The 55338-nt window shown below is 40.1% G+C and overlaps 1 protein-coding gene across 3 annotated transcripts; it reads left to right on the top strand.

Moving 5' to 3' along the window:
- Positions 1–12645: 12645 nt before the first annotated feature.
- si:ch211-214e3.5 (zinc finger protein 518A) lies at positions 12646–32754 on the top strand. Of its 3 annotated transcripts, XM_023418904.2 has the most exons (3): positions 12646–12867; positions 18454–18532; positions 22594–32754. In XM_023418904.2, the coding sequence occupies exon 3, from the start codon at positions 22614–22616 to the stop codon at positions 26793–26795; it is 4182 nt and encodes a 1393-aa protein (XP_023274672.1). In that variant the 5' UTR covers positions 12646–12867; positions 18454–18532; positions 22594–22613; the 3' UTR covers positions 26796–32754. The 3 variants fall into 3 exon arrangements, with proteins under 3 accessions (XP_023274672.1, XP_023274673.1, XP_023274674.1); XM_023418905.2 differs by lacking the exon at positions 18454–18532; XM_023418906.2 differs by lacking the exons at positions 12646–12867; positions 18454–18532 and adding an exon at positions 19049–19171.
- Positions 32755–55338: the final 22584 nt, after the last annotated feature.

Raw genomic sequence — 55338 nt, 5'->3', positions numbered from 1 at the left:
TGTGTGTGTGTGTGTGTGTCTGTGGAGACAAGTGGTCACTGTGACCACATGACCTGAACAAAGAAGACTACACAAGATGGCGGTAAACAAAGAAACTACTCAAAATGGCCGCTGAGACCACCTAGTGTGTGTGAGAGGGAAGGTGTGAGTTTCTTTGTTAGCCTAGCTCATGTAATCTAAAGGTACCGGGTTAGAGGGAAGAGGTTAGCTTCATGCAGGTTCGAGAACTGGGACGTACTGCTATGTGTGTGTGAACATATGAGTACCTGATTAACTGTATGACTGACCACAACCTAAGCCAACATTACAACAACAAGACATCAATCAACAAGTACATTAACAAAGTTAAGACTTCGGCTGCTTAGCTATGCTGTGCTGTTCTATGCTGTGCTGGGAAAGGTTAGGCCCAGCCCAGGATTTGGTTCACTCACAGTTAATCAGAAGTAGGTCGCTGTTGTTGAGGAGAAGAGTGTTTGCAGGCTGCTGTGAGCAGGCCGGCGAGAGAGAGCTGGTTTCTCAGGTAGCAGAGCTGACCTGGGCTGGGGCCTTGTTGCCCTTTTGAAGAACCAAGAGGAGAGAGCTGGAGCTGCTCTCCAGAGCAAGCCAAGAAGGGAAGAGAGAAAGAAGAGGTCTAGAGGACTGGTTTTGTTTGGTGACACCCTTGGGGGTCACATGTCACATGCTGACCCACACTGGCTGGCCACTGGGGTCCATGGGGGGAAGGGTCGTCCCCAGGTGTGAACGGTGAGGAACTGTGGAGTGTGAGTTCCTTTGTCCAGTGGAGCAAAGAAACATTTGGTCTATTGAATGATTGAGTCCCAACACTTTAAGAAGCCCTTGTACTGTCTTGTCCTTGTGGGATCATTGTTATTTGGTGATGAGGTTTGGTGTTTGGTTCGTCGGTGGCATCTGTGTATGTATGGACTTTGGTTTTGTTTGGAATAAATTCTTTGACACTGCTACCTTCTTCGCATTTGGGTCCACCCCTTACCCCTACTTACCTCAAATCCGTGACACTTAAGCCTTCAAACAGAGAAGATACCGGTCCTGTGGAAACCCCATGTCTTAAAGTACAGCCACCGGATGAGATAAATGACTACAGACCCTCACATCAAACATCATGAAGACCCTGGAGCAGCTGCTTCTCCACCTTCTGAAGCCACAAGTTGAACATGCACTAGACCCCCTACAGTTTGCCTACAAAGAACATATTGGAGTGGATGATGCTGTCCTTTACATGCTCCACCGGGCCCATTCTTACTTGGATGAACCAGGTAGCTACATGAGGATTATGTTCTTTGATTTCTCAAGTAAATTTAACACCATCCAACCCCCCATACTTAAACACAAGCTGGAAGAGATGGGTGTGGATCCCTGCTTCACGTCCTGGATTGTGGATTACCTGACAAGACGACCACAGTATGTAAGGCTGGGTAACTGTGTCTCCGGGACAGTGATGAGCAGCACTGGGGCTCCACAGGGGACTGTTCTGGCTCCGTTCCTGTTCACCCTGTATACGGCGGACTTTGAATATAACTCTGAGTCCTGCCACATCCACAAATACTCGGATGACACAGCTATTGTGGCGCGTATCAGGAATGGGCATGAAGTACATGGATCTGACGATTGCCTTCAGTGAATGGAGTGACAAGAACTTCATCCTTCTGAAGACCTCCAAGACCAAGCAGCTACAGGTGCAGTAAACATCACATCTCACTGCGCTGCAGAACAGAGAGGTTCAGGAGATCCTTTGTTCCCACTGCCATTAGGCTATACAACACCTCAGCCAAAGGAAGTGGACTAATCTAATTATTATTGTTCATTTGTTATTAACTGTTTTTATTATGATTATTATTATTATTATTATTATTATTATTATTATTATTATTATTATTATTATTGTTATTGTTATTGTTATTGTCATCAACAATGAGCTAATGGACACATGAATTTCCCCTAGGGGATAAATAAAGTATCTATCTATCTATCTATCTATCTATCTATCTATCTATCTATTTTACGTTCACCAGGCCAAAATTATGATTTGTGAGGTAACCTTGACCTTGACCTTGACCTTTTACCACAAAAATTGAATCAGTTCATACTTGAGTCCACGTAAACGTTTGTGCCGAATTTGATGAAATTCCCTCAAGGTGTCCTGGAGATATTATGTTCACAAGGCCAAAACTGTGTGTTTTGAGGTTAGCACGCATTTGACCTTTGACCCCAAAATTCTAATCGGTTCATCCTTGATTCTAAGTGCGCCAAATTTGAAGTTCCGTCAAGGAGTTACTGAGATATCATATCCACCAGAATTGGACATTTTTCCTTGTGGATGGACGGACATCCTGAAACCAATATGTCTCCGGTTCTGACTGTTGCCACTGCAGAGGCATAAAAACTGCCAAATGTTACTCAAATGTTTTATAAACATCACAGACTTAACAGAATTTGTCTAATTAGCTGATCTGCATCCGCTCTGTCTGTCCATCTGCACTCAAGGGTTGCCATGGGAAAACTATATCTACAATGACTACAATGACTACAATCACTACGAGGACTAACTGATAACCCTAACCCTCACAGTTGTATCCCTCTGCCACTCAGACTAGTTTCAGATTATATCTCTGTTTATCTAGAAACAGATAAAATATTAACCATTTGTGCCAAATTTAGTCATTGCCATGTGAAGTCTTGAGTTATCGCTAAACACTGTATTCTGAGGTCGCAGTGACCTTGACCTTTGACCATCAAAGTTTAATCACTTTATCCTTGATTCTAAGTGAACAATTGTGCTAAATTTGAAGATGTTCTTACAAGGCGTTTATAAGGCGTAAGGTATAAATAACTGTCTGTATTTAGTGTTTGAGCAGTGAGTAGCTGGACTTTGACAAAAATGTCACTAAAGTGGTTGATAAACATGACAGATATCAGAGAAGCTCATTTGAGCCACCTGTGTATCCCCTTTCCTGTACCCAGAGGTTGCTGTGGTGATTTTAACTGTCCCACTCAGTCACAGAGACTCAGTTCAAATATACCTCTCAAACTCAGGCTTGTCGGTGAAATATCATAACTTGTATCACATAAATGTTTAGATTTTGTGAGAGAGGAGACTTGGCTTATTGCGGTCATATAAACTGTGTGTGTGTGGTGCCAAAAATGTGGCAAATGCAGTGATTTTAAATATTCCTCCCTTCCTGTTTCATCATGATTTCCTCGTCTCATTTTACATTAGAGTAAATGGGGCAGTTAGATGGTAATCTCCCACTTTGAAAGGGCACAATTGAAATTCTGTGAGTCTCTGTGCTTTGTTAGTCACATTGTCTGAAATCCAACAAGTTTGTCTAGTTGGTGGGAAATAATCATTAGCGTAGAGTTAAATTTGTGGCCTGGAGGATGTGTTAAAGAGGATATTTTTCAGCAGTTTAATCCCTTCTCCATCTCTTGCAGTGATGTCACCCACTCTAGCCCTGAACATTCCACACAATACACATCCATTTTAAACTAAGAAGTGATCAGAAAAAAGCACAAAACTAAAACTGCGATAAATGAAATACCAAACAAGATATCAAAAAGTGGAATTCAATTTAAATAGCTGAAAGTCTTGGGACCCTTTTAAAGATTAAATGAAGTATCTAGCTAAAACTATGGCAAAGTAATTGAGGTTCAAAGAGGAGTAAGGTTTGGACATTCTCTCCATTGACTATCATTGTAAAAAAAAAAAGTACACGGTAATGCCGGGAATGTCCTGATTGAGACACATCACGTTTGAATGGAGTTTCTATGACAAATGGTGCAGGACTAATAGTGGGCCAAAAAATGGGTCGGAAGAAATATAATAACAACTATAAAATGCAGTTCCTGCTGAAAATGCATGTGAATGTTGAGAGCTGAATGAGATTGCTTAAGCAATGCTGAACAAGCTGAAGCAATGCTGAAGTATCTGAAGCAACTGCTTAAGCAATGCTGAAGTAGCTGAAGCAATAGCTGAAGATTAAAAGTAGAACTAGTAAGCTGGAGGTTGAATGCCCTGAAATGGTTTAAAAAGGCCTGAGTTGTTGATGGAATGTGTAACAAACAGCACAAAACTGTACAAAATATACAAAATGTAAAAAACAGAAAAAGTTAGTTGAAAGGTCTAAATTGGTTGAAAAAAAAACAAATAAATAAGAAATGTACAATCAAAACTTGTAATTTCACACCTGAAGGAGATTACTGACACAATGCTAAAATAGTTGAAAAGGCAGCTAACATTAACTGATCAACAGTGTTTTGAAAAATGCCAAAATGTAGACCTGGAGCGAGAACTGCAAAAGCCTAGAACTGAAACATTTTGTTGAAAAATATTTGAAACATTCAATATGTCTGCTGCTGTATTTACTGTTGTTTTGTCCAGTCTGAACTGTCATCTCCCTTTATGAGTACTAACTTGTAAAAAGCTTTCTGTGTGTGTGTGTGTTTGTGTGTGTGTGTGTGTGTGTGTTTGCCTGTGCGTGTATCTGTTTGTGTACTTATGTCTGTGTGCCTCTCTGCTTGTTTGTATTTATGTGTGTTTCTGTGTCAGTTAGAATAACAAATTGAAATTAACTGCAGAATGCTTCCTGATTACAACTGGACTGAAACATTTTTCAAGTGAAAACAGTTTAGAGGTGTGTAAATCATTGTCTGTATTTAGTGTTGGAGCAGACAGTAGCGGGATTTTGATAGAAATGTCAGTAAAGTGGTTGATAAACACCAAAGATATCAGAGGAGTCTTTAATCAGGTAATTTGACCTAGCTGTGTATCCCCTCCCTGCACTCAGAGGTTGCCAAGGTGACAATGATGTCTGTCTGTCTAGCTGCCTACCTTTCTTTATCTCTGAAAAAGGTAGCACCTGGAAAACAATACGTGAGGTAATTCATCAATCAGAATGAGCTGCAAAGGTAATCCACCAATTAGAATACATGTTATGTGGAGTGAGTTAGATTGAAAACAGAAATTAATTAATTAAATTTTTCTGATTGTCTGCCTGTTTCTCTATCTACCTGTCTGTCTGTGTATCTGTTTTTGTGTGTCCTGCTCCATGGGTATGTCATGGATTGGGAGCCTTATGGACCTGAGGAACGTTGCTGGGTTCCGTGTCGCCAGATCTACGACCCTGCACTTGTCAGGGATTTCCATCGGCTGCATCTGTGTGTGTGTGTGTGTGTGTGTGTGTGTGCGTGTGTGTGTGTATGTGTGTGTGTGTGTGTGTGTGTGTGTGTGTGTGTGTGTGTTTGTATGTGTGTGTCTGTGTGTGTTTGTGTCTGGTTTGTGTTTGTGTGCCCCCTCCCTCCACTTAGAGGTTGCCATGGTTACAATGCTGTCTCACTGGGTGCCCACCTGTCATTCTCTTTGAAAAGGGTAGCACCTGGAAAACACTGGCTAAAGGTAATCAACCAATCACAATGAGCTTCACCAATTAGAATATATGTAATGTGGAGTCAGTTAGATTTCAAACTGAAATGAACACCCAAATGTTTCCTGAAGGAAATTGTGTCTATCTGCCTGTCTGTCTGTGTACCAGTCTACCATTTGTGTGTGTGTGTGTGTGTGTGTGTGTGTGTGTGTGTGTGTGTATGTGTGTGTCTCCGGTTTATGTGTGTGTGTGTGTGTGTGTGTGTGTGTGTGTGTGTAAGAGCCAGAGTCTGGCTGTTGAAGACTCATACAAATCTATGGGAGAAAGGGGTCAGCGAACCTCTTAAACTCCTGCCATTTAATACAAAACGGTACATAATATCAGCAAAATTATCACATGGTCAGTGCCACAAGACTCTCCTGAACACCTCTATGTGGTTTGGGTGTTTCTAGAGCCAAAAATGGGGAAATAGGAGCGAGTTATAAGAAGGATCAGTTCTGGTTTTCTCCTGAAATCTGCTCCTGAATTTGTATTGCAGTTTATGGGAGAGTTTAAGGATGCTCGCATCACTTGGAGGGACACATTTCAATAACAATATAAACTCAAAAATGATCAGAAAAAAGCATTAAACTAAAACTGTAATTCATCAAAAGCTATACGAGATGTCAAAAAAAGTTGAATGTAAAATCAATAGCTGAATGTCTTGTGAACAGTTTAAAGTCTTCATGAAGTCTGTAGCTGAAAGTATGCTGAAGTAATTTAAGTTCAAAGAGGCTGACGTTTTCAAGGATTTGAACATTATCTCCATTCATTTGAATGGCAAAAAAAGCAGAAAAAGCTTAATATTTTAAAAAGTATAAATAGTCGAAAAATGTTGAATACAAGCTGGAAAGCATTGCTTTGCAGCCTGATTCAGTGCATTTCTGGTTCTGTTGCTTTTGTATGAAACTGTGAGATAACCATGTCCCCTCATTTGAATGTACCTGATGGAAATTAATAAAAAGAGGTGGGAAATAAATGTGGTATTAGAAAATGAAAGTCTCAGGAAATAAATAAATCTGGAATCATAAAATAAAAGTCCACTGAAAAAAACAAAAATGTTTATTTTGTAAATGACTCATGTATTTATATTTACATTTATTTATAGATTTATAGATTTCCACCTATTTCATAGCTGTATTTATTTATGTATTTATTTAATTTTGATTAAAATGACATTCCATAATTTAGGGGAAATCTACAGATGCAAACAGACACCACCTAAATGTGTATTTTGGACGTTTTGTTTCCATTAGTGAGAAAGAAGACATGTCATGGAAGCAAAATAGACCAGCAGATAAAAAAACAATGTTTTTGCCTCTAGTGTCCCGCTTTAAACAGTAACTGCATCATTTTGATTGTAGGCTCCTAATTTAATAACTATTCATTCTATTGGTTTGTTGTATTCTTATAGATTGTCATCAATGACAACAAATACATGATACAGGCAGCCCTCCCTCAAATGTGAAAAGAAGGAATTGCAGATACACAGAACTCCTAGTTGTCATATGCAAATATAAAGAAATTATTAATTCTTGAAAATTCTTAGTTCACTATGTCCCTCTCCCTGGTGCAGTCAAAATATACTAGAAGCTAGCAGACTAGAAAACATACACAATGTGGCATAGTTTCCTTTGTTGTTACCTGCTCTTGTGATAAAACTAGAAATAGTGAATACTAAAGACTTGTATTGTCTCTGTGTGAACTGATAATTTTGTAGAGCTCTGTTGAGTATTAAACATTTGTTTGAGTGTAGGGGTATTAAAATAAATTGGTAGGTTAGTCAGAGATGTGTTACTATATTTAACTTTTTGTTTTTTCATTTTTTTTTATGAATAATTATGAGAGCTGCTGTTTTTCTCACTTGAGCCCCTGCCCCCCAAAATGTCTGTGCAACTCCATGGGTATGGTATGGTTGCACAATCCCATTTTTCACAAAACAAATATTTGTTTTATTAAGATTAAAACTATATTATCTCAGTAAACCTGTCCATGAACCTGTGACTCTTAAGATACAAGATCTGACATGGTCCCTCTTTATGTCTGGGTGTAGTCTAATCTATTTCTCCTTTCTCCCTCAACCTATAGGACTTAGTATAAACACTGAGAAATCAGCGAATGAGCAGGATGATCCAGTCACAGACCCAGTGACAAGGAGGACCACTCTGCTCACCGTCAACTGTGGTTGGGCCCATTGACCAATCTGAAAGGCCTCAACGCACAGGCCAGCAATCAGGAAACTGTTGGAGGTTGCATTAAAAAAAAGTAAACGATTGTTGAAAGCAACATCACAGCCACTCAATCTATTTTTAAATGTTCAATGGGAGCATAGGTTTTTAATGATTTATGTCTTAGTTTGTCAGGGACTTCATAAAAAACACTGTAGAAGGTTACAATAACATACACGTGTTGCATAGAGGATTTGTAGCCAAGGCTAATCCGCAACACCTGCCTGGTTATGTTTCATAACATTTCACATATCATATGTGCTCGTTTTCTCATTTTTATTGTTTTTAGTTTAAAGCAGAGTAAAGTATACAGATAATACTTTAGTACCCAGCCCCGTACACAGACCTCTCTGTCACCACTCCCTCCTAGCTGACAACCACTTTCCCCCTTCCTTATCTTTTTGTGTGTGTGTGTGAGTGTGTGTGTGTGTGTGTGTGTGTGTGTGTGTGTGTGTGTGTGTGTGTTCTGTCTTTGGCTATGTTGATTAAAGGAGTGGAGACTGGAGGTGGGGCTACCAGGTGTTCCTCATTATGCTCTGATATTTATACCTGGTTCCTGGTTCTACTCGCTGCCAATGTTCAGCTCCCAGGTCAAGCTCTGACCCTGGAGGAGCCCCTGCCTCAGCCTGTGTCCCCTATGTCCCCTCCTGTAAGTACAATGCCCAAACCAATGACCAAAGAGAAGGCGCCATCAGGAAATCAAGGTGGCTCTCAGCTGTGTCTCTTCAGCTAACCCATCCACCTGGAGCACTCAACTGCCCTGGGTGGAATATGCCCACAACACCATGCCCAACACCTTCTCAGGTATCTCCCCTTTCCCCTGCCCTCTTGGGTACCAACTTCCCTTGTCCCTAGGCAGGAGCGTGAACTTACATTACCTTCAGTCCAGGACCACATGCGATGCTGCCACAGAGCCTGGGAGAGAGCCCACATTGCCCTGCTCCATGGGTATGTCATGGATTGGGAGCGTTATGGACCTGAGGAACGTTGCTGGGTTCCGTGTCACCAGATCTACGACCCTGCACTTGTCAAGGGATTTCCATCGGCTGCATCTGTGTGCGTGTGTGTGTGCGTGTGTGTGTGTGTGTGTGTGTGTTCTCTCTCTTCCGTAGTGTTGTTTGCAGGAGTGAAGACTGGAGGTGGGACTACCAGGTGTTCCTCACCCTGCCCTGCTACTTATACCTGGTCCCTGGTCCTGCTCACCGCCAGATCGTGGACTCTGTCATACAGTTAGTCTCATTCCAGCCATCAAAGTATTGTTGATTCGTGAAAGCAGCTTTTGCTAATTCCTGTCTCCCTCTACCCACAGTGTCTCCAACCTGCTTCACCTGAAACCCAGCTCTTCTCTGTGACTTTGTGAATATGGCCCCTGATGGAGTATTCTGGGAGCTTTAATGTGGCTCTGGGTTACACATCTACACTCCGTATTTTGTGTGAGCAAAATTAGGCTGGTATTAACTGATAGCAAGCAAACAGGAAAGTAAGGCATCAGTCACTAAAGTGCTGCATCTATATGTCATTGTCTCCCCTCTCCTAATGTATTTAGTGTGCATCCTCCCTTCCTCTTTGTTCCTTTGTAACAAGAGTTCTAGCCTTGTTTTTTAATCTTTAGCCTTTAGTGTATAACTTTTGCTCAGTTTTGACCTCACCTCAGCCTTCTCCTTTAGGACCAGTCTGTCTTGTGGGTTTTGTTGTCCGGTGTACCATGCCTTTCACTAACGTCTGTATACCATACCCGGACAGAGCTATAGTTGTGCATTAGGGCAAATGCTTAGACCACAACAGGCAATGTTTTTACTTCACACTAAACTTCACTAAAATTATACAGTGCTTGTCTATGACCTCCCTAAATCTGCTGGTGAAAAACAGTGAAGAGACCCTTTCCTTCCACGATACTGGGTAATTTCTGTACCAGTGAGTCTAAACAGTTCACCTTTTTTTTTTCTAAGTTTTAGATTATTATGCAGGTTGTTTGCTAGGTTGATGGTTTAAGTGCTTCTCATTTTCCTTATTTCATGTCTCCTTGCTTCTCTGTCCAATATATTTCAATATTTTTCAATACTTTTTTCTCTTTTGGTAATAATGTGAAGACTATCACTTATTTCTGTTTTGCACATTATGTAAAAATCTTTGTAAATATATCTACAAATCTCTACAAATGCAGTACATACCTTCTTATTTATGATTGAGTTATTATTTTGTTATACTTGTTTTTTTCTTCTACTTTGTTTTCCCCTATGCTGATGTAATGAGTGAATTTCGCAGATGTATGATCAATAAAGGTTTATCTTATCTTATCTTATCTTATGTCAACGTCTCAGTTCCCATATTTCTGTTCAGAAGAGGGAGGGGCAAGAAGGGAGGAGGGATCCCAGAGTAGGCTGATCATCACTACAGTTTTATACTGGGAAAAATAACAGATTCAACTCTGGTGTAATATTATGACCATGTTTAGTGTTTTAGTTAATTTTTGTTCTTATTCACCACTGAGTTAAAATGATTGGATCTGTAGTAACTGTAGGTCTGATCAATAAAGGAAGCATAAAAGCAGTTTAGCATGTAAAAAAATATTTTTAAATAAAATATGGTAACATAATTTCTTCTTTAAAACTTATACACCACTACATTTCTTTCAACAAATTATGAAATATTCTGATTATTACCTGGACTATTACATAATGAATTTACAAAAATAAATAAAGATATACCATTCACACTCATATTCACATCTATGGGCATCTTAGAGTTGCTAATTAACCAATCTGCATGTCTCTAGATTTGGGGAGGAAGCCAAAGAAAACCCAGGCAGGCACGAGACGAACATGCAAACTCCACACAAAAAGGTTCCAGCGGCCAGCAGGTTCAAACCCAGAAATTGTGAATGGTTGTTTGTCTCTATATGTAAGTACTCCAAGGCATATTTAACCCATACAGAGTGACAGCTGATCCAGCTGTGACCAGCTGTGCCATTGTCGTTAGAAGCTGACATCACTTCAGGTCACACTTCAAATGAAAGTACATCTATTTTATTTAAAACCTTGTTTCCTTAATTCCTCTCTCCTTGCATCATTTCCTTAGATCGGCCTGGATCTGAGTTCTGCACCAACTGAAGGAGGACTGGACTGGTAGGACAGATTTATTTTAATAGTCAATATGGGATGTAATCAAGGTGTGAATGAGAATGATAGTGTTGTTTTGTGTTAGCAACAGACAAAGGCAGGTGTAAGTATGTAAACTGAGCAACTGATGTCAGGTGAGGTGAGAAAGTGTCAGTGGTTGTAAAATATTGTTAAGTGTGGAAAACAGGGCTCTTGTTTTCCCTTCACCTGACCTAAATAGATGGGTAGGTATCTTGAGAAACCCCTGGCCATGGATTGGGCCCTGATGATGTTGTTGGTGGGGAGGAGGGGGCTGATAGCTGTACAGACAGCACAGATGTGTGAGGTAAAGTATTGAAGCTGCATTAATTGGCCAATGGCCCTTGGAAGTGCCTACTGTGCATAATTCATCAACATAATTTCAGTTTAATCCTCAAATTTCAGTTGAAGTTGCTTCACATGTTCCACATCTTAAACTTATTCATTGACTGGATGAGTCATTCATCGAAAGTACTAACAATATGTTTAGAATCATTCATGATCAGAGACTTAAAATTCTTTCTTGACTTATAGGTCCATTTAACAGCTGTTGTGAAATGGAAATTGAGTTTCATGGAATTTAGATGCTCAAATTTTCCATTTTCCCCAGAGTGCTGAGATCCTGGCATATTTTTGAAAGCCGAGATTAGCTACAAAATGGATGTTGTCGAGAGTTTTGTTCAGTGTTGAAGAAAAGTTTTACCATTGCTTCTCTACAGTAATTGAACACCTTTGCAAAAGCCCAAAATCATGGATAAATGTCCTGAATCAAGGATCAGTATGGCCATTCTCAAGCAGTTATTGTATACAAAACCAAAGTTGATAACACACACTTACCATAATTATTAGGGTATTTTATTTATTTATTTTTAGTTATGTATGACCTGTGAACAAGTAGGCACTTTTTGCAGTAAACTGGCAGGAGACTGGCATGTGAAATTTTGTATCACATGTACATTATCATTTTGATCATTTTTTACAAAGTAGTTTGAACAACTTTTTCTTAGTAACTTTAGTTAACCAACCTGTCCTTCCTTATATATTTGCTTTAGTTCAACTTCTTCCAATGTGAAGTAATTGGTTGCAACACTGGTTTTGTTTATAATTCATTTATTATCTAGCCCATATATTGGCAACTCATTTGAATTGTTTTTTTTTTTTTTTTTTTTTCTAAGATTTTCTATGCACACATGGTTGAACAAATTAAATGAACTGTCGACACTACAGTAATATCTCAGACACCATTGATGTAATGTCAGTCTATAAAATGCTCAACCAAAACACAGAGGGAGACAGACAGACCGGTCTAACTGTCGCCTGTACCCAATGAAGGCTGCTAATATGGCTGATGTGAGACACCGCTAGTGCACAATGCTACAATGTTATAGCGTTACAGTGTTGGCTGATGAGGTAACAGTGTGTAAGCTTCACATCCTCCATTATTGTAAGTCTGTCTCTTTCTGTGCTTTGTGTGCGTGTGTGTGGATGGGTGGGGAGGGTGGACAGGCAGACAGGGGGAATGGTAGATCATTATAATTATTTAAAGCTGATTAGGAAATAATTCAGTATCGGAGATCAACAAAGGCATATCAGCCTACATGTAACGCATTCAGTAGGAAATGGCGTATATCCGCCATTGCTCTTATTTTTTCTTCTTCCACCCAGTACACACACACACACAAACACACACACACACACACACACACACACACACACACACATACGCGCGCGCGCAACAAATGACGTAGTGCTCAAGCTGCGAAAAACAGCGTCGGGTTCTTATGGATGTGTCATAATCGTATGATTCCACTTTGGTGAAAGTTGTTTTAACTGTGTTTTTTACGAAAAATGTCATTCAAGGCACTAGTTTGGGATTTGACTAGCAACACATATTCATCCGCTTCCACATGAGTGTCAAGAGCACAGCAGTACCCGGATGGACTGTCATGGCCGCCGTCGCTGTGGTTCCACAGAGAGGAGAGAAGGAAGGCAAATGTTTCTACTGTGTGTTTTTTTCAAGCTTCACCTTCTTCTCATAATGTCGGACGTTGACCGGACGCCGCATCAACTTCCATCGAGTTCATAGTAAGATACAACAGAATTTCCGTAACTTTGAATATCTTGGCGTGGGTGGGGGCTTCATTTTGGTGTAAAATAACTGCTTATTAAACTCCTTAGATAGTAACATTGTCCTGAAGTGGCTGACATATATCCATGTATCGAGCTGAAACTTGCCACAATGCAGTAAAAGCAGAGAGCGCTGAGAGCGGATCCTTTGTTGCTGTGTGTCTACAGCCTGTTATGCTCCTACAGATGCAGCCTTCCCTCGCCTTTCCTCAACTTAAGCGACTGTGGAGCAAGTCTCTCGGAAAAGTAAATCTAAATTAAATTAAGATGTGCCACTTTAATGTTCAGGTGGATATTCACATTCTTGCAACATGTTGTACTTGTCTCTATGTTGGAGGCTCAGTGGAAATGCAGTTTTGAGACGATGCAACTTTTCCTCATCTCCAAGCTTCATTTATATCTGTCCCTTTTAGATGGTGTGGGCCTGGAGTAGCCTACCTGTCTGCAGTCCAGGTGTTCACTTGTCTTTCTTAGTGCTGTTACACTATGAGTGCCCTGTTCCCAGTTAAATTAAAATAATAAAAGCTAAGAAGGCTTAATCTCCTGTATAGTGGAATTTGATTTGGATAGTATAATTTCTATCCTGTTTTCAAGTATGTTATGGTATAGATTATGTAAATCAGCCTCAGTATTTGTCAAGAAAGTGTTAACAGAAATTACATTTTCTAGGACTGAAGTAGCTGGTGCAGATAAGTCATAAAATGATGGCAGCCATTTTTCCCCCAACATGGCTTCCTTGAATCTACAGCATTGACAGCTGACTGAGACTTAGGGAGTTGTAGGCTGATACAGGTCTCCTGCTGAACTTTAATAGTGAACATTAATACTTTAATTATAAAATTGAAATAAAGCAGTGATACCTGTAATCAACAATGTTTGTTAATAGAACAGACCCTGTTGCATTATGCTGATTTAATTAAGGCTATATCTCAAAATGTGGCACACAGTAAACATCAGCCTTCACACACAGATATTTCCAGTTATTTTTTAATACCTCCTGACACTTTCTGTTAAATGGCATTCATGCTCGCTCATTTAGATGGGGTTTTACAACACTGCAGTACTTAAATTAAGTTTTTTTTTTTTTTTTTTAAACGAATGAAGTAATCTGCTAATGAGTGATTCATTGTATGATCTTAAAATGTCAGAATTATGAAAAAGCATGTTTCAATTTACAAAAGTCTAGGCAACATCTTTACACTGTGTTTTGTCCAAATAACAGTCTAACCCCCAAATACATTAAAAGAGAATGCTATTAATATATATATATATATATATTATTATTATATCATAAGGTTTAAAACATACACATCTATTTTTATATGTAGAAGAAGCATAAATGAGCCTTAAAAAAACTAAAATAATGAATGTGTAAAAAAGATTGGTATTTGTAAAAAAAGAAAATTGATTTAATCAGTGGTGATGTTAAAGAGTTTGAGAAAAAAAGAAGTGCTGTGAACTGTATAAAAGCCATGCTCCATGTTCCCACACTGTGTATTGTACTGGTGCCTGAACTAATAAGCATATAAAAACGGTAGATTACTTTTTTTTTTTTGCTTTTGCTCAGGCAAATTTGAACTTTAAATTGAACAATATATTTAATGTTAACAGTGACTGTTGAAGTATACTTAAGTATATAAATAAAGACAACATATTTACATAACCAATTGTAATAATTTAACATTAAAGGTTACAGTACTAATAATAGCTAAATTAGTTTGTTGAGTTGGCACTCTTAGTATTCTACAAATTCCAGCTTCCTATTATCATACAATGTCAAGAAAAAGTAAGTAAACATTTGGAATGATCTGAATTTCTGTCTAAATTTGTCTTAAAATATGATCAGATCTTCATTTAAGTTATGAACAAACGCAATCTATTTTAACTAAGAACACACAAATCATTGTATTGTTCTTGTCCATTCAAGCATTTACAGTGTATGTTGGAAAAAGTATGTGAACCCCTTGGCTAAGGGCATTAACAAAAGCTAATTGGAGTCAGGAGTTATCAAACCTGGAGTCCAGTCAATGAAACCAGATTGGCAGTGTGACTTATAGCTACTTTGACTTATAAAGAACACTTTGAGTTTCTTCTTATTCACAAGAAACATCTGCTGATGTGAACCACGCCTCACAAAAAAAAATCTGAGGAGATGAAGGGTCAAGAATTGTTGATTACCTCAAAGACTTAAGATACTCATCAGTTCACAGTCAGACAAACTGTGTAGATGAAATGGTTTACAGTGTCAAGTAGTCTGAACCCTGTGGAATTACATGGTTTTCTGCATTGATTGCTTATAAAATGTGATCTGATCTTCATTTACGTCACAATTAAGACAGATACAGTGTCCCTAAGCTAATATCACACAAACAGTTATAATCTTTTGTGTCTTTATTAAACATTCACAGTGCTGGTGGAAAAAATAAGTGAATGCTTGAATCTAACAACTGGTTAAACCTCCTTTGGCAGCAATAATCTCAAACAAGCTGTTCCAGTAGATGCTGTCTGTCACCTGTAGCAACAACCAGTTCACATTTGGGTAATGTTCAGTGCATCATGCAAAACATCAGATTTTTTTAGCTCATATTCACTGAATGATATTATTTCCACCATGTTGCTCCTAGGCTACTGTTATACTTCCTGGATTTGTGTGTACGCGAGGGTCCACTAAGGTCTGAGTGACCTAAAGTTTTTCATAAGAAAAATTTGTTGTGAACACATGGACTGTCCACACAGCCAATATGGTACAAGGGCACCAACTGCACATGTCCTCCAAGCAGACTAGAAAGGGGCATAATGGTAAGTACGCATCTGTGATGTACGCATCCGCAAGGGGAGTATAATTGAGCCTGTACTTGGGCAGTTGCAACCCTTCAGCTCATCAGAATCTCATTGGTTTATGTTTGATAGTTAAATACTTTTCTTTTAGTGTCACTTGTCATGTGTGGTAATTGGGCCATAAATCACAAGTCTCAGCTTTGTTATTAATGTGATTAGAGGAATCTCTTCTTAATTTCTACACATTTCTTTTAACTCATAGATGTCTTTATCCCAACCAAACAAAGTACTTGAAAAGGTTTGATAAGCTGATTTGGAACTGGATTCAGCTTCAATAAGATGCTATCGAACCCCATACCTACTTTTAATTGTACTTCATTAATTCATTTAAAATATTTGATATTTACTTATTCATTTATAATATTTTTTCAGTCAAAGTGTCCATTAATCATTTCAACTCCACATTTAAAGCTGAATTAGTTCTGTTGTTAAAGGATTCTGGCCTTAAAGGCACTGTCTTGGTTTTCATTTAATTCTTACTGCACTATCTCTCATTGTAAACCTGATCTTGTACAGGGTATTTTCTTGTTTATGCTCTAATGCTACTTACCTGAACTATCCCTTTAATGCATTATCCCGCATCATAAATTTTACAATTCACTTCTGTATCTCTATGCACACAACACACACAAATACACACACACACATACTGAAGGTAGAGTAAAATACCTGTAAACACTCGAAAAAACCCTTTGCCCATGAAGTAATGTGTTCTACAATTAAGGATGGTTTACTGATGAAATTACTGACTTTTCAATTGAATGAAACATTTGCCCTGTGAAATATATATTTTTCTAATTATTTGTACAATTAGATAATTGTATATATAATCAATTTACAGTGACACAAATTCATCAGATGTAATCTGTCATTAATATTAATGGCAGGTTATTTTTTTAGATGATTACCCGTAACATGTTCAAGAGGGTTAGTGTTTGCAGTTTCTGTCACTTGCAGTTTGTGTTCAGATGATTATTTTGGTTTTTATTTTTGCATTAGGAACTGTGAAAAGTAAGTCCTGATTGAAAGATATTTAATAGCTGATAATCCACCCTTGAATCATAGTTGTCTCAGTTATAGAGTCAAGAAGAACTGAAATATTGGTGTTCAATTCAGTTTTATTTGTGTAGCACCAATGTATTTTCTCTTAAGGCACTTTACCAGGATAAGGTTAAGACTTCACACTATTGTTGAGAGTGTGCACATTGTACACAGTTACATGGTGAAACACTATTTGGATGGCTATACTGTATAAAGTTAGAACATGTCACCAGGATCTAAAGTATTTGATATCATGCTGGTATTATGTTGAGAATTAGCAGCATTCAGGTCTGACTTATCCACTGGGAGACAATCCTGGGTGGTTCTTGTAGAAAAGCTCAGGGAAGTGGCTGTAAGCTGCTTTTTAATGGAGGTGGGGAAGTTAAACAGATGCACATTTAACAAAGTAGCCAGTTAGTCATCACTGCAGGATCAAAATGGAAAACACTTCTGACAAAGCATAATTTTAAACTTTGTTTAAAAGTTTGTTTTCGGTTGTAAGCTGATTATTGCCCCACCTGCAGTTGTCAGCAGCCTGCATGTATCAGTGAGTGCTGTCAGTCCTCTGGCATCAGGGAGCAGTAGTGAGCCTATTCGTGCTTGGTGCACCACAATAATATAATAACATATAATAAATAAATAAACGTCGGCTGTAATACACTCGTTAATATACTCCTAAAGACTTGATACTCTCGCCTTGACTCCTCTCTCGCGCTCTGATCCTCTCCTCCTCCGGCATCTTCCTCTACTGTCAGTCCTGTCTCCTTACATATTAACCGTATCGTCAGTAACATGAATTCACTTTCCCATGTTAGAACTAATGCTGTCTGCACTGTTTCAACTGTCCTCGCGATTCTCCTCCTTGCGAACTCTCTTTAAAATTTATGATTTGACACATTGCTGCAAAAAATTAAAAAAAAAACTTTAGGGAAACTTTTCAAGAAGCTGGGTGTGCTTGGATGTAAAAAAAAAGATAATATTCATCTGTAGGGTTGCCACCTTTTTATGTGGAAAAAAAGGTGGCAACTAGTTTGGTTTTACTTGACATTACGTTATTAATACTTTGAACATAACATGAACGAAAATACGAGACAAATTGCGTCCCGTATTAATTCAAATCCACCTACTCCAAAACAAAACAATTACTAGAATCATTTTATTTTCAAATACGGGACGATCCCGTATTATACGGGACGAGTGGCAACTCCATTCACTTATTTGAAGAGCCGCAAAATCAGGTGGCCACCTTCTTCCGCAAGCAAAATCCAGCCCGTTCGCATTCTTCTTCTTTGGCAATTTGAGATGGCTCCGTCTGATGCACTGATTACGATACAGCGCCACTACATTGCCGTAATGGCGTACAGCCGCAATTGCATTTACAAACGTCAAATCCACCTAGTACTGACAAAACAAGTACTAGGATTTTGTCGTAAGGCGGAAGCGTACCTAAATTTGACGGAGTTAATGTGGCATGATGCTCTGCAGGGTTTTCTGCTTTTATTGATGGTTTTTCATCTCCATAATAGTAGACAACCACATTTGTTAAACCTTTTATTTAGTCAGGGTAATTTCAACGAGATACAACCTCTCGTTTACAAGAACGCCCTGAGTTAAATTTTACTGCTTGAAAACTGAAAGTTGTCATTTTCTGCTTCTGTCTTACAGGCATAGTGGCCACACTACAAACTGCTCATCTTCAGAGATGACATGCATTAATGTTTGACTTGTTCCTATAGGAATCCAGGTAACAATAACAACTTACTAAATGTATTTTTTTACCATTTTTTTATTACCTCAGTATTAAGGTTTAATTAGCCATAGCAGTGAGTGTCATTTTTTATATGTTGTGACTTGCCTGTGTTGTGTTTTGGGACTTATTTGACACTATTTCCATTTCCTTCACTTTTAATTTTTTTTCAGTGGTTATTATATGATTACTGTTATAAGCTAAAATTATTGCTAAATGGATTAAAGTCAAACTGAGAGAATGCGTCTCCCTCAATTACCATGATGTGGTCAGAGAGAAAAGATCTCACTGTTGGGCTTTATGGAACAACAGAAACACTCAGTCCACTCAAGGTTGTATGGCGGTGTGTTAATAGAGTGGAGCATCTTCCCTCACAAACTGTCTAGCTAAAAACAAGAAGCTGTTGTACCAAATAGCATTAGATTGTGTTGATAAAGTGTCCATGTACATGTCTACACTGTCTTGAGCAGAGGTCTAATCAAAGTTGAAACACCTGCGTGTTCTGCTCTGTAGGATACTGTCAGCCATGCTGGTGTTTTTTTTGGTCTCAGCCATTCTTTTGATGAGCTCATGGACATCTGGTGAAGTAGCAGCAGCTGAGCAAGTTTCCAGCCAAGCTGGCCATCAGAGGTGAAGGTGATAGAGACAGCAAGACGCTGTCAATGTAATGTCAAGGGAAGCTTGAAGTGTACTCTTCTAGCATGAGAAAGTAAAGGCAAATGCACATATTGTGTAAGAAATGAATGTGCATGCAAGCAGGGTTGAGTGATTTGGAATATTCTGGCTGGTGAGATTTGCCTTTTCTAACCACTCTGATAGAGTGTTGAGTGAACAGGCAGTATACATGCTAAGCAATATGTGTCTGGCACTGAAAACACTGGTATGCAGACAGAAGTGATTCTGATTTGACCAAATGTCTCTCAGTAAGCCTGTTATCTTTATTTAGGCTTTTTTGGTGAGCTATAGATAACAGCATTTCTTCTGAGTGTGAGGGTCATTAGTAGTGTGACTTTTGTCTGTTTTTGTGATAAATGGTAATTTATTTATCATATATGTCTGACAACATATTAACAACAGCTGTATAATGTACAACAATACAACACATAGCATTGACTATTTCTACATTTATCACAAGAACAGGCAACAACAAAGAAAACAATGCCACACTGTGTATAGTTTGTTTGATCTATGAAATAATAATTTAATATCAAGAAATCTTTACACAAAACTTAAAAAAAGCTGTTCTCCAAATAAATGAAATAATAGTCTCTAATCTACCCTCCAAACTTCAATGTAGACCTATGTTCAGTTGCAACAATTGGGCAAAGTGCGTTCTGTGTACTGAGATGAACGGTGCATTATGCTTCTATTGGTATGGTATGTGCATATTAATTAAGGGGTAATCTGCCAAAAGTATACCAACAGTAATATGTTTATTTGGCAAAGACTGCATGATTGATTCATTACAATTGTAAGCTTCATCAGACTGTAACTGTCAGTGGCCTAACTTAAAGTGCCCGACCATACAGCAATTTTTTCTCTTTCTGGGCTGTTCACTGTCACTTAGCAATATTTTAATAATATTTAAGGTAAATAGCTAGGTAAGAAGCTCTTCCTGTTCACTGCGCTCTGAGCTTAGTCTTTGTTCCGGCAAATAAACTACTATGTATCATTATTACTAGAGGACACAGAGGAATAATTTAAGACACGCCGGCTTTTAATTTGAAATGCTTACAGGAAGTGTATAATGCAGTAACTTTAACATGGCAATCGGGAGCGACTGAAAACAAGGCTTCCTACTAAAATACAGCTCTGAACCAATTCTACATATCAAATAGAGAGAGTTGGACATAAAAACCTGCCTCTAATAAAAGTGTGTTAAGTTCTGGAGTTAAAGTAAATAAAGACTAAACTATTGTAGATCCCAGACAGAGGCTGTACTCCATGTAAGAGACAGAAAAATAAAGATATTCTTTCATAGCTTTCTCTCTGAGTGACCATTCTATTTTATTTAAGTCTATATAGCTGAAATCACAGCTTGGTCTTTGTCTTTAATTTATCTGTTCGGTGATTTTCTCAGATGACGTCGCAGTTATGAAATCAGGATGTGAGCATAATGCCATATTTTGACCGTGTCTTGTTAAGCGTAATGGAGGGCTATTGTCTGAGTTAGGCTGTCTGTATTGAGATGTTTTAATAGTAGTTTAATTTCATAACAGTGGCAAACGATACCATGGCTTTGGGCAAACACTATCATGACCTAGTTGTCACCAATGAAGGCAGGTTAGCGAGAAGGGATGGGCAGGGGCTTGCACATCTCGCAGGGATAGAACTCACAAAAAGGGCATTTACCTAGGCAGAGGCCAAAGGGGAGGTGCTTGAGCACCACCTGAGGTCTATCTGTGCAAGTACCTGGTAACCTGTAGCCTGCAGTGGAGATAAGGAGCAGGTTACAGAGGTCTGGTAAGTTTTCTTACTCCACACCTGCAGAATTTTTTTGGCTGGACCGCAACAGTGGGGCCAGACCTATAAATGCGAATGTCACTGGCTAAATTGCACCATTGGTGCAAAACCAGTACTTTTGCTAGCTTAGCGCCTTTGTTGCTAGATTCACCAACTTCTCAGACCCTTCAGGTACTACTACTCAAAAAAGCAAATGGCGACAAATCAAAGTGTCTCTAACCCACTCCTCCAATCTTGTTTCATTGATTGGACTCCAGTTAGCTTTTGTTGATGCGATTCGCCAAGGGGTTCACATACTTTTGGATACTTTATATGCAAATATAGGAGGAACCATAAAACCTGACAACCATCATCATAAAATACAGATTCTTCAAAACTGGTTTGAATAATCAAATCTGATTGATCTTGATTGAAAGATAAATAACTTTTGATAATCCTTTCAGTTGATCTAGAAAAGTGCCAAATATTTTTTCTCATTTGCACCCTTTTTGGCTACATATGTCAGGGATTTTAAGACGTCAATTTAGGCTCTGGGAAAATAAAATATGCATTTTTCACAATTTCTTGTCACTCTTGATAAGTCAATTGAGAAAATTATCAGCAGCTTTTTCAGTTTATGGTAGAAGACTTTGGCTTGGTTTTAAACACCTCTGCACTCTCCCACTGCTTGGCCCCTTGCCTGGGGCCGAGAGGTTGTATTTTCAGAGTTAGCCGCTCGATGCTAACTCTGCTTCATGGCTTCTGTTGTTTGCTCTTCTTCTGCCACTGGAGCTAACTTAAACTTGTTCACTTTATTCAGGCTCTTGTGTTTCTGGCATTGAGAAACTGGTTCAGTGCAGCAGTCTGCTCCGAACAAGCCACACAGGGTCAGAGGTCAGATTTGCAGCAAATGGTGCAGTGAAGAGAAGGAGACAAAAGAGCGCTGGGATTTTGCTGACCTAGTGACAGCATATGTCAAAAGCCACACTGTAGCCAATTGGTTGGTTGTTGGGTCCAATGGGCAGACTTCAGGCATAGGTGTGAGACAATCTGGGAAGTTGAGTTCAGTTTAAATTGCACAATGAACAAATTCCACTATGGAGTCCCAGCAGGCGCTACAGAGGTTTAAGCCACGCAGATTGTCACATCTTTCACACCATGAGCAATTTCCTTAGTAGATTATGGCCTAAACAATTGTCTCACTCATTTAATATATAGCATTTAATGTGGAAAATGGAATGTCAGCTGTTTCCCCCTGAATATTTCATGACATGAAAGTACATTTATTTCTTCTGATCTTAGTAGAGATAGTGTTTATTTAAAAGGTGGCCCACCTCCCCTATAAAATACTGCAGGAAACTGTGGCATATGCTGTATTTGCCCTCAATTCTTGTCTAATAATTGAAACTTTAATTTTGTTTGAGTGGGGAGTTGAAATCATGTTCAACCTGATCAGTAATTGCTCTGTGCCTATTTGGAACAATGCACCATTGGATAGCTGCATTGCAATTCATATATGATATTGTTTTATTTTTCTGTTCTAAAGCAATGTTAAAGGCATTTAGTATAAGAGGGATTCTTATGTCTATTAAAATATTTGATTTCTTCCCTTACAGATATCTGCAAATCTACAACTATGGAAGAAGACCTCATTATACCTCATGATTCTGCCAAAAACTGCAGCATATCAGTAATAGAGGATGAAAAAGAAAAGGTAAAAGACTTTGTGTATAAGCATTTCAGAGAAGTGACAGATGGGTCACTCTTCAATAATGCAGAAGAATCATCAATTAAGGAACATGGGAGTTCCACCAAGAAAGAGAAACAAACTCTCAACAAAACCCACTGTAAAATTCAGCAGGGGGCTGTTTTCTCTGGAAAGATTCTGAGTTTCGGGTGCTCAGTGTGTAAAGATGATTCCACATATAGCCCCAATGATCTCCTTAAACATTTTCAAGCGGCTCATAAAGGAACCCTTCCTACATACCCTTGTGACCTGTGTGGTTTTGTCACAAACGAGTTTCCTGCTCTTCAGCGCCATCGGATTGAGCACAGAAATACTCTGGTTACATGTGAGCTCTGCAATGATGATGTTCAGTACTCTCTGCTTTTGCTTACCAGACACTACATCATGTGTCACAGTCTAAATGGACAGTTTAACTGTGACTGGTGTGAGTTTACTACTGTGGATGCAGGAACATTCGTCCAGCACATCCATCATCATAATGAGAGTCCTTGGAAATGTTCAAAATGCAGACATATCAGCTTGAACGAAGAGGATCATCAGAGGCACGTGAAAGCTCACTCAGGTACATTCCCCTTCACTTGTCAGATCTGTGGATATGGTGCGGCAAGAAGTGAGTACCTGAAAAAACACACTGCAGCTGTTCACAAACAGGAGGCTGAGAGAAGGAATGCATGGAAGGCTATAGAGGACAGTGGCATGCCAGCAAATTCATCTGCAACCTTAAAACTTTTGCTGAAAAAGAGTGGTGAATCACAAGAGACTCAGAGGATATCAAAACTGAACTGTCTTTCTGGGAGTTTAACAAACCAAAATGGCAGGATAATCAAACCAGAGTTGTCCTTAGAGGAGACTCACCACTTTGCGGATGGGACAGCAGCAAAAAAGGACAACAACAATTGGAGTAAGGGCTCTCATAACACAGAGCTGACAACACCAGTAATGTTACAGGAATGTGACAACTCTACAAACTCTGATGCTGCAAGTCACACAAATCCTAATGGACTGACTGTTCTGATGGTTAAGAACAAAATTTCTCTTCCCCCCAATTGTACAACCAAAGTGATGGGGTTCAAAATGGTTGATGGGAAAAAGCATTTAGTTCTCAAAGTAATCCCAACAGCAAAACAAGATTCATCCATTCAGAACCATTCCTCAGTTGAAGATGTGGGTTTCTTGGCACCAAACCCTGTTTTGGATAAAAGTAAAGACTCTGTTGAAAATGGGGAATGCTTTGATAGCAAGAGCTCCACGTCACATTGCTTTGCTGTTTCACCCAGAGGTGGATCATGCATACAGATGGATCAAGATGATATTCTGGCAGTAAAGGTAAAGATTGAAGAGGAAGAAACCTCTGTTTGCAACCTTGATCCCACCAACGTCAGAGATGATGTTGGGGAACAAACTAACTATTTAGTAAGTTTGTCTTCAACTTGTGCAGAAACATTATATCCCATGACAAATGAGTCTGATCATGTGGGTGACCAAAGTCACTCAAGTCAAACAACCTGCTCAGAGAGAAATACATTTGATAATAGCTCAGTCTCTGCAACGTCAAATTCTGATGCAACCAGCCATAGTGGTTCTAAAATCAGTAATACTTTAACAATGTGTGCTGGTAAGGTCACTGGTTTATCTTCAACTTTAGAAGTTGCTAGAGAAACATTGCTCTCTGAATCAGTCTCAAAAAAAACTGCTGAGAACTGTGGGGCTGCAAATGAGTTATCATTTACTGACACAGTGGCAGATCAACTCACTGATGAACATGAAAGGAACTCTTCTAACAGTGATGACCAATCTTCTCAGAGTACTCCAGAAAAGACTAATAGGGTCAGAACTGAGATTAAATGTGAAAATGGTCAGCAAAATTTTAAAAAGCTTTCAACAAATTGGGTGCCACTATCAGAGTCATCCCCACCCACTTCAGGTAGTCACAGAGATAGTGACACGGGCCCCGAAAACTGCACTCAAAAGTCACTCAACCAAGAAGTATTTAACTTTCACAACTATTCTAAGGAAACATTTGGTACTTTACCTAACACTACCCAAAGCTTTGACAATATGTCTGAACACTTGGCTGACAAAGAAAGTATTTGCGAATCATCACAGTTTAGCTTGACATTGGCAGAGTCTCCAGAACCACTCATGGAAAGTGGAAATGGAGAAGAACCTCAAGAAAAAAATCGAGAGGGCATGAGGAAGGTGTCAGATAGTGACATTGAGCTTCATGAGTGCATAACTAGAGTTGACGATCCTCCGACGGAAGATGAAAATCCTGAGTCGGTGCTCCAAGACTTTAATATAATTAAAATTGAAGAGGACAGTATTCCTATATCAAAAAAACCATCAGAAACAAAGAATAGTTCTAGTTCCTTTGGCAGTTTTGTGGAAGAACATTCAGATGCAATCATTACCCAACAACTTAATAAGGAAAGAATAACGTCTTCAAGTGCAAACAGTGATTCCTTGAAACAAACAAAAACGACTCTACGAATTCTTCAATTGCCAGAGGGTAAACAGCAGGTACTCCTGAGGACTACTGAGAATCGATTTGCCATGCCAATGCAGGTCAAGACAACTCCAGGTTTCAAACTGATAACCAATTCTGCAAATCCTCAAATCAACGTATCTTACATGAAGCCGGGTGTAGAAAGATCAAGTAACCAAACTGGTGTAACTTTTACTCCAAACAGCAGGAGGCTAGGTGTATCAACACCAAAGACAGGAGCTGCTGAAAAAGGGACATCTCTTCTCTCTGCTGTTCAACCAGGTCTTGGCACCACCTCAAATCACTACCTTATCAACAGCCCAGGTTTTAAGGGTCCTGTACTCCTTTCAAGCACACCACATAATACACCTACAGACAGATCATCAAAGACACAGCCTACTTGCTACTTGGTACAGAGGTCTGTTCCATTCGCTCACACCCCCAGTACTCCTGGTCTGAGACTGGCAAGTACACAACTCCCACTGAACTCACGGCCAGTTCTGGCCATGCCATTGAGCTCTGCAGACAAACCAAGCACTGTGCAGCCTGGTCGTCAAGCATTCTTGCTTCGGTACATTTCTCCACCCAAATCAGGCCTACTTCTGAACAACCAAGAGGCAAAGACTGGGGCTCAGTGTAGCCAAACCAGTGAAAGTACTGGAAACAAAGTCATATTTAAAATTGTCACCCCTACCGGTAGCCTTCTTACCAGTGGTGGTCAAACCTCAAGCAGTCAACCTTTGTTTTTGGCCACCAGACCTCAGACCCAGTGTTTTCTGGTGTCATCAAACAAAACTAGTGCAAATGCCTCCAATGGAGTCAAGAAATTGATCACCATACAAAATACTGCACAGAAAGATGTCAAGGAGTCTTGCATTTCACCCTCTCAGATGAATGTAAAGGTACAACAATGTGAAGCAGAGAAACCTATTCTTGCCCCAAGGCCAATTCGGCCTCCAAGCCAAAGGAAAAGGCGCAGGAAACCATTATTTGATGAACTTCCAGCACCGGTGCATAAAGCTAGAAGACTCACAAATAAAGTACTGACTGAGAAAGAGACTGGTGTCTTATGGAAGCCTGTTGCCAAAGAAGTTGAAAGAACGCTGAGACTTGCCCCATTCAGCGCCGTACAGCAGATCAAATGTCCTCGTAGATACCAACCTGTTGTGGTGCTCAACCATCCAGATGCTGACATTCCTGAAGTGGCCAATATCATGAAGGTAGTTAACAGGTACAAAGGTGCTGTTACTAAGGTCTCTTTGTCTCAGAAAACGATCCAAGCCCTCTCTGAGCTTGGTGCTCCAGGGAAGAATTACTCAACCAAAAGTGTGTCTTCTCACATTGACGATCCAAGACCTCGGCCAGTTCAGAGTTCTGTCCGAGAGCGATTCCTTTTGAAACTAAAGTTAAGGAAAAAAAGCAAAAAAAAGTATGAGGTAGTGGAAACTTTATCAGGTTGTAGACAAGAATCTGTGGTGTTTGACTGCTGGTTTTGTGGTCGACTCTTCAACAGCCAAGAAGACTGGATTGGACACGGCCAGCGGCACCTCATGGAGGCAACTAGAGACTGGAATAAACTGTTCTGAAGGTTTTCCATCACCTTTTAAATGGCTTGATATTCTTTCCTTTTAGGTGGAACAAATGGTTGAAGTTGTATATTTTTTAATGATCTTCCTTAATATGTTTGTTCAATTTCTGTTCATGTAAATACATATTCTTAGGTAAATCATAGTTTATCTTTTCATAGGTGTATATTCTGGTAATGTACTGCTAGCATGATTTCCATCATGCATGCACAGGTCAAACTGAACTGTGAAAATGGTACACTGTAATTAGGAGTCGTGGTAAGAGCACTGGCTTAAAGAAAGGGGACAATATCAGCAAAGGGTGTATGCAGAGTTGGATAAAATTACTCAGGTGATTTCATATTAACTTGGTTTCTCATTTTTGCGCATAAATTAAAAAAAAAAAAGCATAGGCTTAGTTTAAGGGACTTTTGTATATTTTATTATCCTGCACAAGGACAGGAAACTCTGTTTGTATAGTTTAACTCTAAAGCTTGTAGACAAATTCAATTGTTTTGCGCTCTGGACGAAAAACTGTTCTGGTCCAACATATTCTTTTTATGTATGATTTTTTTTTCTTTTTTTTTTATTTAACAGAATTTCATTTTACACTATACTATTGTCAGGAGTAGTTTACAGTTTTCTTGTCAGGATTTTTGTCAACCAGTAGCATGCATTTGTCATATCTTGAGTTGAGAGTTTTTCATGGTAATCTCTTTAGTCTGCCAAGTGTTGCAAATAGACCAATGGTCTTATAACATACTGTATCTGTTAAACAGGGATGCTTCATGGCTCACTGCCAGTACTTGAGAAATACAGATCAACCCCATAATACACTCTATGCAGTTTGATTCAGAATTACTTTTGTTGCCAAAAGCTCAGGCCGCTTGCTTGTGCACATGTTTTGAGTCAAATCTTAAAGGTCCCACGAATTTGCTTTCACATTGTACATGTATGTTGTGGATTGCAAATCTTTTATGTTTTATGAACATGCTGGTGCGAGATGTTAAATTCAAGAGAGACTTGATATAAAAATCTATGTCAGAGACTGTATAAAAAAATCAGGGCCTGAAAATAAGATTTTGGCATCTACTTCCAAAACCTTTGTATGCCACAGTTGGCACAGTTGCACTATTTTAATCCATTTATTATTGAAATGGTACAATTTATCAGTAATTATACCCCAATTTTAATGAATAAGTGATTATTAATTGATTAGTGATTATTAATTCTCAAATTAAAGTAGGTATTAAAATAATGGCCAAGTGTAACAAATTTCCAGGTGCTTTTACGTTGCCTTTTGTTTTTCTTTTGATCATGGTTAAACTGTTGTCAATGAAACACAATAGAACAAATCTTTAACACTAAAAGCCTGTCAAGAAAGAAATAAAATCCCCTTTCAGCTGGTGGAAAGCTGTTAATGTGATGCATCTGTACAAGAAGAATATCTTTTCATTGACAGTAGCTTCACAGTGATTTAAAAAAAAAAAAAAAAGAAAGAAAAAAGACTTGTCAACAGCAAATTAGGAAAAGTAACCATAAGGCTTTTCACCAAAATATGATGAAATATTTATATTAAACAGGGAAAATGGAATTCCTGGTTAATATTTGAGAATGCAACATACACAATCATTTTTTCTGTTAAATACACATGCTGACCAGGTACACTATTATGCACAACTACTACTACTATGTGCAACATAATGATTTTTGCCATTGTGTATGGTTTGGCTGTTTACATGGACAACCAAACCACATGAAATGGTTTACTGGTTCACATCTGGGCACATATTCACAAAGCATTTTATTTTCCCACTAAGAGTACTCCTAAAAAGTTTTTAACTAAAAGATTTCTCATAAGTCCTATTCACAAAGAAGCTGAGACCAACTTTTAGTAAGGAAAAGCGAAAACTACTAAGCTAAGAGTTGCTCTGTTAACTCTGTTGCTATGGTTGACGCCAATTTTCATGGACTAGCTCCCTTGCAGGAACCACAGCAATTGGTTGATGAAAGACTGTGCTGGTGAAAACGCGTGCGCAACATCCCACAGTAATAATAATAATAAAAAAAAACACTAAGATATAAATAAATAGAAATTGATAATGGATTAGGTGCTCTTCAAAATGCATCTGTATGATAAGGTTTGTGTCGACCAGGGAGAATTTAATTTTTCTATAAAAACTTGATTATCTCAGTGGAAGATAAAAAAAAAAACAACCTGTCCTAGACTGCCTAACTAAACATGACTGGCAGCCTATTAGCCACAGACTGTTGTAGCTGTACCTGTTATGTAGCTGTGGTTCCAGTGTGGGTTGAGGTGTGTGAAGGTTTCCCCTGTCCCCGACCAGGTGACATCCTTTCAAACAGCTGCCTCTAGTCACTCTCCATTAAGATTCATGAATCGTGTGTAGATCCTGGACACTGTACAACAATGTCTAGAACTGTATAGGTAGCATCAAACACGACCTGTGTGTTGATGTTGTGATTTCGTTTTCCTGTTTACAAATACCTCCTCGTCTTGCGATGGTGCAATAATTTTTACTTGCGTTTTATCTCTGGCACTGATCGCACCGGGTAGACTGGCAATTGCCATGAAGCTGCTTTGCTTCTCTGTAGTTGTTGATCACCTAAAAGAAGTCGTAGGAATTGTCCTATGATGTCGGGTCAGAGCGCATTTATTGTTTGGTGAATAGATCGACTTTTCTCTTTCACCAACTAGCACAGCATTGCCAAACACTTTACTTCCGTACTGATCGGGTTGTTTCGGTTGGTAGGAGATGTTATTGCATCTCACACACACTCCATGATGATCATTATTCCCTTGTGATTGAGTCGTATCTTTTAAGTAATTCAGCATCATGTAAGGTTTCCAGAACACTGCAACGTGGAATGACAGCAGCTCTTTTATGTTTCTTTGTAATTTGGTCTTAGTGAGTTAGGAGTCTTCTCGACTACTTCTAACTTCTCCCAGACTTAGGAGCTACTTTTAGCGCTAAGTGGCTCTGTGAATAGCTCTCAGTAAAATGAAAATAAGAGTTCTAAGTTAGGACTGACACGCCCATTATTCGATCAATCGACAAGTTAGGATCTACTTTTAGCCTTAAGATGTTTTGTGAATACGGGCCCTGATCAGCTACAGCAACTAGGCAGCCAAGAATGTCAAGCCCTGTGTAACGATAGACCCACTATAAAAATCACTCACTATGAGCCACTTGGACCATTACCACAGCTCTGTTGGAAATGGATACAATGTTTTTGACCCTTGAACCTGTGTAACTGCTGCTAGTGCTGGTTAAAGTGAGGATAAAGGTAATTTTTATGATGGGAGGGGTTGGCTGGATCACCCCAAAATCTCATTTTAAAGCAAATACAAAATGTGACTGAAGAAAACCTGTACGCTGTGCAGGAATAGATAAGGGTGTGAAACAGCATTTTTGGACAGATTTGCTATAGAACAAACAAAACCATGCACCCAGACCCAACACAAAAACAAAGAGGTATTTTCTTCCCTTTAAACTGTTTTTGGTTCAATAAAAGTTTCTTGTTGATATAAAATACTCAGAGGTGATTTCACAGTTACTCTTCTCTTTGTTTTTTCAATGCTTTATAAAAAGAATTTGTAGTAGGAGACTTGAACGTCACCCATGTACTTCACTTTCACCTTTTAATTGCATTACTATTGTACTGTAAATCCGCTTACTGTCATGTAGTTCAGTATATACTGTGCATATGTTTATTTTAATGTTACATTTGACATACTTTTCTTACCTACAACAAGACATAGACTGTATTTTCTTCATAGCTTTTAATGATTTTTATAATTTAACATAATGATCCAACCATGGAAATGAATGTTTTATTCCATTCAATATGCAAAACTGACTGAATAATGCAAGCCATGCTAATATTTTTATACTTCAAAATGCTTCTAAACAGCCAGCCTCCAATTACCGAAGTTCTGGCCTCAGCAGGGTCCACGTTTTGCCAAAAGTTCATCCGAATCAATGACTCCAGTCAGCAACAGGGCATTTTATTCAAAGTTCATTCTCTGAATTTATTATGAAGTCTCTAAATGGAGAATCAGTACTCGGTCTCCCTCCCTGATATTTGTGAGTTACTAGTGCAACCCAACATACTTTCACTTAGTTCATAGTCTGTTTTTACAAGTTCTCCTTAAAAGAAATTGTTACACCTTCTACTACATACACTTGCTTGCTTTTTTTTAGATGGATATTAATCTCATGTCTATGTGTCAAATACAGAGCTGAAGTAGGGACATGGTTGGCCTAGCTAAGCAGACCCGGTCCAAAGTTCAAAAACATACCCACCAACGCCTTCAGAGCTTAATGAAGATATTCTAGCTGGTTCATTTACACACACACACACACACACACACACACACAAAACAGAAATGTAAAAATGCTGCATAGAGGTGCTATGCAGATGGACAGGACATCACTCACCCAGCTGTTGTTTGGTAGGGAATAGTTCCAGCACGTAATTCCCGCTAAAGCAACACATTTCTGTTCCTACATTCTGTGTGTACAGATTAAACACACCCTATATAACATGGAAGTTTGTTAGCTTGAAGTGTCTGGGTGTATTTTTTAACTTTGCACTGAGCCAGGCTAGCTGTTTACTTCTGTTTGCAGTCATTATCCTAAACTAGGCTAATCCTGACCCCAGCTCTGTACTTAACACAAACAGGAAATCAATATCATCTTATATATATGCATATCTCACTCTGAATTTTCTTTAATGAAACCAGGCTAGCTAGCTCCAAACAGCTAACTCCCCTGTGGTAAATGTAACAACACCCCAGCCCATTCAGAACCTTTGTAAAATCTACCTTTCTTTACAATGCAAGTTTAATTTGCCAATGAAGACTTCTCAGCTGCATGGTTTCTGTTTTATGAGGGGAAAAATAATCATGACCTGACGTTCAGCCTGCAAAATGTCTAAAATCACAACGATCCATACAGTGTTACAGCCTTGGTTTAAGTTTAAGACTTAATTTATCTCCAAAAATAAATGCTGTTTTTTAAATGGAATTATTCAAATCAAGGGCTACAATCTAATATACTGCTTACATATACTTGAAATAAAAGGATATAAAGTAACTAAAGGTTCATAAATTGCACTTTTATGTTATTCAGATTTTGATTATTGTTTTTAAATGAAACATTACTAATTTTAGTATTATGATGACAATATAACATCATAGTGTTTTGTCATGTGTTTGATCTATCAGGCTGATCACAAGGCTGACAGAATTAAGCCTTAACTACATACTTAATGCAGTCGTTTAACATACGTACTAGTTTAGTCAGTATCAACTCTTTGGTGTCGTAACCAACCCCACTCATACAGACTGCTTGAATTGATCACAACCAAATGAATGCAAATATTAAATGAAGTCCAGGTGTGTTTTTGATGGGTTGTTTGTTTCAGACTGAGCCACATGGTTTCACTTATATGATATAAACATACAGTACTTTTCTGCTACTTGTTCACTGCACTCAGGCCAAAGAACTATTTGGTTCTATCATGAACATTCAAAAAGAAGTTTTGTTGTTGGGATTTCCAACTGTATACAAGAGTTCTGCACTGCGATGTTCTATAAAACCACTCATTGTATGGGGATACACTACTAGACCATCTTATTTTGTCAGTTGTATGAGCCTGAAATTAAAATTTAACTTTAATCCAGGACAGCTCAGTCCCCTGCTGACCCCACCCACCTATTAGGATTATGATGCTTTACCACATACTATGTCATAGGTTTCAACCCTCAAATGCAGAACTCATCATGTACAGTAAACTGTTATTGTCCAGCAGGCTGTTCAAATCTTTACTGAAACTTTCCTCATGCTAAGTGCCTCAAATGTCCTTTGGCAGATTGACAATGTGTACTGTATTCTTCTGTTTAACTTAGTGATTCACTCTCCTCTAATAAATGTACATACCTTATGGAAAAGAATGTGGTGTGTTTTGTTTTTACTTGTATATTTCGCTCTAAACACTTATAAATGATCACAAATGATGACACATCCTTTAGTGATAATGTAGTTTAATATTTCTATGCTTTATATAGCACATAAGTGAAATTATAAAAGTCCATCCACTACATGATGATGATGATGATGGTGCTGAAGAGATCCACATGAGGGCAGCACAAGACAAAATACCACAGGATGACCTACCTTTATTTTATTCAGTTGAATACTTTGTTTTAGTAACACAAGTATTGATATCATACCGTAGCTAAATCTGAAATGAGTCTTTACATGTGTCTTTGGAGTAATGAGAAAGTTAGACTTAGAGCCACATTAATATCATTTCCTAAAAGAACAGAAACAAATAACTTGGATGATATGTGTTTCAAAACTCAGCTCCCCTGATCATTGTCTGAAATATATGTATAGATATGAAAACTTTTTCCTAGGGCTTTTGAAAAACAAAAGTGAATTCCCAAACTGTATAATACTGTGTCTCAAATCCAGACCACATACTAATGCTATACAGTAAGTACTACATACTAATCATCATAGTATATTACTTTAGCAGTTAGTTTACAAAAAAATCAACACACTTTGCCAATTTATAATAGGAGATGATACGTGTGATGTGACTACTCCCACTAGAAGTCACTCCCAATCAAAACTCACACACTTTTCAAAATGTTTTCCCTCATATTTAATATTTGTTTTGTTTTCGAATATTATTTTTGAGCTGTTTCACCATAAATTACAATAAATTTTTTTTTTAATTTTTCCTAGCTGTGACCCGCCATTTTCTTTGTGCGTGGCATTGTGGGAGAATAGTGTGAAAATGATGTGCTGACAACAAGTGGCAGCAAGTCTGCATAGCTCGTAGAACTCCTGGCTTTAAAGTATACCAGATGTAGCGTACATACCTGGCCTGGCATCAGTCACAAGCCATTAAGGAAGTTCATTATAAGGACATGCAGAGTTTACGGACAAAGGACCCCTCTTCAACAAACAGACCATGCTTTTAGCATGTCCGAATGACACAGAACCAGACCAAAGGTCAAAGGGTCAGCTCCAGAGGATTAACCAATGGACACCAGGCAACTGGAGAATATAGAAAAAAAATCTCCAGTTTGTAACAATAAAACTCTGTCTAATGATATTTGATTGTTTCTTATATAGGACAAGTAACAACAAAAGGACTGATTAACACTAAGGTGTGAATCCTGGCCTCTCTGTGCCATGCATGAACACATGCACACACACACACACACACACACACACACACCAACCTCCCTTCCTCTGTCTCTCTAGATAAGAGTCATAAACTACAACCCACATTCCAATCCTGGGTAGTGACCAGCTGAACTCTCTTCTCAGACACAGATCAAAGGAAGAATGTAAAATTAAATATATGCTGTTCTGTAACTCATGAGATGTTCCTATGCAATAGTTTTATCCCAAACTTCTATCCCAGAATGTTTGAAATGTAACATGTAGATTTTAGACAATGTCCTTCATGTGACCATACTGTCAGCATCCTTCACACAAGGTAACACACACTACATGACATCCAGAATGTGCATATTATTATTATTACAGTCAAAGAACTGCTGTGCAATCCACATTTATAAACTATTAGCTTTAGGAAATGTTTATATTGTTGTCTGATCAATTAACCACTTGCATCATGATTAATTCCAAGTTTGAAGGATGTAATATGAAATCAACACTCCTATTACTCCTATCTGCCATTATTAGAGCAAGTAGTTCTATATGCTATTTCATTTAATGTTTTGTGGTCATGGTGGAAGAAGGATGTGTGAGTTTATAAGTAAACTCTAGATTTAAATTATTCGAAAGTTCAGTGGAAAATTACTCTATTCTCCAAGTGGAAACACAGGAGAAGATTGGTGATGCGACTGAAACATGCGCCAGCCCCCAGGGGATAAAACAGTCGTGAACAATTCACACATTGGTCAGAAGTCAGAGGAAAGAAGCCCAGATGCTAAGAAGGAAGAAGATGCGAGAAACGAAGCTAAAAGCTAGAGGTTGAAAAGCTGAAAACGATGCAGAAACTAGAAGCTGAGATCTTTGCTCAAAGCTCAGAGTCCCGGCTCAAAGCCCGGCTCAAAGCCCGGCTCTGTAGCCATGGAAACTCTTAGCTCTAAGCTGCTCGCCACAAACTCATGGCTCTTAGTCATTTTGGCACTTTCCGCGTCTTTTATTTTTCTTTGCCACAAGCTCCAAGTAACATAATTTTGTCTACATGCGCAATCTTTTATTTTTATAAGCCAAGTCAAGACCAACTGAACCAAAGCAACAGAAGTGCCTCAGAGTAATTTTGTAACTTTTAATCATCATCAAGTTTTCCTTTTTGAAGATTTTGACAACTTTAGAGTCATCTGGTCAACGCCAGTCTCCTCTAAAGTTATCCAGCCAAAGTGAAGAGCATTAGAGTTTATTTCGCAGCAACCCGCAAGAGACACCAGCAGATAACATCTGCACGACCTCCTGCAGAGAAGCCGAGCATGCGTGGTTGTCCCAGCATTTACCTGTCTTTTGTTTATTTTGGCTGGGGTCTCCAGTCCTTTTTGTTTTCTTTGGTTTAGGTTGATAAACTATGATCCAAGACCTAATTACGCCCACCATTTTGGCTCACGTGGTCTAACACGCTCAGACCCGTCCACCATCTTGAATCCTGCGGGACGCGATCTACCCCGATCACGTCCGCCATCTCACACACACACACACAAATACACACACTTGATTGTATAGCTGTTATTCGTTACATTTGTAGTTAGTTAAGAGATGGTAGCATAGTGTGATAGATCAAGACTGTGGTTAACATTGTTAATTGTTGTGGAGATTTTTAATAAACACTACTGTAGTTTAAAGAGAAGCTTTTCTGGTCATTATTGTTTATGTTTATTGTGATCCATGACTGATTGAGAAGGTCTGAGCTTGAACTTAATCCTTCATTAGATACTTGCGGTCCCTGAACCCATTCTCATACTTGGATGAGCCTGGTAGTTACATGAGGATTATGTTCTTTGATTTCTCAAGTGCATATAACACCATCCAACCCCCATTCTTAAAGACAAGCTGGAAGGGATGGGGGTGGATATCTGCTTTACGTTTTTGTCTATTTAGACGACATTGATTGATTTTTTCGAGTTCTCTGGAGGAACATGTGTCACATGTATGAGATGTTCTCAAAAGACTGTTGGAAAATAAGCTATATGTTAAAGCAGAGAAATGTGAATTCCACATACCATCTGTGAGTTTCCTAGGGTTTATAGTGGAAAAGGGGCAGCTGTGGGCTGACCCCTCTAAGGTGAAGGCGGTGAAGGACTGGCCGGTGCCCACCACCTGTAGGCAGCTGCAGCGCTTCTTGGGGTTTGCCAATTTTTACGAACTCCGGGAAGCCCTAACCGGTGGAGAAAATTGTCAACCCGAGCACCGTCCGGCTCCGCCTCCCTGCCTCCCTGAATGTCCACCCAGTGTTTCAAGTCTCCCTCCTCAAACCGGTCACAGAGAGCCCCCTTCAGCCTCCTGCACCACCACTGCCTGCCCCAGACCTCATCGACGGCCATCCGGCCTACACAGTAGACTGGATTTTGGACGTGCGCAGACGGGGTAGGGTTCACCAGTATCTCGTACACTGGGAGGGGTACAGTCCCAAGGAGCGCTCATGGATAGGGCGCTCCCTCATCCTTGACCCACAACTGCTGCGGGATTTTTATAACAGGTTCCCGGGTAAGCCAGGTAGGATGCCAGGTGGCATCCCTTGAGGGGGAGGTACTGTTGTGGTCTGGTTTTTTCTGTGTTGGTTAGTTTTTGCTCCTGATTGACTTCTCTCTCCCCTTCCTGCAGTGTGAGTGCCAAGAGGCAGTGGACTAATCTAATTATTATTGTTCATTTGTTATTCACTGTTTTTATTATTATTATCATTATTATTATTATTATCATCATCAAAAATGAGCTAATAGACACATGAGTTTCCCCTAGGGGATAAATAAAGTATGTATCTATCCATCTATCTATCTATTAGCAGCATGCTCAAAGATCCATCACATTTATGCTGCATACTGTCTGCTTTGAGTAAACTTTATTAAGTCCCTTTACTAAGGTAGATGACGGTCCAGATGGGTCAACACAATAACAACAGAACAACAACACAACACAAATGCAAAAGCCACAACACAAAACCAAAAGCTATAACACCAATTGAACTGCAATGGAAGTAAGAAGCATTTTTAGTATTACCATAACAATAAATATGAAAATGAAAAAAGTATGACAAAAGTACATAAATATGAAAATACACTGAAAAACATTGATCATTTGAGGCAATCACAAAGCGACATTAATTAGTTAGGTAGCAACAACTTTTCACTTACTTGTCAAATTGCTTTACAATCACAGTGACTCCATAGCTGAGTGGTTAAGGTACATACATTCTCAACAGCAAGGCTCTGGTTTGATTCCTGTCCATCCGTCAGACTGCACGTCATTCCCCTTCTCTTTGTCCCTGCATTTTCTGTCTCTCACACTGTCCTTTCAAATAAAGGCATACAATGCTCAAATCCCCTCTTGTTTCCCCTGTTGTGCAAGCATGCAGCATTATGTCATTGTTCATGCTTGAGAACATTTAATGTGTATTCATTGTGCCGAAAGTAAGGTTGTTTTTTTTTGTGATGTTGTATAGTGCTGTATAGGGTGGATGGTTTGCCGCCACATGTGAGCTTGCTGAGAACAGTGTAATCAGTATATTAAGACATTGTCATATACTGAAACATTTCATTTGATATTAATGAACCAAATATTTCATGTTCTATTGGGACTGACTGTATGTGTTTTGTTTCTTTCATTTTGTGGTAACAGAAGATCTACTGCTACAATTGTTCATGCATTCAGATGCTGGGTTTATACACTGAGTTTATGCATTCGGTTTACTGAGTATGTATTAGGGTTTATGTACTTATACTGAACTAAGTTTATGTATTCAGCTAAGCTTAGGGTCTGAGGTTATGCACTGGGCTAAGTTTGTTGACGTAGGCACCTTAAATTAACCTAGAAGTCTAGTCACTCTATTATATGGGTGGATGTACTTGAGCTAAATATTTTAGTAACCAAGATTTGTGAAATCTTTTGGATGTTTGAAAAGTGAGCTGCAGGTCAAAGTGAGACTTGGTGCATGAAGTTAGAGCGTTGATTGTAAAAAAGAAAGTATGTATAAGTATAAACTCTTTCACATCTTCAATTCGTTTCCTAACAAATTAAAGAAGCAGTTTCCCACCCTTACCTCTCCCAAAATCAACGATCATCTCTTCAGGATATCCAATGTTAAGCTGAAGGTTACGATCACTACACCAACTCATAAGACTGGAAACCTCCCTTATATATGCTGAATTATCTGATTTGATCACTTTTGTGTACAAGGAGTAAAGAAAGGCCGCATCCCTGTGCAGGCCCAATATTAAATTGCTAGTTTGTATGATTTGATGTGGGGTCAGTGTTTTACCAGCAGTATTCAGATTCAGATCAGCATGCTCCCAGTTTAGAAAAGCAGCCCATAGCCCCAGCACAGAAGCTGAGCGATGTGCTGCTGTGGATGGAGCTATCCACAAAAACAAGTTTTAGCCACTTTAAATTCATGCCCAGAGAAAAAAACAATATGACTTGAAGTGTATGCTTTATTGTGAATATTTTCACGGCTTTATCTTGCTGTCAAAAAGCCCTCTTCTTTGGAACTATAGTTCATGAACCGTTGAACTACCGAATCACTACGCTCAAGCGCATAATTACAGCATGCACTGTATTACTCCACGGATCAGTTGTTTGAGTTAAACAGAGCTAGGTGAAGGGAGGAAGGAAGCCCTTTTGGCCTATCTATTGCTTCAGAAGACCCCCGAGCCAACAAAGCCCAAAAGGCCTCCACTTTCAGCCTGACGTGCTCCCTCATCACTGGTGTCCACGTGCAGGTTCTCAGGTTACCGCCACAACAGGTACCTATGACTTTACGACCCACGATTTTGAGCAGCCCCCTCCACAATGGAGGCAATGAACGTGGCCCATTCAGATTTCATGTCCCCAACCTCCTGTGGGATGCATAAAAAGTTCTTCCTGAGATGTGAGTTGAAGAACACTCTGACAGAGGGCTCAGCCAGATGTTCACCCTCATTACATGTTTGAGTTTAGCAAGTCTGTCCTCTCCTGCTATTTGATATAACTCACTACACAATCTACACTACATCACTACATGATGGTGATCACCAAGACATACAACTGCAAATCTGATGAAACAACCACAAACTTGACCACTGATCTTAGGCCTAGGATGCTCTGGTACCTGGTACACTTATGAACCACCCTATGCTCGTACATGGTGGTTGTTATGGTCAATCCATTAGGAGCAGTCCACTTACAGCACCACTCAGGTTCAGATCAGGTATACCATTCCTCCCAATCATTCCCACCAGGTTTCTCCATCTTTGCCCACTTGAAAATTGAAGTTCCCTAAAAGGATTAGAGGTCCTCCTAGGTGGTATGCTTTCCTGACCCCTACTGAACTGTTTATTGGTGCATAAGCACAGATAACAAATCAGAATCTTCCACCCAGGAACTTGCAGTTGCATCTAGGTGATCCTCTTGTTCTCTGGGGAGAGCTCCAACACAGCAGTGCTCAGCCTGGGGCTCATGACTATGCTCACACAGATGGGAGGTTGGATCCACAGTTAGGTGTGGAGGTGAGTACAACTCTATCTAGTTGATACTGTTCCACTGCGCCAATTTTGGCTCTTTCCATGCCAGAGAGGTGACATTCCATATCCTTAGGACCAGTCCATAATGCCAGGGATCAGCACACCTAGGTCCCTGCTCTTGCCTGCCACCCGGCTTACATTGCACAGAAGCCACAGAAGCCACCAGATCCAAGCAAGGTGACATCCCTTTGAACAGTGTAATTGTATAATTCACTCTTAATTTGGCCCCTCCCCAGGAGGGGTGTTAGTATTCTGCTTAAATATTTCAATCCAGGGGTGTCATGTAGCGTAGTGGTCTAAGCAGGCGCCCCATGTGTAGAGGCTACAGTCCTCGCTGCAGTCGGCCCCGGTTCGAGTCCCGCATCGGACGGCCTTTACTGCATGTCATTCCCCCTCTCTGCCTCCCCATTTCCTGTCTCTACTGTCCTGTCAAATAAAGGCATAAAAAGCCCCAAAAAATATATATATATTTCAATCCACAAGGAATCCATCTAAAAATAAAATGAGTGACCACAGAAAAAATGCATGAGCTGTGCACTTAATTAACTTTTAAACATTTTGTGGTGATATGCAAAGCATGTTCACAGGGGAGGCACAGCAGCAAAGAGACTGGATATTTGTCATGCAAATTTGCAATAATTATAAGAATATATGTTTTGTTAAACTAAATTAGCCTTAAGAGGTTGAATCTTTAACTATGTATGCACAACATGTCATGTAGGCAGGTGCAGTCAGTAGGCCAGGACAACAGGAAGACAGCCAGGTCTGCAGGCTTCTGTAGGGCTTCAAAATAGGTCATGTTCACATCAGGGACATCTGCATAATTTTTCTGACTTCTCTGCTGCTGAATAGATTCAGGCCAGTGGCCTGTGGCTGTGGAGGAGAGCACTCTGTGGGGGATGGGATGGATGGAGGAGACCTCTACATGACGCATTATCATGGTCAGAAATGCTGAGACACAAACACAGGAGCTGGCTGAACACTTTTCATCTCAACTGATTTCTGGACAAAATCCTTTACACTCAGCTTGTTGGCCTTGGACAGTAAAAATTAAGTGTTCATTCTCCTCAAATGATTAGTCACAGACTGTTTTGGATTGGGTGAATATGACTGAGAAAGAAAAACACAGCTATTGTGCTAGAACAAATCATGGATTCACAACTGTTAAGACTGTACATGTAATTGTTGTGTGCTGTGACTCTAGCTTGTTTTTCTGTTTCCCCTTTCTGTCTGTCTGTGTGTGGCGTGGGTGTGGCTCACTCCCTCTCCCTGGCTCCTGCTTCACCACCTTACCTGCCTCCAATCAACGCATCAAGCTCAACAGTATAAGAAGCCTGGCACTCCCGGCACTCCCGGCACTCCCGGCACTCTCTCCACTCGTCGCCAGATTGTTCAGCCTATCTCAGTGGTAACAGCTCTCTCGGCTGCTCTAACCTTTGTACTGAAGTGTATTCAAGTGTTTTCCTTGTGCCAGCCAACATTAATTTGTATCTCCGTGTCTCCAGGAACCCCTCCAGCCCTCAGCTTCTGTCCACCTGCTCCCCCATGCCACATCTGCTCTGAACCCAGGCCGCCTGCCCTGCTCTGCTTCAGCTACAGTCCAGGTTACTGAACAGCCACCCAACCTCTACACCTATAAATCCACGAGTTCTTGCTACCCACCGGTCTTGTTTTCTGCTTTTGGGTCCAACAGAAAACCGAACCGTAACAGAATAATCTGGCCAGTATGGACACAGCAGACATCAACCTCCGCCAGGCTCTTGCTAACCAGGGTGCTCTTGTGGACCAGCATGAACAAGCGCTCCAAGGAATTGTGCAAACACTGCATACATTTAATATCAATCTTTCCAAGTACACCATTACCACTCGCCTCAGTGACGCATTGCCTGCAGCTCAAGCTGCTGCTTTTCTGACTCCTCCACCCAATGTTCCTCCAACTGTTCCTGTTCAGCTTCCCCATGAGCCATATGTTCCAATGCCAGAGCGCTATGCAGGAGATTTGGGGTCCTGTCATTGCTTTCTCTTCCATTGTTCGTTAGTGTTTGAGTAGCAACCTACAACATACACCACACATAAGTCACGTGTTGCCTACATGATTCAGTTATTAACTGGCAGTGCCTCCCAGTGGACTTCAGCTTTATGGGAAAATGATTCTCCAGTCTGTGATTCTTATGATAGCTTTGTGTCAGAAATGAAAAAAGTTTTTGATCATCCTGTTTGGGGCAAAGAAGCTGCTAAATGGCTCCTTACTCTGCGTCAGGGCTCACAGTCAGTGGCAGAATATGCTGTCCAGTTCAGAATTCAGTCAGCTGAGTGTAGGTGGAATGATGAATCCCTGCAGGGAGTTTTTCTAAACAGCTTAAATAGCAGTTCATATTAAGTGAAGTACAATTCTTTGAAAAATGAGATGCCAAAATGTTAAACTGGAGGAGCTGAAGTCAATTAGCTGCAAAGGCTGAAAACTGAAACATGTTGTCAAAACAGTTGAAAGCCAAATTATTTACTGCCAAAGGTGGAAGTAGGAATAAAATGCCTTAAAAATGTGAAGAAGTAATGATGATGAAAGATGAACTGCATCCTAAACAGTAGAGACTTTAATTGAAGATATCAATAAGCTAAATAATTGCATAATAGCTGGAAGTGTTATGAACAGTTTAAAGTTCGGACAAAGTCTGTAGCTGAAAGTATGCTCAAGTTGTTGAATTTCAAAGACGTTGAAGTTTTGAAGCATTTGAACATCGTCTAATTTTTCTGCAAAATTGCAGAAAAAGCTTATTATTTCAAAAATTATGAATATTATCAAAAAGTTGAAAAACAGCATACATCTCCTGAAGAAGCTGAACGTTTTGATAGTTGAACAGTTTATGTAGCACAAAATATGCAGGAGTAGTTAACAACCGAAGGACAGTAAAAGAAGGATGTACAACACCAGTTGAGCTGATTAAATTCAATATGTCTGCTGCTGTATTTACTGTTGTTCTGTCCAGGCTGAAATGTTATCTCACTCTATGAATACACCTTTCTGTGTGTGTGTGTGTGTGTGTGTGTGTGTGTGTGTGTGTGTGTGTGTGTGTGTGTCTGTATGTATGTATATGTCTAATTGCCTGTCTGTCTGTCCACCTGTCTTTCTCTGTCTGCCTGTTTGTTTCAGTCAGTTAGAATGACAAACTGAAAGTAACTGCTGAATTTCCTGAAGCATAATAATAATAATAACATAATAATAAATTGCTATGTTTTGTGCATCCTCCTGAAACACTACATTTGGCAAAGGATTCATAAACTGGCAAAAGGTAGCGGCAAATAGGCCAGGAGTATGTGCTGCCTTATTTGTATACACTTTTTTTCCTTTATCAAACCCCTATGAAATAGCTGCTGCTTTGCGGACCAAAATCTGAACTTCACCGTGAACTTTGAGCACAGCACAAAAAAAAAAATCTGCTCTGCGACACCGTCATCAAACTGTTGTTTTAGTGTTTTACTGAATGAAGTAATGATAAAACTAACCAGACTAGCAGCATCTACCAGATCAAGGTTAGACAATTAGCTTAGTTAGCGACCTCAGCAACATGTCGTTACTGTCTCTCCTGTCCTGGGTAAAGTCAGCAAAAAAAAAAAACAGCTGCTTCATAACTTTATAATGCTCAAAAGCATTGTGATAATTCACATATTTTAATGTTAACTTAAACTACCCGGCTAATGTTCAGGTAAATCTGTGCTTTTACCAGTTAAAAACTCTTTTTTTGATTTTACCACATGCTGCTTTTAAATTAAATCAGCTCAGTTCGCTGAAATAAATCTTAATTTAATGTAGGCAAAACTTACCTTTTCATTAACATCAGCCTCAATGCCATTTAAACGCGCAGCTCGCCAAAGTCGAGTGCTTCTCCCCCGTGGCCTCCCCCTAGTGTTGAGTCAAGGAGCGCTTGTTTTGTATATAGAGTATGTCCTGTAAGAGTGGTCATGCTGTGATGCCTAAGACTCCCATGTCCGCCCGCCAAGCATGTCACTATAAATGTATCCAGGCAACCCAAACCCTCCGCTTCATACAAATATGACAATTTATTCACAAATACAGACTATTATCCATTTTTATTCATTGATATAGGTTAACAAGATACCCCTTAACTCAGTTAAATTATTATTATCATTATCATTATCATTATCATTATCATTATTATTATTATTATTATTATTAATAAGATGATTAATCACTGGCTTGTCTTGTCTTAGACTATTATAGCAGCTAATCAGTGTAGTTACCATTAGCATGGCTAAATTTTTTTGTTTAACGTTAGCATCTCCCTCGTTTACAGACAGAATAAATGGATAAGAAATGTATTATTGACAACTATTCAAAGGTTTTGGTTATTAAAAGGTTTAGTCAATGCTGACACTAATTAGCCTGTGTTTGCATTTAATTAATTAATTCACCTTAAAATTATCTTATTGTTAGCAGCTAATCATCAGAGCTAGCTTCTATGGAAATCGGCTGCTTAGACATATGCATTTTAGCTGAGTATATGTTCTCAAGTTGAAAAGTGTGTGTTGAGACTGTACCACCCTCTGCCACCATAGACCAGTACTGAGTTACCTCCCCTAAGCACACCTAAGCACAAACTGCTGGTTTAGGTGCATGGTTGGATGAAGCATGAAAATATCACAGGGCATTAGTTGGACCTTCTTTTCACTCAGTCTGAGGTTATTTCATGGGGTCCAGGATTTTGGACCCTATGCTATAACTGTGCTATCAGGCTACGGGCCCCACCATGTGCTAAAAACACACACAACACACACACGACCCTGAGACACACACGTAGACAGGTGTCAACCATAGACAGGTTGACAGTTACACAGAGAGAGATAGGCAGGTATATACACTGTAGAGATTTCACTTTGTGAATGCTGGGTCATCTAAATAGCTTCTGCACTGGCACACAAGTCAAAAAATGAGGACCAATGAAGAGCCTTTCAACAGTTTATTTCCTTCAGGCAGACAGTTGACTGTTACAGATGATTTGATGGCTTGAAGACAAATGGAAATATAATCAGTAATCAGTGGTACTAAATCTAATCAAGGCACTTTACTTATGAAACAATGGAATAGTAATAATTATAACAAATGTCAGTAGTCTACTTAATCAAACAAAGACGCAGCAGTAACAACTATAACAAAAATCATAAACTTACTCAGATAATGCATCTGAAGCACAGTCGACTTCAAGAAACACAACTACAAGCAACATAACAGGTTACCTTCCCAATGAGCCACAGTCCTCTAGGCAACTGTGGGTCCATCACCATAACTACCTCTGACTCTGTTAAACCTGTGGCGTCTTTTTGCCATTTCTGGCGGCCTTGAAGGCTGGCTAAGTAGTCTTTGCTGAATCGTGTCCAGAAGTGGTCTGCTAAGATTTGGCTGTGTCTCCAACGTCTTCGATCTAAGATCTGAATCTGCATATACTGCCTGAGGAAGGGAAGCATCCCACCACCCCATGAGGAGCAAGTTTGGGGTCACAGGGTCAGGAACAGTCAGATTTGATGACACATATCCGAGGGGTTTTGAGTTGAGAATGCCTTCAACTTCTACCAGAACAGTGTTAAGCACCTCCTCCGTCAACAATTGTGCTCCCAGTGTTACTCACAGTGCTGTTTTAATAGAGCTCACCTCCCTCTCCTACATTCCTTCAAAGTGTGTTGCGTTTGGAGGGTTAAACCTGAACTGAATTTTCCTTTTTCCTAACAGCTCCTTTAGTGCTGAATTCAGAGCTGCAAACTCATCACTGAGTTCCTTAGCTCCTCCTTTAAAGTTTGTCCCACAGTCTGATAGGAGATTGAGTGGCTGACCTCTGTGTGCTAAGAAATAGCGCAAGGCCATAAGGAAACTGTCGGTGTCCAGGCTTATCAGGGTTTCTATGTGCAGACAGTGAGTTGTGAGGCATTTGAACAGAAGTCCCCATCTTTTGTCAGTCTTATGACCCACCTTTATTTGTAGTGGGCCAAAACAATCCATCCCCGTAGACCAAAATGGCGGCTGAGTTAAACGAACTCTGCAAGGGGGCAAGTCAGCCATTTTGGGAATCATGGGTTTACCTCTCCACTTTATACATTCTGTACAGGTCCACTGTTGATACTTAACGGCTTGCCGGCCACGGAGAATCCAGAAAGCACGTCTAATCTCCCTCTCAGGGCCAGGGTGAAGGAGGTGTGAATCATAGGCCTTTATTAACAGACTGGTTACCATATGCTTGGGATCAAGGACAATAGGATGTATCATGCCTGGTTCAAGCTCCTCTGACCAGCGGAGTCTGCCTCCTACTCTCTCCGTAGCTTGTACTCAAACTCTGGGCAAAGGGAAAGGAGGCGACTATGGGCAGGAAGTTTTTTGCCATCCTCAAGGGCCTGAAACTCATCTGGGAAACTTTCTCATTGTGCTCGTGAAAGGAATAATGCTTCAGCCTCAGCTCGGGTTAATGATGGAGTTCCAGCTCAGGTTAATGATGGAGTTCCAGTGGGCTTTGGCAGTATTCTGCAGGCTTTGGTTGGTTGCCTCCACAAGATCTTGCCAGGTGCTAAACTGAGTAGGATCTGCCTCTCATATGCATCACAAAAAACATGCAGTTCTCTTTGTGTTACAGGACAAGGGGTATTGAACTCGTACCATCTTGGGTACTGAATGTTTAGGAAAGGGAGCTCATTTTCCCATTTCAACCATGCTTGCTGAAGTTTGCCTGGGGGTATGGAGTCATCCCATTCTCTCCTCCTGTTGGAGGAGGATTTTGGCTCTGGTGGTGAAAGGTATACTATACCCGATTGGGTCATACTGAGTGGCAAGTACTTTGTAAACATTTCTCATGGTTAAATCATTATACACTACTGCCTTGTAGTCTAGTGTGTCTGATGAAAAGTGCCAACTTAATCTAAGAGTGCCTTCTGTTGGATCAGCCAACATTCTGTACTATCGGCCTGGGCCACTGGGGGTAAGTATTCCTCAACCAACTGAATGTTACTGGCCCACTGCCTGATGTCAAAGCCTCCAGTGGATAGCACCTCTCTTAATTTACTTACAAGCTCTTTGGCTTCCAGAAGACAGGGAAGAGAATGTAGGCAGTTATCCACATAAAAGAATTGAAGGATTGTTGCTGTGACATTTTCACTATGCTGTTGATGGGCTTGTGCGTGACTTTGAACAGCATAGATTGCACAGCAGGGGTTGCAGGTCGTGCCAAATGGCAGTACTTGCCACTCATACGTATTTGGAGGCTCGTCTCTGTTGAGGTCATGCCACAGGAATCTTAACAGAGGTCTGTCTTCTGGTCAGAGTCTTATTTGATGGAACACTGATTTAATGTCCCCACTGATGGCCACTTTGTGTTGTCGGAAACGGAGCAACACACCTAGTAGTGATGGGCCTAGTATTGGTCCTAGGAGGAGTTGGTCATTTAAGGCCTGGCCTTGGAAGGAGAATGAACAGTTAAAGACTATATGGTGTTTTCTGTTGTGTTCTGCAATGTGATGGTGGATGTACCAACTCTAATGATCTAGATATTTGGTCAGCAGTTAGTTTCTCTACACTAACTTATCAATCTCTCTGGTGTAGGTTTGTGTTAGTTCTGGATTTTTTACTAGATGCCGTTCGGTCTGGCGCCGGAGGGGCTTAACTGAGTCCTTTGGTGCTTGTAGATTAGGCCATTGTGGATACGAAGGAGAGCTGTTGCATAGCGTTCAATGCCATCAATATTCCTTGTCCTGTTTGGATCTTGTGATTAGTTTCTCATTTTTAAAGAAGAATATCTATCTGCCATAATTTCTCCACCTGACGACTGAGTTCTGCATAGGGTGCACCAGTTGAGGTGAAAAGAGCTTGAGTAGCCTCTGGTTCTGCCTGCAGGAAGGTTGGCCCCTGGAGGGTCCAGCCTAGCTGGGTATAGAGGGCTACTGGTGTCCCTGGTGGTCCTACGCGGACTTTCTTTGTGGGAGGTGAGAGTTATCTGCTCCTATCAAAATAAGAGGTTGCTCCTTGGAAAAAGACTGAAGGGGAAGACCCTGTAGGTGATGATAGCACTTTTTGAGCCTATCTATCGAATAACTCTGGTCTACAAAGGATAGATTATCAGAGGTGAATGCTTTTAATAAGGAATGTTTTCTGTGGGTTTAAGGAGGGTGAAACTTCAAAACTAACTGAAGTTCCTTCCAAGGATTCAGTTTTCTGCTTAATGTGCGTACGTCGAGATCTTTGACCCTTTAAGCCCTAACTGTTTGCAGACTGATGGCAAGAGCAATGTACTCTGAGAGCCATCATCTAAAATGGCATAGGGTGTGGTGTTTATTCCGTAGGATCACTTTGACCACTTTCAGAAGGGCTTTGGGAGAGCTGGACTGGGATTTCAGATATAGGACCTTAGAGCCTGTCTCTTTCTGGTTAACATGGTAGAGAATGCCCAGGTGTTTCCTATTGCAAATGGTGCAGGATTTTTTTCAGATTGCAGTTCATTGCCATATGTGGTCCTGCACATGTGGTCCAACATCTCTTTTCCCACTTAATCCAGGCTATTACATCATCTGTGCTCTGATCCATCAGGTCCTTGCATTTGATTATTGAATGATCAGGTAAGTTGCAATATTGGCATGCTTTAGGTATAGCCACCAGCTTTCCAGGAGAGGATAGGAAATGGGGCTTGGGATTGGTACCATGCAGTATGTGGCTGTTGTGGGAGCTGGCCTCGGCTGGCCTCTCCTGGTTCGCATGGAGGTTTCAGAAGTCAGATGTCTGACTTGAGCCGCTATCAACTGACACTCTGCTTCTACCCGGAGCCATGTAGCAAAGTCCACTACGGTGTAATGGGATTCTGGTCGGGTTAAACGGGTATAACGTATGAAATTGGCTACTGAATTTGTTGGCAACTTACTAAGGAGATGTTGTACATGAGAGGAACAGGCAAGCTCAGCAACCTCACCCTGGCCCATAGTCTGTAGCATTCCTACTAAGGGCTGGACTCTAACTGCAAAGTAGTGGAACGCCTTAGAATCATCAGATTGAAGCTTTGGGAGATTTATTATACTGGTTATGACTTTTAAGACTAAATGGTGGGGTTGTCCATACTGTAGATCTAGTGCAGCTAAAGCTTTAGTATGAGGCTGTGGGTCATGAGCATAGGCCAGTGCAATGTGTTGAGCAGAGGTAAACTTACAGTATATGATACTTGTAACCTCTGTTTCCCAGGGAGGTAAGAGGTTTGTAAGGGCATCTTAAGCATGGTATATTCATGGGGGTCTTCCCTATTCAAATTGGGGAAAGGGGTCCCTCTCCCTCATTATGGGCCATTATGGGCCTCAGCTCCAGTACATGATCCATAACTGTCCACAGCCCACTTACCTTTGCTGTAATGTTGATAAGCTTGGTTATGATCATAAGCATATTCTGGCTATGAAGCAGGGCCTGGCCGATCTGGAACATGAAGTATCTGAGGAGGAGGTGCCAATGGTACCTGAAAGGCTAGAAGCACTAGTGCTGGGGGCCACTGGAATGGAGGGGGTGCTGGGTGCACCAGGGGTGGAGGAGGCGCTGCCTGGAGTGGAGGGGGTGCTAAGGGCACCTGGAGTGGAGGAGGCGCTGGGAGCACCTGGAGTGGAGGAGGCGCTGCCTTGGGTGGAGGAGACGCTGGGGCCTCCCGGAGTGGAAGAGACGCTGGGGGCCAAATGGAATGGAGGAGGCGTTGGGATCACCTGGAGTGGAAGAGGCACTGGTTGCACCTGGAGTGGAGGAGGCGATGGGGCCACCTGGAGTGGAGACTCTGAGGTTGCCTTGGCAAGGAGATTGGGCAAATCATGGTCATGCAGGTAGACAGACACAGTTTCATTCAGGAAACATTTGGCTGTTAATTTCAGTTTGAAATCTTAACTGACTCCACATTACATATATTCTAATTGATGGATTACTTTTGGAGCTCATTGTGATTAGTGGATTACCTTTGGTGCTCATTCTGGTTGGTGGATTACCTTCAACCAGTGTTTTCCAGGTGCTACGTTTTTCAAAAAGAAAGACAGGTGGGCACCCAGTGAGACAGCATTGTCACCATGGCAACCTCTAAATGGAGGGAGAGGGCACATATCTGGGTCAAATTACCTGATTTCTAATCAGGTAATTTGACCCAGATATGTGCCCTCCTCTGATATCTCTGGTGTTTATCAACCACTTCACTGACATTACTGTAATGATTTATAAACATTTCAACTGGTTTCACTGGAAATATGTTTCAGTCCAGTTATAATCATGTGTGGTATCATGCGTTTCACGTAGACCTGGTTAAACAACAACACTCCTGACCGTTGTATGGATTATGCAGTTTACCAAGTACAAGCCTACAGAGACGCTGGAGCAAGTGGAAAGAATAAAAGTGGAGGACTGGTTCTGCTTGTGAACAATAGCTGGTGCAACCCCAGTCACATCAGAGTGAGTGAGTCGGGATATTGAACTGTTGGCAGTTGGTCTTAGATCATATTATGTACCGAGGGAGTTCTCACACATCGTCGCCATTGTTGTTTACATTCAACCACGAGCAGAGCCTGCAGTCGCATGCGACGTCATTCACGAGAGTGTTGCGACAGTACACAGCACCCTGATGCATTCGTGGAAGGGGATGCCGACTATCACTGGCTATAAGGACAAGAACAGCCAGGCAGCATCAAGTGATGTGGACAAGGCCAATGTGCTCAACCTGTTCTACAACAGGTTTGACATAGCCTCACCTGTTCTCTCTCCCACTTCTTCAGCTGCAACTTCTGCTATGGCATCTCCCCCACAACCTGGCACTGCAGCTGCAACTCACACACTGGGGTCAAGTCTCCTGTCCTCTCCAGCGGAGGAGGTGAGGGCGGAGCTCAAGAGGCTACATCCTGGAAAGGCAACAGGCCCGACTGGTGTGTGTCCGAGGCTGTTAAAGGACTGTGCAGCCCAGCTGACTGAGCCTCTCCAGAGGATCTTTAACTTAAGCCTTAAAACAGGGAGGGTCCCGGTCCTGTGGAAAACATCATGTTGTGTTGCGGTACCTAAAGTAGGACGACCGGCTGAGATAAATGACTACAGACCGGTGGCCATTACATCACATATCATATTCTGGAGCGGCTGCTTCTCAGAAGGTGTTCTGAGGCCACAGGTTGAACATGCACTAGACCCCCTACAGTTTGCCTACAAAGAACATTTTGGAGTGGATGATGCCATCCTTTACATGCTCCACCGGGCCCTTTCTTACTTGGATGAGCCTTTGATGATTATGTTCTTTGATTTCTCAAGTGCATTTAACACCATCCAACCCCCCATTCTTTTTTTTTTTAAAGTATATTTTTTGGGCTTTTATGCCTTTAATGGACAGCACAGTGGAGAGTGACAGGAAACAGGGAGGCAGAGAGAGGGGGAATGACATGCAGCGAAGGGCCGTCCGATGCGGGATTCGAACCGGGGCCGACTGCAGCGAGGACTGTAGCCTCTACACATGGGGCGCCTGCTTAAACCACTACGCTACACGACGCCCCCAACCCCCCATTCTTAAAGCCAAGCTGGAAGGGATTGGGTTGGATCCCTGCTTCACGTCCTGGATTGTGGATTACTTGACAAGACGACCACCATATGTCAGGCTGGGTAATTGTGTCTCAGGGACAGTGATGAGCAGCACTGGGGCTCCACAGGGGACTGTTCTGGTTCCATTTCTGTTCAGCCTGTATATGGTGGACTTTAAATACAACTTTGAGTCCTGCCACATCCAGAAATACTCAGATGACAATGATATTGTGGCGCATATCAGGAACGGGCAGGAAGAGGAGTACAGGGATCTGATGATGGCCTTCAGTGAATGGAGTGACCAGAACTGCCTCCTTCTGATATGGTCAGAAGGATATGGTCATGGACTTTCGGAGGTCTAGGCCACCAGTCTACATTCGAGGGAAGGACATTGAGGTGGTGCACACTTATAAATACCAAGGTGTGCACCTGGAGAGTAGACTGGACTGGTCCCTGAACACGGATGCCATCTACCTGAAGGGGCAGAGCCGGCTCTTTTTCCTCAGGAGGCTCAGGTCCTTTGATGTCTGCAGTGAAATGCTGCACGTTTTCTCAGCCAGTGGTGGCCTGTGTACTTTTTTATGCTTCAGTCTGCTGGGGCACCAGCATGTCCGACATGAACACAAAGAGGCTGGACAACCTAATAAAAAAGGCTGGGTCTGTGCTTGGCAGGAGTTTAGACTCACTCAGGCCAATACCAATTACCTCTCCACAACATTCTGGCAGGACAGAGAAGCAGCTACAGGTGCAGCAATTGTTCCGTTGTTCCCACTGCCATCAAGCTATACAACACCTCAGCCAAAGGAACTGCACTAATCTAATTATTATTGTTTATTTATTATCAACTGTTATTATTATCATCATTATTATTATTATTATTATTATTATTATTATTATTATCAACAATGCCTCAATGTCAACAATGGACACATGAATTTCCCCTAGGGGATAAATAAAGTATCTATCTATCTATCTATCTATCTATCTATCTATCTATCTATCTATCTATCTATCTATCTATCTATCTATCTAATCAGGAAGCATTCTGCAGTTAATTAGTGTGAATGCTTCAAATCTTTTATTATTCTTACTTCCTCCCACTTTCCACTGTCTCTAACTACTCCTTCATATTTTTTTGTACAGCCATTCTAACTGACACAAAACCACACTTAAATACAGACAGGAAGAGAGGTACACAGACAGGCAGATAGATACACACACATACACACACACACACTATGGGAGAAAGGGGTCAGTGAACCTATCAAATTACTGCCATTTAATACAAAACTGTACATAATATCAGCAAAGTTATCACATGGTCAGCGCCACAAGACTCTCCTGAACACCTCTATGTGGTTTCTAGAGCCAAAAATGTGGAAATAGGAGCGAGTTACAAAAAAAGGGTCAGTTCTGTTTTTTTCCTGAAATCAGCAGAGTAGAGTGGGACTGCTTCATTCAGCAATCCCAACAATAATAAAGATTTGAATAACAATAAGTATGCAGAATGCAGAATAATAATATATGCCTTCAATGCTATTGCATTGCAGGCACATAATTATCAAAAGATTTATGTATATGATTTATGTATATTTATATATATGAAGTTTAAATGTGAATGTGGACCCAAAGGCTTGTTTTGTGACTTTATGACACAAAACAAGCCTTTGGGTCCAATTCACTACAAACAGGCTATGATGTATAATTTCAACCTTGATCGTATCTATGACCCTGTACAAAGAGAGAAGAATGACTCATGCAGTGTCTCACAGTATATCTTTATTTCTGGTGCAGACAACACACAGTGCTCATATACTCGCTTTGTCTTACAAGGTGTCCACTTGTTTCTTTACACTGTTGAAAATATATAATATATATATAATAGATGTGACAAATCAAGAATGCCACATTAAAATGGTCTCATGTTTTTGACAGCATCATTCATTTCAACACTAACAGGTGATACCTGTCCCTGACCTGGGAAGACGCTTAAAGCTGTCCCAACACTGGGGCACAACAACACATCACATGTTCACAGTCATCATCAGCAGCCTGAAGGCTAGTGTCACAAACTGGGATATGGTGACATATAAGTGAACTTTTTGTGTTTGACCTACAATATATAACAGTGATATGACTCATCCCTCCATAAATGTAATACTAGATTCCATATGAAGGCCTGATTATGGCCTAAAAGTAGTATAAAATGTAAGTATAAATTTAACTGAGTGAAATTCCAAATATGCCGCTAAATACCATGAACCTGAAAGGTTCAAAAAGAAGGCTCAGAAAAGCACAATTTAATGTGAAGAATTTGAATTAAGTAAGTCTAACAATCTAAACCATGATTAAGACTGATAAAATAATAAACCATTGAATAAATCAAGTCATTTCCCTCACTTCTTCCATAACTGTATTTCCATGGCATTACATTTGTGTTTCATCCCTTTTTTTCAAGAAAAATTATGTATGTATGTATTTTTATGTACATATATTTATTATGTGTGTGTAATATATATATATATATATATATATATATATATATATATGTGTGTGTGGAGAGAGTGGGGATGACATGCAGCAAAGGACCCAGACTGTTGTGGAAAGGACTCGGCCTTGTCAATGATACCTCCTACACCAGGTTAGCTATAAATAGGATTACTGACCACAGAATGGATTTTTGTTTGCTCAAATTTATTCTCACTACAAAATATAATTTATGATCTTTGCTAAAAATGTCTCAGTATGTGCTCATGTAACTTTATTTTGTGGGACTACTCTTTCTGTGATCAAGGATTGGGTTATGTTTTACAGGTTGAAGCTGTTGTATAAAGCTAAATGAGCACTAATGTGATCGGCCTAATTCATGTTTGGTTTAAGAACTGCTTGTTCGTGACTTAAAAGTAATAGTTCAACATTTTGGGAAATGTTCTTAGTCACTGTCTTTTTGAGAATATAAGAAGATTAATCATGCCTTTGTATTACGTACAGATCTGGGGAAACAATCAGCCTTTAATTTGTGACAAAAATGTAAAAATGACAGTTTGTGGGTTTAGGGGGTGTTACATGATGCGACTACTTTTTGAGCCAGGCTTGCTGTTTTCCCATTTCCGGTCATTATACTAAGGTAGGTTAATCACCTACTGAAGCTAGATCTGCACAAACATGAGAGTCACATCAATTTTCTCATTTCCCACTATATCAAACTATTTCTATAAAACAAGACTTGAGACATGAGGGGTAGGTCGAATCAATTCACAATACAGAAGACTGGGACCTAAAGAGAAGCCGGAGCTGATACACTGAACATAGGAATTACTGTAGGACCATGTCAAGTTGGGATATCTTTGAAGGGCACTGTTCAGCGTTCTGCTCACAGGAGAGGACACTCTCATGTCTGGGTTACATTGATTAGGCCTGAGGTGAAAGTAAATCTGAAAGCTAACCTGACAAAGGATACATTGTCATGGTAACTTTATCTAGAGACTTATAGACTTATTTAACTACTTTATGAAACTGAAATCTAGCCTGATTTATTGACATAGGCCTGGCTTAACTCGTAAATCTGGAGAACACATATGGAAGTTTCTGGAACAACTTCAAAGAGTTGCTGAAAATCTTTTAAAAACCTGAGTTCAAGTTTGTATGATACTACAAACAATGTTGAGAATGAGTTGTGTGTAGTTTCTCATCACAGTGAAAACTGGCACATAGACTGGCACTGGACAAAGTTTGTGCTTTGTAGCACATTGCACTTTTCTTTTGAATTATCATCTCACAAAGTGAGGGTTACTATGGTACATATAGTGCAATATTTGTCAGACAAGAGTCTATTTGACTCTATTTGGCAGCATACATAAAGTGTCTCCATAGAAAATCTTCAGACTTCATAAATATTTTATCAAGATATTCATAAATGTAAAATTCTGCAAGTGTGGATCCATAATAACAAATACATATAGCACCAACACACCACATCTCTATGTACCTACCCATGCACTGTTGCACACATAAAAAACACACATGCTCACACTAATTAAAATCATACATGTAACTCATATTTAAAATTATATTGTGTCTAACAATGCTGTTTGAAACATAACATGAACAAATATAGATCTTTTTAAAAGAGATCAATCCAACTTAAAGGTGCAATCAGTGATACGTCGTCTTTGCATAATACTGGATTGGATCAGGTGTAATTATCTTTAGGCCTATTCAGATCTTATTCCCCACAGGGCAGTTTCAGATTG

Source organism: Seriola lalandi, unplaced genomic scaffold (genome assembly GCF_002814215.2).
Source record: "Seriola lalandi dorsalis isolate HSWRI2012SDOR001 ecotype SW California unplaced genomic scaffold, Sedor1 jcf7180002054585, whole genome shotgun sequence".
Taxonomy (NCBI): domain Eukaryota; kingdom Metazoa; phylum Chordata; class Actinopteri; order Carangiformes; family Carangidae; genus Seriola; species Seriola lalandi.
The sequence above is the reverse complement of the archived record's forward strand: the minus strand, read 5'-3'. Positions and strand labels throughout refer to the sequence as shown.

What these genes read in the sequence shown, in the direction of transcription:
- si:ch211-214e3.5 (XM_023418905.2), top strand. Translation starts at nt 22,614, where the DNA reads ATGGAAGAAGACCTCATTATACCTCATGATTCTGCCAAAAACTGCAGC.